Raw genomic sequence first — 72,089 nt, 5'->3', positions numbered from 1 at the left:
TCTGTGGACACTGGATAGTTCGTTCATTCATTGCATGTTCATGTTTATTCCTGGTTTCCACGTCAGCGCTGTTTGATCCGTTAAAAATGGAGAAATGTGAATATTTCTCACTAGATCTTGCAGCGATGTTATTACTAATGTGGCGAATTCAAATGCTTTATTTACTGGATCTCGCAGTTACAGTGTTGCTTGATCAGGCTCGCGCTGCACTGGTCCAAACTGATAAACGGTCCACACAAACACAATAACGAGTAGCTCAGTTTCGTTCCGCTTACATTGCGTTTGCCAGTTGATGTTGTGCTCGCGCCTACATCTGGCGGGAGAACCCGAAGATGCGTGCACTGAAGGAACCGCACCAGCTCTGAGTCTCACCCGGTTCTTACTTCGGTATCCCATGTTGAACTCCATCATATCGCCGAGACGATAATCCTCCGATCTGAAGTGAACGCTACACACGACCGCGTTTTCCGAAGCCGACGCGGAAGAGAAATCCCGTCTCTTCACCTGCACAAACCCAGGCACGAAAGATAGCACCGTCCTTTTTCTTGTTAGGAAACCGGTGTACTCGATGTCCTGACAGGCTGGAGTTTTTGCAAGCTCCACAAACACATAAATTTACCATGACGATGATAAATTGAAATACAAAAACTAGTGAAAACACACTGACTCACGACCGCTCTTACTGAATACCAACCTATTCTGCACTGAGCTGCGGCAGAGCACAGCACACGTCTCCCTCGTGTGACGTAAAATGACGCGATGTTGAAAAAAAGCGGTTTGTACGAGCAGTCAACTTTATCTACTAAATTGGTGTCCTTATGTCGTTTTAAAACATTTTAAATCCTGCATTATCTTTTCATATGGTATTTTCATACACGGTTATATATTCATTTAGATTTTTTTTTTACCTGCAAGATGCTCTTTAACGAATGAAAAATGCCTAAGTTATTACATGTTCGTGGTCAGTCAATAGCCGCGTGTGGTGTCCAAGTTTGTAAATAACGACTAAATGACAGCTTCTGATATATTTGTATGGCGATTTATTTCATTCATCTCCCTCTTGCTGGTGTACCTTTGTATTGTGTGACATAGTCCAGTAAAAGCTAATAATGAGAATATGGTAGAAGAAGACTGCTGTACATTCGCGGGATGGAGGTGTGCGCATTACTCTGTTTGTTCTGTGTTTTCTTTCTAACCAGAGAGCAGTATGTTTTCTTTCGTTTTGAATTGTTCTGTTTAAAAGTAGACATGTCTGACTGTGAGGCAAATAGACTCTGAGTTTCGGTTCATTTATGAGACGCGCTTCAATTCACGCGCGGACGCCTCCGTGCCCTGATTATCTCGTCTACTATATTTACTATATTACTTATTTATTAAATCCAAGCAATTGGTTGATGAAACATTGATTAAAATTAAGATAGAAATTAATACAAAACGAAATTCACTTTAAAGAAAGGCTTTATGCTTTCTGTTTGAGGTCTCTGTGAAAGTTTTAAAGCAGTCTTTTAGTGCCGCTTTCAGAGCGCTCACGTCCGTAACTGAGAACTGACACGACCATTGTTTTTTCCTCATAAATGCGAACACGAAAAATAAAATAAAATAAAATGAATATATTATGTCCTGTGGAGAGCCAACCCTTCTTCATCCGGTGGGTAGTATTAATTTTGGTTTGCTTAGCGTAATTCATTGAATTACTAAAAAATATTTTGCTACCTAAAAGTTAAAGATTTTTTTTTGTGTCACGCATGCACGCATGTCTATTTCCCTCATATTAAATATAAAATGCATGTGTGTAGATTATATTTTTCTAATATCTGGTCTCCTTTATTAAGGGAGTAGCCTATGGATATATACACAGTCGTTTAAATATATTGGTATTAAATGCATTTTCTGAGAATTTATATTTCACGTTTTTACAGCAAATGTCAGGTCCACGCTGGAATTGCTCAATTTTAAAGAATTTATTCTCAACTAGTTTTGTGGTGTAGGTCCGTATTTTATAATGTTAATTTCAAATAATACTAATAGTAATTTAAAGATGTGGTATCTTTGGATCTGGACGGGAAGGATAACTCTGGGAATTGGAAGGGGAAGTTCTGCCTTCTCACACCGCGCACCGTGACACAGGTTCGTGGATCTGAGTGTCGCGGTTTCATATCACATATCTTTACAGCCCTAGTCATTTTAGAATGTTAAGTTCTACTTCTGTAGTTATTTTGGTGAAAGTAACTCAAAAGTAATACAGGAGTAATGTAACGCATTACAATTCTGAGACAGTAATATTGTAAGGTAAAAATTACTTTTAAATAACAGTAACAAGTAATGTATAATGTATTACAGTTTGGAAGTAACTTGCACAACACTGCCTATGACACTAGGTCACTGATTAGTCTATGCACAGGTGTTAGGAAATGAGCATAGTGCAAAAGTCATTTGATCGATGAGTCAATCATATAACATTAAAATGTGTATCAAAAATGCATTCATCAATAATTCACTCCCATCACATATGCGACAATATTAACCTGATATACCTGAAATTCCTCCAACCAATTGTGTCAGAGTTAAACAGTTACAGACTTAATAAAATCTTTCAACTTGACAAACCTGATCCTGCAAAACTTCTAACGGAACTTCTAACATTTTACAGGTCCCTGCTTGAGCGCATAGGTTTGCCGAAGACATTCCAGAGCTGGCAAGACCTCATGGAGTTTAACCTTTTTGATGAGAATCTTTTACCACTTGATGCTGTAGATTTGACTAGATGCTGTAGGAGTGCAGTTCCGTCTTGCTTTGTTTGAAGCCAATGGAATAAGTGACCTAGCTGAACAGGACATGAAACGCAGGTGCAGAGACTACATGCTAGAGTTATCTAAGGAAATTAGGAAGAGACTTCCAGATAACATTAAACAGTTAGAGGCTCTCAAATTCCTGTCACCGAATCATGCTCTGTCATCAAGTAAGCCAAGGATTGATGATCTTCCCTTTTTCCACCTCTTTAAGGGAGATGTAGGAAAAGCAGAGCAACAGTGGAGAGTAATTCACACTCTGGAATGGAACAATGCAGAAGATGGCAAAACAGAGGACTTCTGGGTAGAAGTTTCTGCATACAGAGATACTGCAGGTGATAGAAACTTTGAAGATCTTGGTAATTTTGCACTGAGTCTTCTTGCTCTACCATTCAGCAATGCAGCAGTTGAGCGTTCATTTTCCCAAATGTCACTGATAAAGAACAAGCTACGAAACAGGCTAGAGCAGAATTCTTTGCTAAATATAATGAGGATTCGAGCTTACATGCAAAGAAGAAACATATGCTGCCATGAATTTAAACCATCACCACGGATGCTTTCTCTCTTTACTGCTGAAATCTATTCAGCACCACCTGAGAATGGTGGGGAAGAGAGCACAAATATCTAAAATAAAACAGCCCTGAGATTGTATATAGTTCTGTTCAAAGCTGTAATCAAAATGAGGCTGCACAGTTAGACCATCTAAGAAGAAAATGTTGTGAAAAGTTCTGGAAAAACAAAGAGAGAGGACAAACAACAACAAAAACAAAGGGACAAGTGTTCAAGTTCACCCAGTAAGCATATTGGTAATAATATTGATAAAAGCCAGTGTATGTTAATTTAGTTTAACAGTGTGTTAATTTTAATATTGATGCTTGTGTGTAAACAAAACAACCGCAGATCTGGAGAGAAAAGCATCAGAGAGAAGTGCTGAGAAGAGAAAAAGTAAGTACAAGTTAGTACTACTGACTAGGGTCAGAAAATATCAGAGAGGACATGTTCTTATTTGACCTTTATTGTATGAGATTGTGTATAAAAAAAAATAAAAAAAACAGTGTGTGATATTAAGAATTTGGGTAAGACAAAAGGCCAAAACTTTCAACTTAAACTTATACATATATACATTTATTTTAAGGCCCTTTGTGGGAATCCAGCCGTTGTCTAATCTGATTGGACACTGGAAAATTGGGCTAGTTTTCATTCCATTTGGGCGTTTTTTGAGTTGTCATTGGGCTGGAAATATTTCTGGGTACTGGCAACCCTGCTCACTGACATACAGAAGTGGGTTGATAATTCAAGTTCGACACACCCATCCTATATTATCAATGGTGGAGCAAGACATGGTGACAGGATCGGAGGATGGAGAAACAACTAATTATCCATGGCCTTATTTTGTCCAAGTTCATGTCTCTCAAGGAAACGACAAGTAGGCTAAATGTTACACTTTTATATGCAAACTTTGCAAACCAAAGTTTATAACACTGTCTACGTCGAAGACCTCAAGCACAAATTTAAGGACGCACATACAGGGGAGTAGCCTAATAGCCATTTTAAATGTATTCATTATCCTGCTTTATTGCTCTCTACATAAAATTTCTATTTCTGATTTAATTTCAATGACCCGTCATGGTCTGTCCACCAGTTTGGTAATGAACATAAAAGACCACTAAAGTTTGCGCCATCGTTTTGTTTGTCAATTAGTCAGTCGAACAGAAAATTTAATTGCAATATAGCTTAGTGAGTTTATCAAATGACAAAAGCTTTGATCTAATTAAATTGGTGTATAGATTTGTTGCGACCGGTTTCAGAGCGAAACTGTGCTCACACAAGCTGCATGTGATTCACGTTCTTCTTTCACAGTAAATTCTGCAAACTCCATCACTGCATGTGCTGTGAGTTTAACATGCATTTTTCAAATGCCAGTTATGCTCCTCCCTCGGCTCCACCAGAAACCATCATCACAATGGCTCCACCGGGCTCCCTCGTCCCACCGGCTCCGCATTGGTCAGACATTGACCTGCATGCACATTCGACTCTGTCTGGCTCCGTCTTCCCCTCGGCTCTGCTTTCATCCTCAGCCCCACTGGCTCGCTTCAGGTTTCCTAATTCCGTAGCGTGGGCTCTTCAGCTTATGAGCTCCACCTGGGTCTCCATCTCCAGTACTGTCAAGTGTATTGTACTGTGAGGTGCCCACACTTGAAAAGGACCAGACTTGGGATTTCAAGAATAATATTTATTTTGATCAGTTGATGTAGCAATGTAGTAGGATCAGATGTAACAGGTGAAAAACCTTTAAATAAATAAAAGAAAAAGAAAACACAAACATTTTAAATAATCAGGTATTTTCCCAACACAGGAAAGGACAAATGCATTTTACAGGCAACACAGCTTGGTCTTTTACTCTGCATTTTACAAGCAACACTATACCAGTCCAAGCATTTGGTCATCAGTTATCAGTTTCTCTTTTTTAAACCATGCAGTATTAATTGCTTTCAAACTACACCTGTAACATTAACACATTTACCACATTAAATACCAAACAGACAAAACAAACAAAGGATCTAAACGAGAGTCTGTGAAACAAGAGTCCACGTGAGCTGACCGATAGCCCGTCATAATCAAAAAGTCCCAGTTCCTCACAGTAGAGGTCTGCGCGGGACTGTTTTTTAAGTCCCGCTCCCGCCCGCTCCCGCTGGGGTTATATCCCGCACCCACCCGTTCCCGCTATATATACACTATTTGTTCACCCGGTGTCTGCTTAGAATAATTTTCTTCCCGACCCGACCATCCCGCTTAATATAGATCTCCCAGAATTTCACATGTACATTTTCACAGAGAAAATAAAAATGTAGTCTGCACAAACATTTTTTATTATTATTTTATTCGCCTTGTCAATATACAAAATTTAACATTTTGCTGCAGACAGTAGGGGAAAAAATGTCGCAGCGAAAAAAAAAAGTGTAGGCTATTATTTTTATTCGTATTATCAAAATTCGTAACATTTTGCTGTCAACACAGGAAAAGTGTCAGAGAAAGAAAGAAAATATGACGTCATTAAGCAAAATATGTAGGCCTTAACCGAACAATATGTAGGCCTTAACCTTCTCATCCCTGAGAAGAATGTGCTGACGTACGTCTCTCCAACAAAATATATAAATTCAACAATAACTAAAAAAAATATTAACAACTCAAAATTGTAGGCAAAATATGTAGGCCTTCCATCGCGAAATTAAATCACTTTTTAACCAAACAATTTAAGAAAAGAATATGCCGACATCGATTTCAACGTCTCCCCTACAAACAAAATAAATTCAACAATAACTAATAATAAATTAACAACTCAAAATTGTAGGCCTTCCATCGCGAAATTAAACCACTTTAAAACAATTTAACATCCCTGGGAATGTGCCGACATCGGTTTCAAGTCTCTCCTACAAACAAAACATAAATTAAATTCAACAATAACTAATAATAAATTAACATCTCAAAATTGTAGGCAATATGAAATGAACGAAAGCCGTTTACTTACTTGGAAAAATCAGCTTTTTCCAGACTATTTTAAATATCCATGCAAGAAAAGAATGTCATTGACAAATGATCCAGCAAATACAATCAATGAGAAAGAACCGTTACTGGTCCGTGCGTGCAGCGCGTGCATAACGGTCCTGAGTAGCTACAGGGCAGACTGTAGCCTATACCGGGTGGTCGTTAAGATTAAGATTAGGTTAAGCGAAGATATGCTGTTCTGAAAGAACGTCGGCGTCGGGAACGTGATATTGAATGACCGACCGCTCCCGTTCAAATTACACCAGAGTTACCGACCGCTACCGTTTTTTAGTCGGAAATTTAATCCCGCGGCGCAAAATATCTGGTCGGGTCCCGCGGGTCCCGCGGGACAGCCGCGGGAATGCAGACCTCTACCTCACAGTGAATGAATTTGTGCCTCTGCTGACCTCTTTGTCCGTCGTACTCCAGTTAAATGACTAACGCCTGTTTCACACCGGACGCGGAAGCGGCGCGGAACGGAAAATCACGCGCGGTCCGGCGCCTGCCTGTTCACACCAGACGCGTATTCTCCGCGACGGTCGACAAGCGCTTCTGCTCAGTTGTTGTTTATTCAGAGCTATTTTTTACATCATGGGTAAGTAAATAACCTCATAAAATGAATACACCATGTTTCTGTAACCAAGAAGTTTGTACACTTCTTTTATTAATCCGTTGTCGAGACACACACGCAGCCAGAGAGAGAATATGGTAGACAGTAGTAGTGTAGATATACCGTTGAAATATACATCCTCTCTTCAAATTTATTAAATCTATTTTCCTCTTCCTGTTTCCCAGTGCGAGTAGACAGGAGGAGAGCCCTTGCACTATATCTATTACTTCGCAGTTGTCGCCGGAGAAGAAGAAGAATGTGGGTCCACCCCATTAACAAAAAAAGAAAAGAATTTGGTGTGTTTCACCATCTTGTGGCGGAATTGTCCCTGGACAGAGATCGCCACGTGAAATACTTCAGGATGTCTGCTGAAAAGATGGATGATCTTCTGTCTTTGATTGGGCCTGATCTAACAAAACAAACCACCAATTACCGGGAATCTATCCAGCCAAAACAACGTCTTGCTGTTACACTGAGGTAAGATAACAAATAAATAAGCATTTTAAGCACAATGTATTGGGTGATTTAAAAAAAAAAAAAAATTATTAACAACTGCAAAACTACAATCTAAAACCTTAACTATAATACAAAAAACAATATAATTTAACAAAATTAGAACTTCTTAGACAAATGTAAATATATAAATAAAAAATGAAAGTCTTTGAAACAACAAAGATTTATTCAGGTTCTCCCAGTTCTACTAAAAATGGTGGAATGTTGTGGGGGGCGAGAGGTCTTCAAGCTCCTCAAGCATAGACATGCTCCTTTCTCGAGCTGGAGTTCGCAATGGGGTGTATTGTCTCTGCTGTGAGTGGGACATTGGGGGTTGTGTTTGTTGTTGATATGATGGGGTGGGTGGTGGAAGGTGGCTTCGTTGATAATGGGATGTTGATGTATATGAATAATCTGGTGTTTGTGACTGGGTTGGCTGCTGCCAAGATAATGGGGTTGGTTGGATAGCTTGGGTCAGTTGTTGTTCTTCTTTTTCCAAGTCCGTGAGGTACTGTAAAATATGTATTTGAGCATTTGTTTGTGAGCTACGGCGCAGTCTGTTAAGTCTGGGAACAAGGCTGAGGGCGAAAAAATACATCTCCTCCTCATCTTTGGGGACATGCGGAGGGACCGGTGCTTGTTCGGCTGTGAGGAATTGCAGGAGCCGTTGTTCTGTTGGTCCTTCTACAGTTGACCTTTGCCTTTTCTTTTTTGTTGTTTGTGAAGTATCAGTGGCGGCTCCTGATGACAAGGCCTGAACTCTGGGGTGTGTTGGGGGGTTTGCAAGCTGGGTAGATGTATGTCCTCCATCGGTTCGATGTGGAGAGCAAGATGCAGACCTCAGTGTCGGAGTTCCTGGTGTTGCAGGCCTTGAAAGCAGTCCAGAGGGTCCAGTCTCATCACAGCTTAGATCTGCAGATGTTCCTTCGCTCAGATCACTAGGCCGGAGAGTACTTTTCGAGCTTTAAAAAAAAGAGAAAAACCTTTTGTTATGATATACATGCTACAGGCAAAATATTAAAAATTATAATTTGCAACAATGAGTATGAAAGTTCACAAGATCAAATACATTTATCAAAAAAAATACCTCCACTTAGAAAAACAAATACTAACCTTCGGGGTTGCATATAAGGTATCAAAAAGGACATGATAGTGCTATATTTCAAGTCCCTTGCACTGCCCCCAGCGGACCCACTCGGAGCAGTTTTGTTTTTGTTCTTCACAAATGTGTCCCGTAATTGTTTCCATCTCCTTTTGCATTCTTCCACTGTGACACAGTAACATACATGAATTAATAGGAAACAATGCAATAACTCCTTTTAATATTATCTGTATTATTACACAGTTATGATATTTCTATTATGATATTTCTTTTTAAATACTAAGTACTGTTTACTGTTGTTCTTGAATCATATACTTTTACATAGGCTAAATTACACACTTTTCCTCCTGGCGTCAGGCTCACATTTTTTTTCCTGTTTTTATCCCACAGATATCATTTAAAATTTAGTTACATTTTCTTTATTTCCACAGATTCCTTGGTACAGGGGAAACATTTTCCAGCCTGGCTTTCCAGTACAGGTTAGGGAAAAGTACTGTGTCCACCTCCGTACACATGACCTGCCGGGCAATAGAGAGGCGGATGATGGACACCCAGTTTCCCAGGCCCACGGAGCAGATGTGGAGAGACATCGCCTCTGCATTCTGGATTAAGTGGAATTTTCCGAACTGCCTTGGCGCCATTGATGGGAAACATGTAAACATCAAAGCACCATCAAAAACCGGAAGTCAGTACTTCAATTATAAAAAAACATTTTCCATCGTTTTATTAGCACTGGTAGATGCAAACTACCGTTTCATCAACATCCAAGTGGGGGACTATGGACGGGCAAGTGATGGAGGTGTGTACAGTGGATCGGACTTGGGAATTTGCATGGAGAACAAAACGTTGCATGTTCCTGCTGACTGTCCTCTACCAGGAGCTGTCCAAAAAGGGCCAGTACCATACACCATGGTGGGAGATGCTGCCTTCCCTTTGAAGAGGTACTTGATGAGGCCATTCCCTGGGCAACGCCTTGATCGGTGGCAAAAGATATTCAACTACAGACTGTCCAGGGCCAGAATGGTGGTGGAATGCGCCTTTGGCATTCTGGCAGCAAGGTGGAGAGTTCTCTATACACACATCGCAATGGCACCAGAGAATGTGGATGCTGTTGTTATGGCTGTGTGCATCCTGCACAACTACCTCCTTAACGCAGTGGAAAATCAGAGTTTGTTGGAGGAGGCAGAAGAGCAAGGGGAACATCTCCAGGATGCCAGGAACATGGGTGGCAACAGAGGATGCAGGGATGCATATGAAACAAGAGAAAAACTCAGTGCATTTTTCCTCTCTCCAGAGAGCAGTGTGTCCTGGCAGGATAGGATGGTGTGAGTGACATGCTGAACCACAGCTAGAGGGACTTGGATTTGAGGGGACATAGATGTACACATTATTTAGGGCCTTAATTTGCTGTATATTATGCTTGAAATAAATGTGAAGGAAAATCAATTTATTTGTCATTATTTCATGGACTCTGACATCAACCTCTTCTTTAGATAGGAATTTACATGTCTATTTACAGTAAAGTTACAGTCTTCACTGAACTATTTAAGCATTGCTTACATCTTTATGTATGATTTTTTTTTTTACATACTTTAGAGATAAAGATAAATCTGTGGGTTATTATGAGCCAAATGTGTTAATAGATGACATATTAACATTATGGGAGGAATTTATTGTCAAAACTTTATAGGTACAACCACAATATGCAATACATAAAAATAATACTTCATGTCTCTTCCAAATGAGCTTGCTCTAGTGGAATATGAGGTCTAAATAAAAGTAAAAAGTTTTAAACAATTAAAGCTGTATTTACAATGATACTTGTATTTATCCTATCTGTATGTAAGCTATATTATTTTTTTCTTAAATAATATTGCTGTAAAACTGCATTTAATGAGTAGTCTTTAAGGAGAATGGGGGATGGTGGAGTTAATGGCTGAGGGACCCTGTCTGGTGGCCCCTGTAGCAGGATTCAATTTGGTCACAGTGTTGAAGATGTAGGCTATTATTTAATCTATAGAGGAAATATATTTCACAATCTATGGACAATTATTTTTGCACAGAACTTGTGGGACACCTTTTGATTCAAACGATAGGCTATACTTACTTGTTGATCCGATTGCTGCTGCTACAGCCTCCCAACATTTGTCCTTTTTGCTGTTGTCCTTGTAGTACGTGTGCTGGGGGTCATACAACTCCCTGTACTTCTCCACTTCAATGATTAATTTGACATCATCCATTTTCACTTCTTATCAACTCCTGCCTGCCTCTCTCTCTAGCTGTTTCCCTGTTTGTTTGTGTGTTTAGTTAATTCTCGCGGTATTTTAATTTCAAAATTGCTTATATTTTGACAATTGACCGGATGTCTCGTGTTTCTTGGTGTGACTTCCTGCCGGAATGGACGCGGATCACTCGCGATCGCGCAAAAAATAGACCAGACGCCGAAACTGGCGCTTCACGGCGCAGGCCGGCCGCGGCACGCCGCGGCGCTCCGCGTCTGGTGTGAACGACACCATAGGTTAACATGGACGCTGAAAGGAAGCGGCCTCCGTTCCGCGCCGCTTCCGCGTCGCTTCGGCGTCTGGTGTGAATCAGGCGTAATGCGCATATTTGAAACACTGAACTAGGCGCGAGCTTCTAATTTCCCCAATTAAATTCACCTGGTTGAGTCTGCAGCAGAGCGCGCACAGTCACGTGCGGGCTGGCATGCAGAGCGCGCACAGGGGAGGCGGCATGCAGGAGAAAGAAATGACGGGTACACGGAAAACAGCCACACCTCCACCGGGTTAGCGCGACAAGTACAATCTCCATCGGTTGTACCCAGGGTGTCTACCAAATCTCCACCATCTCCTTCCTCCCTCTACTCCGTCCAGGGGGGCCTTGTCCGAGCTGGTCTCTGGACCAACATCTGGCTAGAGAGAAGCGTACGTCAGGCTTCCTATATTTTATTGTTTTTTCCCTGTTTCTCTGTGACTTAGTTTCCCAGTGTGTCTGATTAGTTGTCCCGTTCACCTGTTATATTGTTAATTTACTCATTAGTCCGTGTATTTAAGCCCTGTGTTCTGATCAGTTCCTTGTCCTGTCTCTGTTTATGTTGAGGTGTGTTATCTGTTTCCATGATTTTTTCCTGCCTGTTCAGTGAGTCACTGAATTAAGGTTTGTTTCCCGGGGTCTGTTCTTCATACGTCGCTAATTGAGTTAGTATGATCTTGGATTGTCCAAGCAACTTTAAGACCCAAGGTTGTAAAGCAGATTTATTTTTTTATTTTTTTGCCAACACAGGTATATTATAATTTTTATTGAAGATCATGCACTCATGATCATGCCAATAAGTATGACTTACAGTATGTGTCCCTCAGGCTTCCCTAACGTGATTGGTGCCATAGACTGCTCACACATTCCCATTAAAGGTAGGGTAGGTAGGAATTTTATAAAAAAACTTTTTTCCAAATTTGTTTAAACTTTCTATATATATCAATACATAATTAAAATGTAAGTACTCTGAAAAAAAAGAGTATAAAAATCGAGTGACTCTAGACCGTTTAATCTGCATTAAACACAGCTCATTATTTCCATTCGGGACGAAACAAAGGATTGGCTTAGGCGACTGTCACTCTCTCGCAACCATGGCAACCACCCTTTTGCCACACAGGATCTGCCCATATGCGCGAACCTAGGAATAGCAAAACAATGGCAGAGAAAGAGCAATCAAAAATTCACATTACCGGCATATGCAGTTAGCGAAGGCAAACAAGGCAAAAAAGGAAGACAGTACTAGAAAAGGTAATGAACAAAAAGTCTTTGGATAAAACACGTGTCAATATCCTCGGACCCTAGTTGCACGGCCTCTTGCACGACCTCCTCTGCTTCGCCCTCGACCCCGGACCTGTCCTCGAGCTGACGATGCGGTACTTGTCTCTGGAGTGTAGTCCTCATCAGAGTCAACAATGCTTTCATCATGGAAACTCTTACATGCAGAACACCATATATGTTATGAATCTTACACGAAATTCACCTTCATCACAGTGTAACTGATGGTAATGGAAAAAGGTGTATGCAATGCAACCTGTTTTTAGCTTTGCCTTATATAACTAGCTCGTTAGCGAATCAAAAAATATATATTTTAAACTTTACCAATATCAATATGCTAGCTTGATAGTGAGTACTAAAAAATCTTATTTGTTTATATTCATAATGATAAAGTTAGATTTTTTTATTACATGTGATTCTGACATGATGTCACTACATGCACTGTGCTCCTTCCTCTCCGCTGGTCTCAGGTAAATAATGCGTCTTCCAGTTCAGCGGTCGGAGTCGCGCGTTCATGTGTTTTGGGGGAGTGGCTTTGGAAGGATCCCAGAAGGGAGGGGGTGGAGTGAATGGAAATAATGAGCTGTCTTTAAAACAGTTGTGAGAGGTCTACAGACACTCAATTTTTATACTTTCTTTTTCAGAGTACTTACATTTTAATTATGTATTGATATATAAATAAAGTTTAAACAAATTTGGAAAAGAAGCTTTTAAGACAATTCCTACCTACCATACCTTTAAGGCCTCAATGAAGGGGATTTTGTTAACTGAAAGGGGGTTCACAATGTAAATGCACAGGCAAGTTACTTAAAGCTGCAGTTGGTAACTTTTGTAAAAATGTATTTTGTACATATTTGTTAAAACTGTCATTATGTCCTGACAGTAGAATATGAGACAGATAATCTGTGAAAAAATCAAGCTCCTCTGGCTCATCCCAGTGGTCCTATTGCCATTTGCAGAAATACACCGCTCCCGGTAAGAAACAACCAATCAGAGCCAGGTAGGGATGGGAACCGAGAACCGGTTCTTCTTCAGAACCGGTGCCCAGTGAATCGATTCCTTGGAACCGTTAGTATGCCTGCTTAACGATTCCGCTTATCGGTTCCGCTCGTTCAAATGTGACACGACGTCACACACGTGCTGCGTTGTTTTGGTTCAGAACGTAGCAAACACTATGAGCAAACATGGCATCGAGGCAGAAGCGCTCTGACCGCGTCCTAACTACATGCGACGCGACGGCGCGACACGCGATAAAAAGTATAATTTTCCATGTTAATCAAAGTTTAACCAGCCGCGACACGCGACGATTCTATTTGAAACGGATCCTATTTTACTGCGACGTCGCGCTGGAACAACAATCTCAAAGTGTGGCAATGATAATATCAGGTACTATTTTTGTGCTTTATTTAATGTTAAAAGCGTGTATAAAGTGACTGAATATCATTTAGTGCTCCCAGCTTTGTAGCTGTAAAAACAACAATGGATAATTCACATCAGATCTTGAAATTAAACAAATGGAAACAAAAATGTGAAGAAAACCCAATTATTTGACAAAGATTGTTTTAGTAACTCAATAGCCTAATCCAAATGAGCACTGTTAATATTCCAAAAGACACAAGCTCTTCCTAAACTGTTTTCAGTCTGTGTTTTTAGTTTTTATGGCACATAAATGGCAGTTTTATTTATTTTTTTGTCTGGACCAATGAATGTGAAAATTGTCAATTTCCTAATCCTAAGGCACTCTTCTTAATAATCTTTCAAGGCACACACTAGTGTGCCATGGCATACTGGTTGAGAAACACTGCCCTAGGCTATAGGTCCCTGGACTTTACTTTGAGAAGTAGCTCACCTACTTTTAGGCTTTTAGGTTGCTACACATAATTTGTGTATACTCTGTGCTGTGTCTTCTGATCAGATATTAAAGCGAGTTAATACAAACAAATTTGTACTTATTCCCTCACCCAATAAGAATCGATAAGAGAATCGATAAGGAATCGGATCGATAAGCAATATCGATAATGGAATCGGAATCGTTAAATTCTTATCAATTCCCATCCCTAGAGCCAGGAGGAGTGTCTTAGCAGTGTCAGTCAAGCTCGTGTACGCGCTGATCACCCCCCTCTCTCGCACAGCGCCTACAGTCGTTCAAAATCAAGATTGCCGGTGTGCTGCAGCTGTGCTAATGGCGGACAAACAACTAAAACTGCCAATTTCTCGAGTGGCACCTGCTCATACAACAAAGACAGGTAAACGGAAAAAGACAGATGACGATAAACAAGCGCGTCGGAGCCCATTGACTCAGTGTCAAACCTCTAGCCGCATAACATACAGATAAAATGTCACGCACTGTGCAAAGCAACAATTGAAACCTGCTAATTCACTGGCTTGTCATGTTGCTGAAATAATGTACTAGCAAACCTTATTTAGCATTACACATCGCTAGAATAATTACTTACATACTGTAATGTTACCATTATATTATCTTGCTAGCTATTTATAACTTATAGAAAGAGTGCAACGTTATGAAGTTACATTACATGTATTGCAAAATACGTAATGATTTGAGGACCAAGTTTGTAGTCAAAGTATGGGCAGGCCATAGTCAATGTAAAGCATATTGTTGATGTTTCGTCCCTACCAGTGAATGTGCGATAACTGTTTATCCGCCGTCATCGGTGGCCCTGCATGTTTACTAGCCTGCGCGTTCACGGCAGGCTGCGTTGTGGGGGAGGAGCTGTGGAGGGAGGGCTGTAGCGCAGCAGAGAGCAAGGGGTAGTGACCTGTAAGCTGTGCTTGTTCAAATTTTCAGGCTAAGTCAACGTTTTCTAAAAGTTCCCTACTGCAGCTTTAAGTTGATTCTTAATATTCCAGATTAGTAATATTATATCACATTTTTTTAAAAAAGGAATAGAATCAAAAAAGTATTCAGTGGACTGGCTAAACTCTCTTAGATGGTGTGTGACTATGTTCTATATCACAAATGTGGAAGCAAAATGGCCAGGATGTGCATGAGTCAAGAATTTTCAGAGAGTCACATTTATGCACATTATTTGAACGTGGTGAGGGAAAATATAAACATCAAGCTCACTGTATTACATACACTTGCTGATCCTAACAGAACTGCATTTTTCCATTATACAGGTGATTATGACAGAACCCTGCCTGGAGACGGGGGCTATGCAGGCAGTATTTTATGACCCCATTCCCTTACCCAAACCCAGACCACAAACCCATTACAATGCAGTTCTAGCCAGGACAAGGGCACGCATTGAAATGGCCTTTGGCCTACTAAAGGGAAGATTTCAGTGTCTGAAAAGGCTGAGGGTTGCACCTGTGACATTATTGTTGCATGTGCCATATTACACAACATTTCAGCCCATGCTTGGCTTCTCGGACACCTCCGCATAAAGGTGGATCACAGTGGCATTATGGCCCTGAACCCTTGGAAGGATCCTAGTTGGTTCCAATCTGGCATGGACCTGGGAGTGGTCTCCAGAATGAAGGTGGTCTTGACAGACACCTCCAACACGGATTGGTGAGCTCTGTGCGAGGGCAGGCCGACTTCTGCCTCCTGGTTGAGCACAGAAAACGGCTTCAACTAGCAGTCTTTCTGGCCCTCAAAACCTTCCTGCCAGATCTGTCTGGGGGCACCATGTCTTAGTCCGATTGGAAAAGATGGCAGTGTGTCCTACATAAACCAACAAGATGGACTTGGATCGAGACCTCTGTAAAAACTGATGAGATGCTTCCTCTTATGGGCACAACCCAACCTGCGCTCGCTGAGATCGGCACATTTGCCAGCCAGACTGAACCAAGGGGTAGACATACTGTTCCGGGGCAACAGTTCACATAATTGGAATATCTTCGGGAAGGCAGAGGTCGACCTTTTTGAGGGACAGGGCACTTCCGTTCATGAAGCAAAGACTGTCCCATTGGATAGTGGATGCGATTGCGTTGACTTATGCTTCGATGGGCCTACAGTCCCCCATCAGGGTTAAAGCACATCTACCAGAGGCATGGCCTCTTCCTGGGCATGGTCCAGCGGAGTGTACATTGGCGACATTTGTGTGGAGTCAGCTGGTCCTTGCCATCCACATTCACCAGATAATATAATTTGGAAACATTTCTGTGTAAGCTGGGCTTTGACCTCTACATGAGCTCAACCCGCTAGAGCCCTCCATGCGGCTCTGACATGTAGTCTAATTCCCATGTTTTTGAGCCGTTTTATCGTCCTACCTTAGCCTTTGCACCCTTAGGCCTTTATGTATGCGTCTTTAGTTCCCATTGTGTCTAGCGACGCAGTACGAGTGAACCGTATCGAAAGAGAACGTACTTGGTTACAAACGTAACCTTGGTTCCCTGTGATAACGGGAACGAGTACTGTGTCATCTATCATGCTGCACGACTTGGTGTTCGTTGCTTCAGTCGAATTAACCTGATTCCCTATGGCAGAATGTCTGCTTATATAGTGTCACGATCCACACACAAAAACAAGGGTAGGATCCAAATTGCAGTATATTTATTAAGGGCCAATCCGTTACATCATAATCCAGTCCATGCAGAGGTCAAAATCCAATGAAGCAATCCAACACAAGAACAAAATAAGACACACACAAGAACCGACCGAAGAAGTCGTGTGATACATACAAGGACTCCGTAACAAACATTAAAACAGACAGGGTATTTATACACAGAACCTTAATGATAATGGGGAACAGCTGAGTGCAATGATGATGGGGAACAGCTGAGTGCAATGATATGCCATGGCTACCCTTCAGGCAGCCATGGCACAGAAACTGGCTCAGATGGCCATGGCTCAGGAACAGACACCGGCTCAGGAACAGACACCGGCTCAGGAACAGTCTCTGGATCGGCGGAACTCATGTATTTCCTCCATGCACGCAGAACAGTCAGTGCATAAAAAAGAAAGAGTCCCGTGGCAGGACTGATGGTGGGCAGTTCTGGGATGGCCTCCGGGACGACAACGGGCTGCACGGGCACGGCTTCCGGGACAACGTGCTTCCTCCATGCATGCAGCACAGCCAATGTGTAAAAGAGAAAGACAGTCTTCTTGGCCGTGGCAGGACTGATGGTGGGCAGTTCTGTGACGGCCTCCGGGACGACAGCGGGCTGTTCGGGGACAACCACCGGGACGACAGCGGGCTGCATGGGGACGGCCTCCGCGATGACAGAGGGCTGTTCGGGCACGGTCTCCGGGACGACAGCAGGCTGTTCGGGCACAGTCTCCGGGACGACAGCGGGCTGCACGGGGACAACCACCGGGACGACAGCGGGCTGCTCGGGCAAGACCTCCGGTTCATTGGGAAGGCAGGAAGTCTTCTTCCTCCTCCGCCGTCCTTGATGGCGAGATGCAGGCTCACGGCTGGACATCACCGGCCCAGGATGAGAGACCGAAGCAGAGAGTGGTGCCAGGGCTCACATCTAGCCCCTCCTCTCCTGCGGCCTCCCCGGGTACCCGAAAACCTGGCCAGACAGGTTCCCTCAAAGGATTGTCCATGTCTGATGGAAGGTGGCTCAGGAGAATTGACCGCCATGGTCTCCCCCGCTGCCTCCTCTCCCTCTTGGTGGCTGGGGAAGAGTCATGGAAAAACATACCGCTGGATCTTAATGTGACAAAGTCCTTCTGTCACGATCCACACACAAAAAACAAGGGTAGGATCCAAATTGCAGTATATTTATTAAGGGCCAATCCATTACAACATAATCCAGTCCATGCAGAGGTCAAAATCCAATGAAACAAGACACACACACAAAAAACACACACGAGAGACACACACAAGAGAGACACACACAAGAGAGACACACACAAGAGAGACGACACACAAGAGAGACGACACACAAGAGAGACGACACACAAGAGAGACACACACAAGAGAGACACACACAAGAGAGACACACACAAGAGAGACGACCTAAGAAGTGGTGTGATACATACAAGGACTCTGTAACAAACACTAAAACAGACAGGGTATTTATACACAGAACCTAAATGATAATGGGGAACAGCTGAGTGCAATGATGATGGGGAACAGCTGAGTGCAATGATACAGTGATGGGTACAGACAAGGATTGTGTGGAATGCAGTTCATAATGTGAAAGACACCGTGGGGAAGGAGGACCTCTAGTGGACACCCGGGAACACAAACCCAACACTGTGACATATAGAGGGATATCTGACTGGCTTTCTCACCCATTGTGCAGCTTCACTGCTCAGCCATTGGTTCGCTCAGCTCTGCTGCACTACCATAGGCTCGTGCAGTTTCACTGTGTTATTCTATAAGCTTCAGTAATCAGAGAATTTTTTTATTTTATTATTGCGTCTGGTGAGCATGAGTGAACCGGATAAAAAGAGAACCAAGGTTACGTTAGTAAAAGAGTATGTTTTACTGCCTCCAGTGTAAATTTCTGTTGGAAACTGCAGTGATATGTACTGTATGTATTGGTACACATTTTGTGATTCGCAGAAATGTTGCCACAGGTATGTTTTTCAATGAGCCTGCGAATGTTTGTCCATATGTTTACAGGTTTGACTACACTTGTGAGGTGTTAATGTCCTCACTTATATAGTGAAACCTGTTGAACACCAAACTAAACCTCACTTGTTTCTATTTAAATTGAGGGTTATGTTTAGGGGTCGAGATATGAAATAATATATCAATAACAAGAATTTATAATAATAATGAGAAAATGTCATTAACCTGATAGAAAAACAATGGAAGTGAAACATGTGTGCATATGTGTTTTGTATGTGTGTGTTTGTACCAACTTTTGGGGACAAATTTGTATCCCAAAGAGAGCTAAACCAGACAAAATATCCCAAAACCTCATTTTGGGGAATTGTCAGTAACTAATGAGTAACTGTGACTTTTTATATGTTTTAGGATTTTTAGGACAGAATTAGCAAATATATTATAGCCACGTGCTGTACATTCTAATAGCATGAGGCATGAGGAGATTGAGAAAATTCTAGTGATTTACTAAAAATGTTTTAAATAAACACAACATCTAAGAAATTATTTAGGTAACAGTACAGTAAAGATTGACCTTCCCAGTCATTGTTAGAATATCATCAAATACACTGAAAAGAAAATAAGACCACATACTTTAGGTCTTCAAATGGCCTTCAGAAGATCCTGATGATCCTGTTGAAAATGTGTATTTTGTCTAAAATATTATAGTATTATAATATTATATTCTTTTGGGGGAAAAAAATTAAAAGCACAAATGGGATATGAAGGTACACAGAACAATGCAAAAGAAAAAAGATTTCTGAAGGATTTTAAATGATGTTTTATTAACAAAGTTTGGGAGGAACACGTTCAAATGATCTATCCAATTATCGCCATTCCAACCAGCAGTGAACAATCAGTTATCAACATGTCTACCCAGTTAGCATAGGTGAAGGCCTATGTATCTATATGCACACTGGGTTCAGGCCAAAATACCGAGCTCGGAGCCCTCTCCTCGGACAGCACGCCAAATACACATACCATTCTATCTGACTTATCTGTAGTATGTGTTAACTCAAGGTTGTGCAGATAGAAACATCATCCCACTGACAAGACCTGGTCGGACTCCCTAGGAATACCAATGGTCACTTTAGGATGAGCCAGTGTTTTCCAGACCTGTTTCTGAAGGCCCACCATCAATACATGTTTTGGACATCTCACTAATTTGACACATAGTCTTGGTCTATTAAAGAGCAGATGAGTTGCATTTAAAACCTACTGTTTGTGTCCCTCAAGGGACAGTGTTAGGAAAGCAATAATCATTTATCCTATTCTTAAAATTCACTTAAACTTACCATTGTTCTGGGTTTGTGCCAGCTCTGCTCAGTTTCAGTACAGCTGAGAACTGGAGGAACTGCACTGATGCCAAGCTGAGAGTATTGTCTGTTACAGCAGTGCAACAATGTGGTTACATAACACTGTTATGTAAAATTTTCTTTTGAAAATGTAATATTAATAAGAACAATAAATCTATCCTTCAGTTCTGTAGGTCTTCCTAGACTTAAACTATGTGGCTTCTGTCTTCCTCATAGATCTTAAATAAGTCGGGTCCCTCCATCAGTGTAAGACTACTCGATCTTTTAGAATGAATATCTAACCTGACTATGAGCCATAGCGCTGCTTGACTTAGCAAGAATCACTAATAACTAATGGTCTAGAAACATGACAAATATTGGCTTTCCTGGCTGTCAAATAGTGTGATCAAGCAACATTATTTGTTGACACACAGTGAAGGGTTAGCTATGTTATCACGTCTGGGTTGTGCTTTTGGGGGCGTCACATATAAAGGGTAGTTCCTCTTTGAGCTAAACCTTCCCATCGCTATATACAGGGGCAAATTTGAGAATTTTACATTAGTTCTTCTAGCCGAGGTGACTGAAGACATGACTGCCTTCAAACTGGAGCTCCTCTTTTTCACTGCCCTTCTGGGTTCAGGTAAATGAACTGCTATGATGACGGAAATAGTGATATGTTCTGTGTGAATGTCTATATACATATGTAGTGCTTTTTTAATGTTACTGTAATGTTATGTAATGTTATGATATTGAATTAAAAATATGGAATAATATAGTGTGACAAGAAATATAATCAGATATTACTGTAATATTAAAAAGTTTGCCTTATTTCAATCAAATAGGAAAAAAACACACAATACAAATACAAATTTCTTAGTGATATTCTCATACTGTTATTTATTTTCCAAATGCATGCATTTCATCTTCAGTTCAGTGGAGGTTAATGAAAAAGTGATTTTGTTTTTAACAGTCAAAACAAGATCTGTTAATACAACAGGCATGGATAAAGTCCCGATGGGTGCGGATGACACTGTGGTGAGTTTTAGGAATCTTAAATGCTTCGCTTTTTTTTTTTTTTTTTTGTTACACTGACTTCTAAAACAAAAGTTGACTCGACCCTGTCAATCTGCATTTTAAACACTGGTTGGACTGATATTATTTCCTTAGCCTGGAAGTCATTTATTTTTCTTTTATTTTAAAGAAACAAAACCAATATAAGGCAGAGTAAAATAAGTTTATATGATAGTTTATAAAATTATAATTTTATTTTTAAAAAATTATAATTTTATAAAAAAAGTTTATAAAAAGTTTTTTTTTCTTTTCATATTAAATCCATAGTTTGGTTTCTAAGACGAAATTGACTGATTAGAAAAAAATAGAAGTTGTAATTTTCATATCCTCAAACTCTTTCACACAGTACCTGAAATACACAAACCACAAACATTTAAGAGTACCAGAGCTCTCACTTCTTTTTTATTTCTCCACCAAATAACCAGAAGTGGGCAGTAACAAAGTACATTTACTTGAGTACTGTACTTAAGTACACTTTTTGAGTATCTGTACTTTACTTGAGTGTTATCTTTTCTGGAAACTTTTTACTTTAACTTAACTACATTTGAAAGACAAATATCATACTTTTTACTCCACTACGTTTCTGTCAAGGTCCTTGAGTAGAAAGTAGTAACGTCAGTCAGGGGATGATTTTGGTTTGGAAATGAAAGTCGTGTTGATGTCAGAACCCGACGTCAGATTTACGTCAGAACCCGACGTCGGACAGACATTGGATTTTGGTTGGAAATGAAAGTCGGGTTGACGTCAAAGCCAAAAAACTAAGCCAAGGGCACTATTTGAGGGAACAGCCATTTGGGTGTCCGAAACCATTGTAGACGTTATTGAGTGCGCTTATTCAATCTCATATTCAATTCCACTACTGGAACTGTGTTCTAGAAATAAATGTGATATTGATATGAGGGTAGGCAGGCATTCAGAGGCATAAGGTACTGTAAGTATTACATTCAACAATGCAACAATAATAAAACAATGCATTGATATTTACTTTTTACTTTTGATACTTAAGTACTTTTAAAAACGAGTACTTCTGTACTTTTACATAAGTAAGAATCGGTCTTTACCACTTTTACTTGTAACGGAGTAATATTTGACCAGTAGTATCTGTACTTTCACTCAAGTAAGGAAGTTGTGTGTATACTTTGTCCACCTCTGAAAATTACACAAAGCAATGGGCACTAGGCCTTTAAACATTCTCTAATATCTTATATTCTGTAGATGGGAGACACGTGTCAGGACTGCACTCAGATTTTTGAGCTTGTGAAGGACCTCGTTTCCAATCAAGACTTTCAGGTATGATCAAACACACACACACACACACACACACACACACACACACACACACACACACACACACACACACACACACACACACACAAACACACACACACACACACACACACACACACACACACACACAAACTCACACATGCATATCCAGACAGATGTAATAGTGAATAAAAGTATTCATGGTCTCTTGGCTGATGTCTGAGATACAGTGTTTTACTTTTATCTAGGAGAAACAGATTGAGGTGAGAGTGCTGCTGTTTAAAACTGAAAATCATGAATTTACAATCAATGCCAAAACTTTTGAGAAAGTCTTAACATGACTGCAGCTTAATTTATCTCAAATTTGCATGATTTTCAGCATGTTTTAAATAGTATTTCTAATAAATAAGGAAGCTGTATTGAAAAGCAGAAGTGAATTCCTTCGGTTCTATTCATGGTGTCACTTTTTGAACTTCTCACTCACAAATCTGGTGAATTTGGTGTTTCTCACCTGTCCACTTTTCGGTCAGATATGGTCCTTCAAAGACCCTGTATTACATCTGTACTAACACATCCACTTTACAATGAGACTTACATACAATGACATGATATTTTGTCCTCTTAATTCACTTATAGGAATATTCTATTTTAGGCTCAATGGAGCACACTTGTTGAATATTGGAGATTATCACAACTCATTTTTATTTATCCCTTGTTTTCTTTTGTAAAAAATGGAGGTTCACAATGAGGCACTTCTAATTAAAGTAAATGGGGCCATTTTTTGGAGTTTTCTACAGCAGAAAAATGACACTTACAATTTTATAAAAGCCTTCCATTAATTATTCTGTTAAATTGTGTTTCTTAAACTGTAAAGTTGTTCTCAGCATTTTTATGGTTGTTGTGTTATGACTTGAAGTTTTAAAATTATAAATAACTTTACACAATAAAATGTTTTTGTTGTTGTTGTTGTTGTTTTTACCCTAAACCTAACCGTCAGTGGGCCGTAAGCAGATCGTACAGAAATGAAAAAACAAAACAAAACAAATTCGCTGCCATTTCGCCAAATTGTAAAAATAGTTATCAATTGCCATGAAAGTGTGCTGGATTTTTCTTCACAATAAATTGTGTTGGCATCATGATCATTTGCGTCTTGCGGTTGTACTTTTAAAAAGGTACATCAAAGTTTAGGCTATGAATTTTCCTCATTCACTTCCATTGTACCTACCTCACGATATCACCAAGATATCTGCTCTTTTTTTTCAAGAAAAGGAGGGACAATTAAAAAAAAAAAAAAGAAAATTGTAAACAACATCATATTGCAAATGCTGTTGATTGAGCTTGACTTGTACTGAACCTGGAATATTCCTTTAAGGCACCACAGGCATTACATTAGACTGAAAAGTATCAAACCAACTGGCATCTGTAAACAAATTCTGCACAAGCTTTTGAGGTCTAACCAATGTAGGATTGACTTTCAAAAAACTTTCACCTGCTTGTACAGGTGCAGTACATCTCTTTAACTATGAATATGTTCAACTACTAGAATATGTCCAAATATTTTTGTTTTGTTGTTTTGGTGAAATGTTTTATTTGAAAAGTCTTCTTGTACTGTCTTTATATAAAATAAATGCCACTTGGTTTGATATATGTATCTAATGCAATGGCATTCATTGAACCCTACTCCTCTCCTTGGGTAATTTTAACCTGAAATTAGCTTTTTTACATTTTAAAAAATTTAAAAAATACACACACAAAAAACATTTGTCTGGATTCAAGGTGTTTTTTAGTTGTAATAAAAATAGTAACAAATCCTTCACTTGCAGGTCAATTTGATCCCCAAAAGGAATGAATGGGAAATGGGGAAAATGGGGGGGTATTTGTCAAAAAAAACAAAAACTCTGACACAATTCAGAACATACACATGCGCAAATGACTGGATGAGACTATGGAATATCCCCATTGCAGAACACGTACACCACTCACACATAGAAATAGATAATTAATAAAATGCATTTATGTTTTGAATTTTTATATATGTATGTTCCCAAATTCCAGTTTATTTGTTCTATATCTCCATCGAGAAACTATAGGTCTCTCTAGTGGCAATAGTCATAAAATGCAGATTAATGTCTTTTTTTCCTAAAAAATAGTTTTTAGGAGAGTTACCCAAGGAGAGGTAGTGTAAATAATATCCTTTGTCCAAGCTAATTTTTATTTATTTTTTTTAATCAGATGTGTTTGTGGGATTCTCTTTTCTTACGTAACTTCAATGCAATAATTTATCTTAATTTTTAGGCCAAATTAACTTCCACTCTTGAGCAAGTGTGTGATAAGTTGCCTCCCAAAGTCACTAAACTCTGCCACACTGAGGTGGAAAAGATGCTTCCTCTGGCCATCGCCTTCATAAGTGGAATACTGGTGAGTAGCTCACAGCTTTATAGTTAGATTAGACTGCGTTTGACTGATAGGATATTGTATTGTGCATATTCAGTGGTAAAATGAATGCGCATGGGTTTGAAAACGTACATATAACAAAAAGAAGCAACAGTCAAAATCACAAGTCTTTCAATCTCTCTCTGCAGAATCCAAGTGACATCTGTACTTTTCTTGGACTGTGTGGAGGCCGTGACAGTGATAGGATGAAAGATCTGTTGCTTAATCACATGGCAAAAACTGTGCCATTGGTGAATATGAAGGTAACATTAAGAGGAAGTTTGTTGTTGTTTTTTTGCATGTTCTGCATAGCTGACTTAAGTTCCTCTGCTCTCTAACACAGATGGAGGGATCCATTCAGTGCTCTGTTTGCTCATACGCTGTGAGCACACTTGGGTATCTGTTTCCCAGAGAGAGGACTGAGGTGAAATTCACAATCACATTACACATGGAGCTCAGATTCAGAATAATGGCATATTTCCTACTGATTTGTGTGCGGTTTACACTCTTATTAATGCGCTTAATTGTTGAATGTGCGCTTGTAGTTCAAATCTTTTTTTCTTTAACTATAATTCATAATATAATCTTAATCAAATAAAAAGCCAAGTGTATTTTAAGAGAGCACACTTTAGTTTTACTTTAAAGTACATTTTAAATAATTGTTTTAATAATATTTTGTCATGCTTTAAAGAACTACACTTATAAAGTATAAGTAAAACAACCTACTTGATTATAACTGTAGTGTGTTATTCAAATTACATTCAAAGTTTATATATTTTGAATGTAGCCTACTAAATTGAAACTTGTAATTACAAATATATTAATATATATATATATATATATATATATATATATATATAGCTGCGAGCAGCGATTGTGGGCCCAAGCCGGTGGCACCGCCACCCTGGTGCCTTTAGTTACACTAAAGCCACCGGGGTGGCGGTGTCACCGGCTTGGGCCCTCCATCGCTGCTCGCAGCTATATTTATATATATATATATATATTATATATATATATATATATATATATATATATATATATATATATATATATATATATATATAATAAATGTAAAAAAAAAAAAAAATAGCACTATGAATGACATTATTTATCTATTTTTTGGACTAAAAAAACATTCTGGGTGGTTTTAAACTTAAACAATTATTAAATTGAAAATAAAGAATAAAATGGGTTTAGTTCTGATATTTGTATAATTTTATATAGAAATAAATGGTGTATAATTACATTTTTAGAAGATAGGAGGTTTTTAGTGTTTCCTTTTTTGACATTACTTTAATCCCTCGCCATAGCAAAACCGTTTTATTATCTGTTTACAATTTAGCATCTTTAATGTATTTTCATCATGTTGAAAAAGTTTGGTGGGAATAAAATAAACCACTTAAGAGGAGTGGGTAAAAATTCAGAGGCTGATTTTGCAAAGAAATCCACATTCAAACCAAAATATCTGACTTCCTGTTGCTCGGAGCTAATTACTGTAAATTAGAAAATTGTCCGGCTCGATGAGACCAATATGTGTACTGATTTTTGTGACTGTACATAAAATTAACCCCCTCACTTTTGTCAAAAGCATTTAGAAAGTGACACACTTCCTGCTGCCAGTTGGTGGCGCTATAACTTTGACTCACAATAGTTACATACATGTGATCGGCCTCTTACCACGAACAAACTGCTGAAGTTTCATCAAGATCAGTTAATGTATGCAGAAGTTATAACAATTCGTTTTTATTTTTTCTCGCCATAAATTCGTTTCCTCGCCACGGCCAAACCGTTCGAGATATCAAAAATCCATCCGCAATTTAGCATCCTCAATGTCTTGACTTCATGCTGACCGAGTTTGGAGGCGATTGGATGAATTCTCTAGGATGAGTACATCAAATTCCACAGCATGCGTTTTTCAAACAACCCATAATAGCCGACTTCCTGTTGGGCGGAGCTAATAACTTAGAGTGCGGAAGTTGTTCGGCCCGATGAGATCTATATGTGTACCAAGTTTCATATTAATTCATGCGAGCGTGTTTGATATATGGACCAAGTTTTCAGACCGTGTCCAAGGGGGCGCTGTTGAGCCCCCCTGCCACACCCGGGTACCAGCTTCAGCCCGGCTCTGATGACCGTGGGTTCTGACCTGTGTGAAAAGTTTCAAGAGTTTTTGAGCACGTTAGGGCCCCAAAAGCCCCTGAAACCTTGAAAAACATCCACATTCAAACCAAAATATCTGACTTCCTGTTGGTCTGAGGTAATGACTGTAAATTAGAAAGTTGTCCGGCTTGATGAGAACAATACACCTACCAAGTTTTGTGATTCTAGGAAAAACTAAGCCCCCATTTTTGACTAAAGGTGGCGCTACTGAGCCATTCCACCACGCCCGTTTCTGAAACTTTGCACGTCTACTGGATAATAAATGTGATGTGTCTGTTGAGTTTCATGCATTTTCAAGCATGTGAAGAGTCTCAAAAACATCCGAAAATAATATTAAAGTTTGATGCGTTGCCACGGCAACAGTATCTAAGATATCAATAATCCTTTCACAGGTCTACATCTGCCGTGTGTTTACATTATACACAAAGTTTTAAGCAAATCGGGTAAAAATAAGAGAGTGATTTCAAAGCATTTTGAAAGTGGCACACTTCCTGTTGCCAGTTGGTGGCGCTATAACTTTGACTCACAAATGTCACATCCATGTGATCGGCCTCTTACAATGAACACACTGCTGAAGTTTCAGCAAGATCAGATAATGTATGCAGAAGTTATAACACACTTCCTGTGTCCCATTATTCGCCATAAATTCGTTTCCTCGCCACGGCCAAACCGTTCGAGATATCAAAAATCTGTTCGCAAGAATTCATCCTCAATGTCTTGACTTTATTCACACCGAGTTTGGTGGCGATCGGATGAATTCCCTAGGAGGAGTATTTCACATTCCATTGTATGCGTTTTCCAAACAACGTATAATAACCGACTTCCTGTTGGGCTTTTGTAAAACTTAGAGCACGAAAGTTGTTCGGCCCGATGAGATCTATATGTGTACTGAGTTTCATATTATTACATGCAAGCGTGTTTGATTTATGGACCAAGTTTTCGGACACCATTCCAGGGGGCGCTGTCGAGCCCCCCTGCCACGCCCGGGTACCAGCTTCAGTCCGGCCCTGATGGCCACAGGTTCTGACGTGTGTGCAAAATTTCAAGAGTTTGAGCATGTTAAGGGCCCCAAAAGTGGCAAAAAAATAAAAAAATAAAAAAAACACTTCCGAAAACAAAAATACTGTACATGACATACATCACAGACAGCGACATAGTGTCAGGCCAGATCCGGCCCACATCTGGTAGGCTACGTGAGTGTTACGTCTTGGTTGAAGCAGAGGAGGAAGCAGGATCCACATGCAGTAGTCTTTTATTAAATAAACTCAACTTCACATGCACAAACTCAGGACTAAGACTCAGGAACAGAACAACCACCATGGTGCAACAATATACAAGAACTGACAAAGACTGAACTAAACACAGGGCTTAAATACACAGACAGACAAGCTAAACAAGATAACAAGGGGGCGTGGCTAAACAGAAACACCTGGGAAGACTAATCAACATAACGGGAGACAGCTAAACATGAAAAGACAGGGGAACACATGACAGACAATAACAAAACACAAAACCCACACCGTGACACAGCCCACCCTCTATGGGCGGCTCCCGACGCCCATCAAAACAAAAAACAATAGTTCAGGAGGGTGGTGGGGCGGCAGGATGGAAGACCAGGGCAGATCAGGCTGTGCAGGTGACCAGGGCGGAGACGACCGTGCAGGCGACCAGGGAGGAGACGACCCTTCAGGAGGCCAGGGAGGAGACGACCCTTCAGGCGGCCAGGTAGGATATGGCTGAAGAGGCGACCATGGCGGCACGGCCTCCATGGTCCAATCGCGGGACCTACAGATCGGCCATCTTGTCCAGAGACACTGGCTCGGTGGCGGCCATCTTGTCCGGAGACATTGTCTCGGTGGCGGCGGCCATCTTGTCCGGAGACACTGGCTCGGCGGCGGCCATCTTGTCCAGAGACACTGGCTCGACGTGAACAGTCTCTGGATCGGCAGAAGCGACGTGAACAGTCTCTGGATCGGCAGAAGCGACGTGAACAGTCTCTGGATCGGCAGAAGCGACGTGAACAGTCTCTGGATCGGCAGACGTGACGTGAACAGTCTCTGGATCGGCAGACGTGACATCGTGAAGCTCTGGCTGGGCAGGACTGACGTGAAGTAGCTCAGGCACTGCAGGGCTGACATGAAGAGGCTGAGGCTCGGCAGAGCGGACGTGAAGAGGCTCAGGCTCGGCAGGGCTGACGTGAAGAGGCTCAGGCTCGGCAGGGCTGACGTGAAGCTCAGGCTTGGCAACGGCCATGGTCATGACAGGATCTGGTGTGGATGCACTGGCGAGCGATGTGAGCACTGGAGTTGCCAATATTAAAGTGGGCATGACGTGAATTGGCTCAGTGTTAGGTAATACTGTGAGCTTGCGTGGCTCCTCATTTGTAAAGCCCACAGTAACTGACGAACCACTCCAAAGAAGGGCAAAGTTAATAAATCCTGCTAGCGAGCCTCGAGGACCATCACTAACCAGTTTTGACTGGTAATATTTATTGAGCCCATAACAATAAAAATCAATGAGTGCGTAATCTGGAAAGTCGATGAGGTGTGAAAGGTCTAGAAAATCTCAGGTGTGGTCCTCGAGTGGTCGGTTACCTTGACGGAGTCGAATGAGGCGTACTGCTGGATCCATTGTGTGGTCAGTTCTTCTGTTACATCTTGGTTGAAGCAGAGGAGGAAGCAGGATCCACATGCAGTAGTCTTTTATTAAATAAACTCAAAACTTCACATGCACAAACTCAGTACTAAGACTCAGGAACAGAACAACCACCATGGCGCAACAATATACAAGAACTGACAAAGACTGAACTAAACACAGGGCTTAAATACACAGACAGACAAGCTAAACAAGATAACAAGGGGGCGTGGCTAAACAGAAACAACTGGGAAGACTAATCAACATAACGGGAGACAGCTAAACATGAAAAGACAGGGGAACACATGACAGACAATAACAAAACACAAAACCCACACCGTGACAGTGAGGAACGTGGGCCGGATTATGGGCAGACACTGTCCGGGATGTTTCAACAGAAATTACATTAAAAGTATATTTTAGTTCACCATAAATGCTTGTGAGTACATTCAGCAGTACTTAAACCATATTTTAAAGATGACAGGAGTAATTCTGAAATTACATATAAAGATGTACTTAAGTCCTACTTGAGTGGGACACAAAAAAATTCTGTTTGCCTTTATAGCATATTATCTCAGCACTAAGTACTCTTTTTTAAAGTATGCTAAAGTGTACTTCTTTTTCACCAGGAATTTATTTTACCTAGTAAGCGAAAGTTTTAATAAATGTTCTAAAATGTAGTATGCTGCATTGCTGATCTAATCATCTTTAAAATCGTATGTTTTCTCTGATCAAATAATGAGTCAAAATACACGGTGTTCCAAATTATTATGCAAGTGACATTAGTGGGATTTCTCAGTACAATAAACATTCAGATTTTAGTTTTTTAAAAGAAAGTGTTTGTTTGTTTTATTTCTCCATATCTTTTTAGATAACTGTTACCAATCTCAGTATCAAATGTTTCTCTTTGTGAGCTTGAAATGCAACACAATGAAATGCAACTTTGCGCACAACTGCCAGCCTGCAAAGTTCTTGAGACTCCAGCAAGCTTCTTTTTTTGACAGAAACTTTCCTTAAGCTTTTATCTGACCGAGTTCTCTTGTGCTCATGTTCTCTTGTGCAAATCTTATGATAGTTTGATAATCTGTGGATTTCAGATGTGGGTCGGATCTGGGCCAACATGTTGCTGTCTGGGAAAGATCTTTCTTCCTTCCCATATAGTATGAAAACTGTCTTGCTTAATAATGTGGGTCAACCTCTTTAAGTAGGGTTTCCATTAAGTAGACCTGGCAAATGATTAAACAAACCTGTCTAAGATTGAAACCAGTTATCTAAAAAGATATGGAAATGCGCTGTAGATGCGTAAAAAATGCTGCTGTAATTTATTTTTTCACAATGGAAAAGCAAAAACCCTGAACCTGTGTTTTGTGTTTTTCCTCTTATACAGAGCATCATAACTATCCTGCTTGAAAATTTGTGCAGCGAGTTTCCTCTGATTCAGCAACAGTGCAATAAGTTGGTTGAAAAATACGTCCAACTCTTGGTTGACACGCTACTGGACAACACCTCTCCTAACTTCATATGCACTCTCCTTCATTTTTGTGAAATGCGGGAGCGTCCCATCAACGGTTAGTGTTCAGACATTGATTGGCTTGTGCTGATTTTTGTCTTTAACACTTCTGAACATCAATAAAGGAATAATTCACAAAAATGCTAATTATAGACTGGGGGACTCCAATCCTGTTCCTGGTGGGCCAACGTCCTGCACAGTTTTGCTCCAACCAGCTCAAACAGGAAGTTTAGTGAGTCTGAAGACCTTGGTTAGCTGGTGGAGGTGTGTTTAATTGGGGTTGGAGATAAACACTGTGGGACAGTGGCCCTCCAGGAACAGGTTTGGATATCCCTGGATTAGATAAATGTCTCTGCCTCCCATTCTGTTTCTTCATCCCTCTCTCTTTTTTGAACAGCGCCTCCGACACTTTCTGATTGTGATTCTTGTCTGACGTTGGCGGTTCTGACTCGAATGCGACTGGGCTCCAATGCCACAGAGCGCCAGGCTGCTTCATTCCTCGACACCGTCTGCCAGCTGCACCCCGGTGCCATGCCGAAGGTAGACATAAAGCTGCTCTGAATTACTGACTTTTGAGTGCCCTGAATTTGTAAAATTTAAAAATGTATAATAATTTCTATATCTCGTCTAGTGTGATGCGTACGTGCAGCATCATGGGAACCAGCTACGTGTGCTTCTGAGCAAACCACAGGGGCCGCTGGATATTTGTAAGGTAACCAGATTTTTTTACTTTCTGAAAAAAGAAATTGGACAATAGACCTTTGAGCTCCTTTAAAATTGCAATAGTGTAGTAATGTATGAAGCATAACTCACACAGAAGTCACTGTCAAACCAGGCAGGTTTTCAGGCTTTCCTGTTGGTCATCGGATTCTTTCCGTGGGTGAACTTGCTTGACCAATGTGAATCCGGTGTGAAATCTGTGTGTGGGGAAACTTAGTTATTAACTTAGGGGTCGCTAACACAACACCGTTCTAACAGGAAAACCCTTAAAGCGCTCCGGAGACCCATCCACACAAAACAGTGCCTGGTGTCTCGAGAACGCACTCCCTGATGCACTTGTTCGAAGGTGCAAACAATTATCTCTGCGCAAACCCGCGAAAACACAGACGACGTGCACATGTGCATTACGTGTTTGACACGCACATGCTCCGTCAATGGTGTAAGATGCTGCCAGAGAATGTCTAATAAGGGGAGAACTTCCACTCTCATAAACTTCCGGCTTCTGAACTGGTTGCAGTTCCACTCTGGTTCCATATGAGGGCGCTCACAGGACGAGTGCAGAATGAATGGTCTATGGCGCTATACCTCTCAAAATCTACTTTTCTCAGGATATAATTTTTTGTCTAGTAATTTGAATGTTGTATTCGAAAGGAGATGCAAAGAAATTACACATTGCTGGGTGTTAGATTTTTTAGAGTCACTTATTTGCTTTAAAAAGTCTTTTAAAATGTCAATGACGTCATATACATCGTACGACCAGAGATACTGCTTTACGGCAATCCTTCAGTCGCTTTGGTGCTTTCGCGCTCTGCACTTTCTTTTCTCTCGAGGCATCGACAACACAGCTGACACAGGTAAATACACGTGCTAGAAGAGTTTTTGTTTTGTTGTTTTAAAAGACCACGCCGGAAATACACACACACACACGATGCCATCAAGCGGTATCTCTGGTCATAATCAGTCCTTCACTGACCAGTCAGCGTTCATTAGCAGAATGCTAGCGTGTTATAGGCAACAACAACTCAACCTGTAAGAAATCGAAAGGACATAAGTACTCGTTCATTCAACTTTCGACCTATAACCCATGTTGAACTTGCAAAACCTACAATCAAATCTGAGATTTCTCAACGGCAATCGGGTGAAAGAGACAAATTTAGCCGTCTAGCCCCATAGACTCCCATTCATTTTGCACTCATGGGCGATCGCCCCCAGTGGAACTCTGGTGGAACTACAACCAAAATTCTGTACAATAGTGGCCAGGCTCTCCGTAGACGGGCTCTGATGCTGCTTAGCCATGTATTGACGTGGATCTGCATGATCGTCTCTTCTTGAGTTTTATTTAAATGACTATTTTGTTTTAGAGAGCAGTCTACACAATAGTTAGCCTAATTATCTTACCTGTTCAACAAAATATGGGCATCACAACTCCGTAGTTTCAAATCTTGCATCTTGAATATGACGTACAGATGTCTCCGCTGGTAAAGCACTATAAAGTGTTTTTATTGTCAAATGTTTGGTCTTCTCATCACCAAACAACACTATGCTACTAGCAAATCTAGGAGACAGCGAATGATATTGGGGATTACTGAAACTTCATGGCTCACGTCATATCTGTATGCCGCAGTAGACTCGCAGCATGTATAATTAAAACACTTTTATAGAAAACTATTATGAGTGTATAACTATTAAAAATTCTTCATCTCATGAAAATTTAGACTCTTCACAAAAACACTTTATAATAATGCTAGCATAAATCTAATCTTTTTTTTGGCACCAAACTATTAAATGCACCTTAAAACGCAACATTATGTCAGTTGATTTTCTAAAAATTGTTTTTTCTAAAATAAGCTTAATAAATAGTTTGAAATGATTAAATGAGGTATTTGTCTGTTTTCTGGACTCTTTAGAGGGCAAATTTGTGTGTTTCTGGTGAGGAACCTGCGATTGCTGCTGACCCCTGTAGTCTTGGACTGGAATACATCTGCAGAGACCTCCAGACCGCTGTCGACTGTGGGGTAAGTGCACTGAAAAGCCTTTTAAATGAATACATCTGCCAATGTGCATGTTCTAGCTATCTAATCATCTTTATCTCATGTTCTGCAAGTTAAATTTTTTTGTTTTAAACACATTCATATAACTCCTACAGGCAGTGTCCTTCTGTCAGAAGAACGTTTGGGGATAAATCTGTTTCAGCTGCCCTTGCTCTTGGTAAATGTTAACATATAGTTTGCCAAATGACATTCAATGTCTAATAAACTGATAAATCTTTTATGTACTGAACAAGATTCTGATCCATTGGATATCTTGCTGTTCCTTTGCATTGCACCCAGTTTATTAAAGTTTTACTAACCTTATCCACACAGACTGTGGCCTCTTTCATAACCATAACTCATATGTTTGGTGTTCCTCATCATATCAAATATAAGTGGACTTTAGGGGTCAATATTAACATTTGAACACAAAAACCCAGTAGGCCTATGTTTTATTGATTCATTTTTGAGTGTTGAAAGTATGTTGTTGTGTTTTCTTCTAATCAAAGGTGAGGGTTTTCCAGCATTTGTGTGAGTTTTAACAAAACCTCAGCATCTGTGCATCAACAATGTAGCCTATATGAAATGCTGATGGACCGACTGGGCCAATGCCTCATTATTCTTCATCCTTTCCTGGATCTTCATGGTTCTATTTGCTTTTTAAGTTGAAATCGAGGGTCACAGAGTCATAGGCTTGGATGATATCTTCAGCAAACAAGATAAAACACAACAGACTTGATATAAAAACATGTTTTAAGGGGCAGTTGTTATTTTAACAAAAGGGGATACTGTTGCTTGAGCAACATCATTAATCTTACAATACTTTATCAATCTTTTCAGTGATTGCACAATCCTTCAGTGAGGTCAATTCAAAGGACATTAACAATATTATCTTAGATATGATTAAATTAGGAGTGTATAAACATTTGATCAGTGATAATGTACATTTTTAACTAAAACTGCACACTTACATTTGTATCAGATGATGTTTACTATATTACGGAAATATTTCCATTGTAACCATATAGTTTCTGATAAAATATCATAGTGACTATGGACACATTTTGCCTTGAGATAACTGGAGGGAAAAATGATAATTTATCCTGAATTAACCTTATTGGTCCTACACTTGGAATTAGACACCACTGTCATAAAAACGCCAAAATACTTTAGTATGGTACTATAGTATTTTAGCTGAAACTATTACCATGGTAAATTATTGCAAGTAATATTAAATGTTGAATGGCACTTTCCAAAATTCAGAATAGCTACAGTAAATGGCTAGCTCTATATTTAGATTTCATATTTATTTCTTGAACCTTAATGTATATTAAAGTCAACAGTAAAGACAGCAGAAATACTTTTAAAGATTTACATCAGGGCATTCAATTTTTTATAATGGTGGCGGCACATATGAAAATTGTGGCATTCATGTGAAAAAGAAAGGATGCCCTCTTTGTAGCCTAGTCTATGGTTTTACGTATCAGAACATAATAAAAATCATCTGGTCCTTGTCTTAACATTAGGTACAACCTCAGGCGAACAACAATGACATATTACACCGTGTCATTATTTATTTAACAAAATAACCAAAATGGAGAAGCCACCAGTGAAAAAACTAAGGATGCATCACTGATCAGGGACTCGACTATTTTAAGTGTTGTCTCGATTGCATCCTGCCAGTGCACTGAAACATTTGCTCCCTAAAAAGACCCGCAATACACAATGTAAACCAGGGAGCATCGATGCGCTCACTGTTCCCTTAATGGAAGTTCTGAAGCGCAAAACATAAATCATGTGAGCCGACTCACTAATGACACACAATGTATTTTTAAAATACAAAGCATTACTGAATTATACTTCAGCATGAACATACATCGCTAGACAGGTAATGAACATAATCTGGCTAACATTTATAATTTATTTACGGCTGAAATGCTACACGATGTTGTACAATGAGGACATTGTCATGTCGCCGGAAGTAGTGTCCAAGTATCCCAATGTGTAGTGAGCCAGGGTTCCTAATGTCCTTATCAGTTCCCAAATTCACGTGCATGATGATTCATGACCTAGGGAGCTGATTGAGACGCACCCTTCGTACACCCTTACTGCTTCCATAGGAATTAAGAGGGTAAGTAGCAGTCAGGTGCATCTAATTAAATGCCCTTGATAATCAGCAAGTGTGACCAACTCTATAAATACAGAAGTTTTAGCATTTTGCTGGTCTAGAGCATTCAGGTGTTTGTTAACATAATGCCAAGGAGGAAAACATCAGCGATGATCGTGGAGAAGCAATTACTGCTGCCCATCAATCTGGGAAGGGTTACAATGCCATTTCCAAACCATTTGAATCCATCATTAAACAGCGAGGAAGATAATTCATAAGTGGAATATATTCAGTCTTTCCAGAAATTGACATCCCAGCAAGTTCACCCTATAAGATCAGACTGTGCAATAGTGATGGGCAAATGAAGCCTCATGAAGCACTGAGGCTTTCCCCTGAATGTTTGAGGAAAAGATTCGAAGCATCAAGAGTGTCGAAAACAGCGCCATCTTGTGGCAGGTCAAATTTATAGCAGCCATGTTTATGAGCAGCTGAGTGCGCAGCGCCGTTGTTTTATCCATTGCACACAAATAAAAGCCTGGCAATTCTACATATTGTTTTCTGATAATGTAATTCACATATTAAAGTGTGGCAATAAATTAAATGTAACAATTATATTAATACTAATTATAAAAATACCAACAGAGTTGCTTGATGCAAGTAAATGTTGGTCTAATTATTTTATGGTTTCTATGCTGTTTATGTGTCAGAATATATGATCATGTAACATAGGCTATAGGCTTTATATATTTTTATTATATTTATATATATAAAAAAATGTTAGTAAATGGACTTAAACTTACAAGTCTGGGTCTACCTAGTGGTCTGGGTTCAAACATTCCGACACCAAAGTGAAGCATTCACGTGACTGGAAAGAAAGTGAGGCCTCAGCCTCTTTTTTTTTCTTTCTTTTTTTTTTTTTTTACATATTACACTGTAAGAGCCCTAACTTTAAAATTATGTTACATGGTACCATGAAAAAACTTTAGTATGTTTTTAATAATTTTTTAAAAACATGCTCAACCAAACGGTTGATTTGGCTCTTTATGGTAAAAGTAGAAAAGCTAAGCTAATGTTTTCAGATCATCCATTTCTCCAGTCAGAATGGACTATCTGCTGATATAAACTTCTGATCATTCATAGCTATGAATGTGACACAGCTATTGTTGTTTCTTCATGAGATTATTACTGACAATGTATTTTTTTGCCACTTTTGGATATTTTTTTAAGTAAATATAATAAATTCATAGAATTAATGTGTGAAAATCATAATTATCAGAGGCAATTACTTATTAAATGACAAATGCTGGTTTACTAACATTCCTAAAATTGTAAGAGATTGAATTTATTTTATTTTTTTACAATTACTAGTTGGAAGTCAACAGTTTCTATGGTACAAGAATGCTCACTCTTCAGGCCCTGGTACCAGAAAACGTCTCGGTTACGTATGTAACCCTCGTTCCCTGAGGGAGGGAACGGTTCTGGGAACCAGGTCCGGTTGGGCCAGTAAGGGGTAACTAGCAAGACCTGCTCCTCTTCCTCCCTGACTACAGTGTCTGTGCAAGAAGGCTCACTAGGGGAAACGCATACTTGCGGAGGCCCCGGGGCCCACTGTGTGCCAGTGCATCCGTGCCAAGGTTGCCCTCGGTCAGGGAGTAAAGCAACTGGCAATGGAACGAGTCCGGAGAGGCACACAGATCTATCTGTGCGGCCCCGAAGTGGTCCCGGATCAGCTGGACCAGAGTCTCTAGAGTCCACAGGCTGTCGTGAGAACTTGTTGGCGGCACGATTGAGCAGCCTGGGGATATAAGTGGCACAAAGCGACCTCAGATACTTCTGACTACATAGGAGGAGATGGCGGGCGAGTTGCGTCATGCGAGGGGAGCGTATTATTACAATTTTTAACATTATGGCATGTGTTGAAAAAAAGGACATTGATTGTGGTTACTAGCCACATAAGGAGTAAGAAATGCAAAAATACTAAATACAAATGCCTTTTTCTTGGTGGGGCAGTTAAAGGGTTAGAAATAACATGTCAGTATAGCTTTGGTTTGCAAAGTTGCATCTGAACAAACCTCAAAGCTTATGGAACAATGTCCTTTGGACAGATGAGACCAAAGCGTAGATGTTTGGCAATAATGCACAGCGCCACGTTTGGTGAAAACCAAACACAGCATATCAACACAAACAAGCACGTCAAATCCCAACTGTCAAGCACGGTGGTGGTGGAGGGCTGATGATTTGGGCTTGTTTTGCAGCCACAGGACCTGGGCACCTTGCAGTCACTGAGTCGACCATGAACTCCTCAGTAGACCAAAGTATTCTAGAGTCAAATACAGAAAAAGCTTGGCTGAAATGGGTCATGCAACAGGACAATGATCCCAAGCGCACCAGCAAATCTACACCTAAATGGCTAATGCCCACAAACCTCAATGAACGGAAGCACATTGTAAAGAAGAGCGGGCCAAAATTCCTCCACAACGATGCGAGAGACTGTTAAAATCATAAAGAAATTATCACCTCAAGTTATTGCTGCTAAAGGTGGTTCTGCAAGCAATTGAATAATGGGATGCACAGTTTTTTCCACACATGGCTTTATTTTTGTTACATACATAATGACACAGTGTAATATGCCATGTGTTGTTCACCTGAGGTTGAATTTATCTAATTTTAGGACCTGCAAAGGACCAGATTATTTTTTTTTATGTTCTGATACAAAAAAACAACAAACATAATTTAATCAGGGTGTACTTTCTTTTTCACATTACTGTAGATACAAAATAATCTGTTGTACTAATTACAATGTTTTACTTTTGCCTTTTAAAATGGCTTTTCACATCTTTTATGTAAAAAGATCTGTTGATTAAATAGTCTTGTTGTGTCAGCACATACTTCCCTCTTTTATTATTTCATGTTACACATTCATATTTTTTAATTAATAAACAAACAGCTTCCAACCGTGAATAGTCGTAGGGTGTATAGGGAACCTGTTTATTGACTTCTAACCTGTGGTATTTCACCCTTTCACCAAAACCTTTCTGTCAAAAGCCACAGTGAATAGAATGATGGGATAAATATTGGCAGCCGTTGAAAATAAACCGAGGCATTTCTGAGGTAAAAAGTCATATCAATAGTTTTCCCCTCTCAAGATACCATCACAGTGGTGAGTTTTTCAAATGTTTGCGGCTCCTTGATGTGTGATGCAGAATGATTTTAGCTTTGCGGTTTTACACTGCAACTATGAATTACACATTTGCCTAAGATTTAGGATGCAACATCAATCCACTCATTTGATGATACCTGCATGAAGTTATGTTTTTTTAATTTCTGCCACAGAAAGCTCAGTGTTACTGCAATCCCTCATTTATTACTTTGTACTGGAATGAACATTGCAAGGCATTCTTCCCCACATTTCAAGTATCCACATTCATTTAAACCTGTTTTGGGGGGGACATTTACACAACATTTTCAAATAAAAATGGAAAATGTATGCGTTTTGGCTGTTCATTTACTTAACATGTTTTAGGGGCCTGAAAACAGGTTTAAAGTGCAAGTTTTTGAAAACTATTGTTATAATCTCTGTGTAAACTACAAAAACATGACTTTGTGAAAAAAGTGATGTCATGAGCATGCACATGTTCAGTCTATAGGTCACATGTTCGGTGCATAATGTTTTTTTACAAAGCGGCATCGCCATCTACTGGCCTGGTATGAATACAACGCTTTACGTCGTGTTTGCGGAAGCATGTGAACAGGGATTGTTTTCTGAAACATTTTTCAGTCTTTAGTACATTCGTGTAAATGTACCCTAAGCTAAAGGTAAAAAATGCATAATTTTTCTAGCATCTCAAACTTTTATGTGACCTCAAAAGGTTCTGTATGGTAGTGTGACCATATGGCAATATTTTAGGTGTGTTTGACTTCATACAGCGCTGTGCAGACCAACCAGCTAGAGTTTCCACTTGCAGTCAGGAGTTGAAAACTGAGCCGTCAAGTCGGACACTATCAGCTTCCCATAGCGACGCTCACGATGTTTGCGTAGCTTATCACAGTGGATTAGATGCAATTGTCAAATAGACTTCTCATAAAGAAACTGAAACACTTTTCATGTACTGCTTAATACAGCACCATCTTTACAAGATGGAAGTTCAACAGCCTATACTATTTAAATACCAATAAAGGAGGTTATTTTAAAAGTTATTTTGATAAACATGACAGTAACATTATGGTTACATATGTTTTTACGGTTATAAAAACACTGATTTAAGTATTAGCGGAATAAACAATACACATCATTGTCATCAGTGAATTCGGCCAATAATGGAACAGCCGTGTCGTCATCAGCTTGTGCAGCCGCTCTTGAGAAGTCACTCTCGCTGTGCTTTGATGCCATACGTCACAGCGACGTGGCGCCTGCGCCGTCTCAGTTCGGACAGTTTCTAACTGGCATGTACTGATTTGAGCCAGACGCTGATCAGTCTACTGCACAGCGTCACATTAAGTCGAACACACCTATTTTTACTTTCTTACCTTAAAAAACAAAACAAAAATTTCAGATCATTGATGGAAATAAGCCACACTTTTAAGTATCCAATAACATGCTATATTTAAGCCATGTGACATGAGTTCCCCTTCAAGACAACACTTGCAAACTTAAGAGGACCCCTGCTGATGTGCTCCACAAGTTTCAGTGTTTCTTCTGCATTGGTTTTGTTTTAAAGTTTGGGGTCATTAAGGCTATTAATATTCAATTAGACTCATTCCACAAGGATGTAATAAAATTGATCGAGTAACGTTACAAAAGATTTCCATTTCAATTAAACGTTCTTCTGAACTTCATTCAAAGAATCCTGAATAAAATCATAACCCAGTTTTCACAAATATTAAGCAATTTTCAGCACTGATAAAATGTTTGAGCAACAAACCAGCATCTTAGAATGATATCTGAAGGATCATGTGACACTGTAAACTGGAATAATGATGCTGAAAAATCAGCTTTGAATAGAAATGTTATTATAAATTCTAATATTTTACGAGTTTACTACCTTTTATCAAATAAATACAGCCTTAGAGAGCATAAGAGACTTTTCAAACACATTAAAATCTTAATGACCCAAAAGTTGAAAGGCATTGCACTCATGGAATCAATAAGATTTATATTGACAAATTGTATCTAACTATTTGTATCCTTTCACACAAAAATAAATATTGTTTTATGGAGAGGTCAGAAGAGTCACTAATTCAGGAGTCATTTTCTTACGTTCTTAGGAACAATATTGTAGAACACATTCACTCAATTTTAGTTTGTAGTTCCAAGAGTATAGACAATCAAGAAACTAAACGCTCGATTCAAAAGATTTAAAAACATGGTACAGCCATGTGGTGGCCTTTTCATAACCTTTTCCCCCATTATTGTTGGAGACATTTTAAATCATGTACCATAGACGGTTAAGATTTTCAGGTCCTATATTGTACCCTAACCCCGAAAAGAGCTGTAAGTGTTTAAAATGAGGGAACAAGTGGAAAACCCACCAAATGAATGTCAGAAATGTGAAATATCATAAAAACAACAGTCTTAAGGGTCAGAATTTTTATTCAGTTCACTGATATAAGGGACAGAACCATCATGGAGCATTGAAAGGATGGAAATTCAGGAGTTTGCTGTGGATACACACTTATCACGAGAGGAGAATCGAGGGGAAAGAGAGCAGGAGAACAAAGGGGAAAAGGGAAGGGGAGTGACAAAGGAAAAGAAACGATAGAAAAAGGCACTTCTACTCTTTCAGTAACCAGTCTGATGCACCAATCTCTGGAATTAAAACAAAAATATATAGTGCGAAATAAGAACAGAAGATGAGCTATATATAAAAAAGACTGCAACCCAAGCGCACCCAACAGAGAGAGCATGTAAACGAAGCCGGTTTCTCTGTACAACACCGGCCAGACTCGCTTCTGTCTGTGGGAGCACCGGGAGTCCTGAACGTAAAACGTGTGCGTGAGTGCGTATGGACAGTCTTCATCTATCTGCCTTTACTCTCGTAAAAAATAAAAATAAAATGGTCACAGCTACCAGTGCCAGCCTGTGGCAAGAGCCCAAAGCTTTCTGTAGGACACCAAGGGAAGACCGCAGGGCCGGCACATGGGACATACACCATGACTACGGTGTTCAAGCAAATTAAAAAAAAAAAAAAAGTATTCATTGTCTTTAAAAACGATTCCTTTCATGTACAAAACGTAATAAAGGCAAATCACACCTTGAGATCCTGGGCTTTTCTGTACCGACGCCAAGGCTCAAGAGGATCACCGAGCAAATATTAGGTTGATTTTTCAAGTATGGAGCGATTCAAGAGGCGGAGGCAGCCCCTCTGGGACGGCGAGGGAGCAGGGCTTCTCTGTAGCTACGCCCGCTGTCGCCGATCACAGAGAGGGAGTGCTTTGCCTCCGCCGTGGTCTAGTAGGATATCACATAACAGCTACCAGGAAGATTAATCTGGAATCACCATTGAGACCACGGAGAAGGGGTTTTGGGGGAACGGTTGCATCACCAGTCCCGCAGACGCACAGGGGTTGGTAGCAGCTTCTGACTTCTCTGTAACACGTCAGAAATAAAACAACACGGCCTGCGGCGACCAGGAAGAAACCATCGTGACAGTACACATATGTTCATGTAAAAAGTCTCTTAAAATTTCTCAATCCAATCCCTGCACTATGTAACAAACACATTCGTGTTGATTCTGACCAAAGATGTTTTGATCCCATTTGTAATGGTACACAAAGTGGTGGACCTGGAAAATGGTAAGCATTGGATCTCTTAGTTGGTAAAACAAAAAATAGAGGGGTTAGTGCTTCAGCCAGCAATGCATAGCATCACAGAACAACCTTTGACCCCCATTTGTGCCATCACTTGATCTTTTAAGCAAGTAGGTAAAGGAAGGAAGGGCCGAAGAGAGAGGGGTGGAGAAGAGGGCGCATAAGTCAAACAGAACAAAAAACAGCCACCACAGATCTTTCGAAAACAACACAGCAAAGAACAGGGTTTGAGGAGAGAGTCGTACGGGGAAGGGAGTTACCTTTGGGGATGGGTGTGAGGTTAGGAGTGAGGGGTTTTGGTACATCTCCCCCCTCCGGTGGGTTAAGTAGGTTTCTCTGTAATGTACACCTACCGCCCAAGGAAAGGAGGGGGGGTTACAGATTTAGTATTTAAGCTTTTTGGGAACTTCCCAGGGGAAGGACTCACGGCCAAAGTGGCCATAGGCGGCGGTGCGCTGGTAGATGGGCTTCTTCAGGTCCAGCTCTCTGGAATTGTACAGGAGACAGAGTGAGACAATTGCCACGCAGAAAGAAGGACGTTCAGTCAAACTCAATTAACTTCTCTAACGTTAACTGTGCAAGACCAAACTCTGGAAACACGGGAGCAAATACCACAAAGTTGACTGGGGAACCGTCAAACCGAGAGGCAGCGGTTGGGCCGCCCCTGGGAAGCACGCTTTACCTGACTATGACACCCGGGCGGAGGTCGAAGTTCTTCTTCACGATCTCCAGCAGCTCCTTCTCGCTCCTCTGGGAGGTTCCATAGTGGAAGATGGAGATGGACAAGGGGTGAGCCACTCCAATGGCATAAGACACCTGAGGAAACAGGTAAATGACTAAGACGGTCTTCAGGCATGAAAACAGGTCAGGGGTAAAAAAGGTGAGAAGGATGCGGCAGCCACATGAGGCTCGCGAGCCGCGCAATGAATAACACTGCACTGTTCCTGCTCGCTCAGCGCTCACGGCGCCCGCGCGCGATATTATCTCGCCCACTTCTATGTCAAAATTAAAAATAATGACATTGGCAACATCGCTGTCTGTATCTGACAGGACAGTTAACATTGTAAGCTAACTTACCTCAGGCTTGCTTTCCGACGTGCGGTACTTTGTTCGGCAGTGTGTCCAGTTGTCAGACTCGCGGTGTAAAAGACTTTGAAAACATTTCTGCCCTAACGTTACTCTGACTTGTATTGGCTGTCATGTTTCGGAATAAGGAATGATGATTGTTTTTTAAAGCTGCAAAGTTTATGGTAACTTTATAGGGGATAAATGCTGGCCTCGGCCTCCGCCTCGACCCCCCCCAATAAATATTTTCTCATCGGATCTGCACAAATCACGTAGGTGACCCTTTTAGGTTTTAAAACGGCGAATTTCACCGAAAGGTGAGGAGTTTTCATGCCTGGTCTTATTCCTTCACTATTAACTAACACAAACGAAAGACTAGCAAATAATCACCTGGACTAGAACACGCTTGCACAGATCAGCCTTGACTAGAGACTTGGCCACCCAGCGGGCCGCATAGGCAGCTGAACGGTCAACTTTAGTGTAATCCTTCCCAGAGAAAGCTCCGCCACCATGAGCACCCCAGCCTCCGTAAGTGTCCACAATGATCTTACGGCCAGTCAAACCAGCATCGCCCTGTAAAACAGTATGAAGCATATCAATGTTTAAACAACCACAACTGGGGAAATAAAACGTGGTAAAAAACATGCATGTATACACTTCGAAATACTCCCAGGGTTCCCACATCTTTTACCAAAAGAATGACTATGACTGGATTATTGTTAAACTAAAGAAAAACTGGACAAATAGAAAACTAAAACTGACCTAAAAATACAATCCAAGTAGTAATATAAAAAAACAAAACAAATAAAATGACAAAAGAACACTGCTAAATTAGCATAAATAAAAACCAGCTTGTCATTTCTATGACCATGGGAACCCCGTTTGAGAGAACTGCATGATTAGTTGTGGCTTCAACCTGTGGGCCTCCGATGACAAAGCGTCCGCTGGGCTGCAGGTGATAGATGGTGTCATCGTCCAGGTAGACGCTGGGCACCACAGCTTTCACCACCTTCTCCTTCAGAGCATCACGCATCTCATCCAGACACACTACTTCATCGTGCTGAACAGACACTACAATGGTGTGCACACGCACAGGAAGCATGGCGCCACGGTCCTGCCTGTACTGGACGGTCACCTAGAGCAAAACGTAACATCAAAAGATGAGCTGAAAGGTTGAGATCTATTTAAGATGCAGGAGCACAGCATCAGTCCTACAGTAGTAATACACTACGGTTCAGAAGTTTGTGGTGAATAGCATAAGATTTTTTTTCATGTTTCTGAAAAAAAGCCTCTCACTCACCAAAGCTGCATTTATTTGAGTAAAAGTTGTGAATTAAGAATTGCGATTCTAACAATATTGCGATTCAATATTGCAATGTATTGCGATTTTTTTTGTTTAACCCTAGACCATGGGGAAAAGCTAAGTCATACACTTATTCAGACTGTACATGTATAAGATGAGTCATTTACAAAAACAATTCATCACATCTTTCTGAGTTTTATTTCAGAAGCATCATACAACACTACATTCTCTTGAATAAAGATTTAATAACAAATAACATTTAACATTAACAGTCACTATAATGTAATCGATAAACGTGAATGGAAAGTGTAAAAAAGATTATTTTAAAAATTGAATTTTGTAACATCATAAAATATATTTAACAATCACTTTCAATTTATTGCATTCTTGCTGGAAAGTAATTATTTCTTAAAAAAAAAAAAAAAAAAAAAAAAAAAAAAAAAAGTAAAATCTTACTGACCACAAACTTTTGAACTGTAGAGTATTTTCACCCCCAAATTATTTCTAACAACATTTGTAGGTCTCGTCTCACCTGGGTCTTGGAATCAGGTCGCAGCCAAGGCAGGGTGCCATTGCGGCGTAGCTCGGCCATTTTGGCATTCAGTTTGTGGGCGAGGACAATAGTGAGAGGCATACACTCCTCGGTCTCATCAGTGGCATAACCAAACATCAGGCCCTAAGAAGCAAAGTCAATCCAGCAAAGAGCTCGTTTCTCTGTTCATATGCAAAGATGCGAGTTGGTCTTGAAAAAGTGGTCATCCAGCTCTTACCTGGTCTCCAGCTCCTACATCCTCCTCACTGCGGTCAAGGTGAACCCCTTGAGCAATATCAGGTGACTGCTGCTCAAGAGCCACAAGCACGTTGCAGGTCTTGTAGTCAAACCCTAAAAAGTACAATAAAATGCTGATTAAATTATTCTACCCAAGATCTAACTGACAGTTCATACGAAATAGTAAACCAGTACATTATGCATTGTAGTAGGTTATGCAGATATTATGCACACAGGAAACGGCACCGAGAGTTGCATGGTAGCCCCATTTCCCTTGACATTTAGAGCCGCTATACCTTTGGAAGAGTCATCATAGCCAATGTGCCTGATGGTGTCCCTGACAACCTTCTGATAGTCCACTACAGCATGAGAGGTGATCTCACCGGCCAACAAGATCATTCCAGTCTTGGCGACAGTCTCTGCAAGGACAGATTGATAGGGGTTAGGACTCACAGTAAAGACTCCAGTAGCAAGCATGAGGAAAAGTGTGCAGGAAAGCGTAATTCAACACTCACCACATGCTACTTTGGCATCAGGATCTTGTTTGAGGTGGGCGTCCAACACAGCGTCACTGATCTGGTCACAAATCTTATCTGGAAAAGAGGAACAAGTGCTCAAATTTAAATCAGCAATTTAGAGTGTAGAATTCAGTGTAAACGAGACTCAATTAGGCTTGTGCGATATCATGATTTTTGATCATGGACGATTAAAATGTCTCCACGATCTGCTTTTGAAGAAATATCGTGGTATTGTGCTACAGTGCATTCTATCAGTTGCAGTTCTGGCGCCTACGTCTCAACATACTATACAACATTCACATCACATGCTAACGCAGAGGTAGTTACACTCACGGGACACTGCAATTCACAAAAGTTCATTATTTGCATGCGCTTTAAAGCCTTGCTGGTTAACCATTTCATTCGCATGCTGATGCCCTCTCCTAATATGCACTTTTCTGAGCGCACACACCCGAAGTGCACAGGCACTAAAAGCCTGTCAAACAGCACCTGGTTACTGGACTAAGTTATCTTTTGAGACTTATTGTGCTAATACTGTCAAATACACACATGGTTTACATAAACACAGTTGGTTATGTCTAAAGTGAAAGTAAATATTTAAATTTATATGAGTGTATATTAGATGCGTACCAGTATTAAAGTAACAGTAGCCTAATAGTAAACATGCTGTCGCTTATCCTTAAAGGGATAGATCACCCAAAAAATAAATTCAGTCATTTACTCACTCCGAAGTTGTTTCAAACTTGTATTAATTTCTTTCTTGTGCTGAACACAAAAGATGGTATTTTGAAGAATGCGGCTGACCAAACAGTTCCTGGTGCCCAGTGACTTCCATAGTAGGAAAAAATATACTATGGAAGTCAATGGGGACCAGCAACTGTTTGGTCAGCCGCATTCTTCAAAATACCATCTTTTGTGTTCAAAAGAACTTACTTTCAACAGAAGAAACTTATTCAGGTTTTTTGAAGAACTATCCCTTTAAATGTTAATAAAACAAAACAAAAAGAGCAAATCACTCACTGCTGTTGACTGAGAACTTTAGTAGTAGCTTTAATAAGAATCAAGGCATAATTTATACACTGAAATCTATATGGTGTTTTATATTTATACATGTTAATTTAATTACTTTAAATTAAATTGCTACATTTAAAAACCTAATGTAGCTGAAAAAAATTAAGCACTGTTCATTTCATTTGCATATTATGTAGTGCATCTTTGTTCTTATATTTTAACAAAGAAAATGACATTTTTATCTTTGCCATTTTTTTTTATTTTATATTTTGTTTCCTTGTTAGGCTGTTTTTAAAATGGGGAAATGAGTTTGGCTGTAATGCTCAGTCACTTGCAAAAATAGTAAAACCAACATAAAAAAAAAAAATCTTGATAAAATTGTGGTTTTCCTGAAAAAAAAAATCGTGATGACATTTTTGCCATATGGCCCACCCCTACGGCTCAATGTAAACCACAATCGCCTCCAGTGATGGGCATAACTGGATTCCTGGATGACTTAAATCAAGTAAATTAAATTAAATGTATCAGGGCTCGAATTTCGGTGTGGTGTAGCGCATAATTTTACTAATTTCGGCAGGTTTCATGCTTACAAGGCGGGAAATTCCTGCAAACATTTATTCAATTAGCTTGTTGGTTAAATGAGTTAATTCAGATTATCAGATCAAATCAGCAAAACTTTAAGAAAGCGTCACAAGCAGTGAGAGTGATTCAGCACTACAGTCTTCTCTCTCCCTTTCAAAACACGCTTCACATCACCATATCGTCTGTACAAGCAAGCTACACACTGCGATACAAGACTTTCGGGCTAGTGTTGCATTCAGTAGTACTCGCGCGCTCAGAGACGGGTTTCCGAGTGCTTTTTCGCAGGCTTATTGTGCTTAAATGGTCAGAAACGCACATAATTGTCAAAATACCCGTCTTGGTGAGTATTCACAAACACAGTCATTGATATCTAGTTTAGTTTGTTTAATTTTTTAACGGCGTTAGCATCAGGGCTATTTACATTGCATATTATTTGCAAACAAGCGGTGGTGCCTTAAGTGAACGTAAACAGTTTAGAAAGAAAATGCACGTGTATCAGTATTTTGGATCTGTGCTCTTAAAGTGACAGCAGCTTAATAAACCTGCTGCTGTCTGTGTCATCCATGTTGATCAAACAGCATTAATAAATTATTTATCTGCATTAAATGCATTCAATTTCTGTAGTATTCCTGTACCTGAATACTGTTAGAACTACCTGAAAACCTTAAAGCACTTCACTTCATTTGCATTTCTATTTTATTGCATTTATTTGCGCTTCTTATTAGTTCTTTATCAAGTAAATTCAATTCAAGGTTTAAATCCAGCTTCCTTGTGCAGTGTTAAACTCATGAGCAACAAATTTACCCAGTTGTAAAAACACAAATACATTTGAGCATACATTTAGCTCAGATAAAGAAGCCCCCTTCCCCCCTCAAAATAAGTCCATGTGTATAAATATTTAAAACTGAAATCATTGCCAATACACCAGTCTCCTCATGTGATCATTTAACAAGGACACAGAAAAGGAAGTTGCTATTGCCGCAGTCATCCAACAAGTGGAGCACATCAGTTTACTGCAGTACGGCCTTCTAGTGGAGGCACTGGCAGGAATGCCCTCGCTGCCACTCCACTGCAGCCCCTGGAGTAATGATCTATATTTAGGGCAGAGGTAAGCCAAGCTAATCAGCCCTCCCCCCACAGCATCAGTACTGACCTTAGACCTGTGCTGATCGCATTAGAAAGCACTGTGATGCCGTAGCCAGGGGCAGTGGAGCGAGAGGGGAAAGTTCACAACACGTGTACAGGTGTCAGTCAATGATACAGCAGGCAAAACATGACCTGCCCACAAGTATACTTTACGAGAGTACACAAATGCGTGGCCAAGTATGTGATCATGAACAAAGTAAACTTTCTTTGCTGTGGCGGTAACAACCCTCAGTTACCCAAACATTAAATGTCATCGAACTAGTGCTTGCTTGACAAGACTCCTTCGACAGTCACTTCAAGACGGTAGTTGACTTGATAGAGATCACTGGCCATGTGTTTAACAGACCCGATGAAACGCTGCTTTTGGTTCATTTACGTTAGCTTGGAGACTATCAATGTTAATGTAATGCTAAATGTAAATATGACAACCTGCACTAACAGATCTGTCCAATTAAATTAGAGAACAGGAATGCCCCTCCCCCTAACACCACATGCAAACAACTCAGAAACCCACTGGCAGTTCAAAAAAAAAAAGCCAATCAAAAACCCTTTTACAATAATACAAATAATCGTAATTACAAGCATCAGACTTGACTATGAATTCAACAAGGACGTGAGAACCACTCAAGAACAGAAGTACCAAGGATTGTCATCCTGTAATTGTTTGTTTTTAACACCATGCCAGCTTCTGTGGCTATTTTCATGTAGAGAAAAAATTAAGGTAAAACTATCAGGCGTTTAAAATGTATGTTTGCTAAAAACTCTTTTTAACTGTCAAAAACTTCAAGAGTTAACTGAATAAAAAAAAGGCTTCTCGCAGGGTTAAAACCAGCAGTTAACCCTGTAATAAATCATGCCTCAGTGATAAAAAGTTGAGACGGCAAGACCATTTTGGTGGATGATCTTGTATTAAAAACTTGTCATCCTGGAACAGCCTATTCTGCAACAGGTTGTCATCCTGTAGTGTGTAACAGTCAGATTACAGAAGTAAAAACTCATTCATTTTCTCCAAAGGGGAATAGATTAACATCAACTTATAAACCATTAAAGAAAGTTATAATCTCCCTACACTCTCAAACTACTTAAATATTTGTGTATACGCAAGGCTTGCAATAACCATTTCTTATTTATACTGATATAATATAAACTGTATATACATATACAATCATTGATTTATTTCCATTACATTATTTGCAATGCTTCATGGGATTCAAAGTTCTTTCCCTCATTAAAGTTAATCACAGTCTTGCACTTTTGTCTTTTTGTCTGATTTTCAAATAGTTTGCTTCAAATCAAAGTTTGCAATATTGTGATTCACCTTGTAGTTGGTTGGTTTGGTTCATGGCTTATAAGTCTATAACAGACTTTTTAAAGATACCCATGTGGGAAAACACTGTAAAGGTTTCCCTCTATTATGGTAATTCTGACAGCATGTGAACGCAACATATGATGTTCAGGAAAGAAAACTGCTGCATCTGAAATCACACACTTGGCAGAACACATACTGGATCAGACTTAAGACATAAGATGAAGTAGGTGTGCAGCATAAACATTCAGTGTGCAATAACCAGTTTGGTCTTTGAACTGTGATGTAATAACTATTGACTCGGGTGTTACTAAACAAGTATAGTTTAATCCCAACTTACAAGGGGTTCTCATTGTTCTTGGTACCTATGGTACCTATCTTGGCACTCACACATGAAAACTACTGCCTGGCTCACAGTTCTTTATCGTAATCATTCATGAACTCATTTTATGGAAATGAAGTAGCTCGTGAAGTAGCACACCACTTGGACACAGGCCGGGGACTGGGCGAGGGTGTCTGCTGATTAAAGACCCCAAACACCCGTTGACGTGTCCAAGTAGCAGCAGAAGGTGTGTGTTGTAACTGTGGTCTTGCGGAAATGAAAGGCATCAATAGGACCTACTGCATCCGCTTAGATTCCCGTGTGGATAATGTTCGCACACGGTTTTATGAATACTGCGTACTCATTTGACGTACTGCGTTAAATGCAGCGCAAAAGGCGCGAGACGCGTCGCAGCGATGGAAGACGTCCGTCAAGCACATATGTAAAATAACAAAACACAACACCAACATGCAAACCGCGAGAAAGCACGCGTGCTGTGTGAACGACATAAACTTTATGAACGCAGCGAGACGCGATTGCCTTCAGATCAAGCATGTTTCGGGCCTAAAAGGTGCGCTGACGCAATAGTCGGGGGCAGTTGAGCGAGGAGGAAACTTTACACCACGTGCAGGGGTGTCAAAGACCCAAGGACGCCAAAAATATCATACAAACAGAGGCTTATAGAAGGCGAACAAAACACATCGACAATAAACATTTAACGACGATTTCATTTAACGACGCGCTTAGCGGGTACAAGTCGTTGATCTCATAGGCCATTGAATAAGGATTATCAAGAAATGTATTAAGCGGAAAATGATCAATAATTATTGGAACGGAATAAGTTCAAGGTCTTGACGAGTGAAATACGCAACGGGGAAAACCGGCAGAACAACAACACGCGCAGTCCGCATTGCTCATGAACGCGTGTTCCGCGAGCCCGCCGATAACATGGCCACCACGCGCGCGCAGCCTTCACACGGAAACATAATTGTTAAGAACCGATATATAGAGCATACTATTGTTTATTCATTTTCTATATAAAACCGAGAATAAAACGATGAATAAGCAGTTTAAAGCGCTCGTGGCCTATATTCGCAAGATTAGCCTTGGGCCGAAAATCTGGTGACTCCGCCGCGCGTGGCCAAGGAGACAAATACATCCCACATTAACGAAATCAGCGCACATTAACGAATAACGTCTTTTACTGGTCACATAATGAGAGTATGATAAAATAGTCACGATGGCAAATGTTTCAGGTATAGAAATGCAAATTATTTAGCAGATGCTATTAGCACGTGCTAGCTGTGTGGTATCGCGCTAGATCGTGTTTACCTTCTACACGACCTTATGAGACTAAAATCCTATTGAAAACACAAGGATGTTGTGATACATACCAGGGTGTCCTTCACCGACAGATTCCGACGTGAACAAAAAGCAGTCTTCATCAATCAGGGAGTTATGAAAACCGTTCATTTGCCCGTTCATGTTGGATGTACTGTTGCGCTTTTCTAAATCGGTGTATGTTTCTCGCGCTGGCTTTAGCGTGTTAGATTCAGATTCTCTCTGCTTTTTAAACGTCGGTCTTAAAGGGATGTTTCTGGTGATGTTCTGCCGTGGACACGCTGTGTAGACTTGACCTCAAATGATCACGCGAGCCACCGGTCTTCAAGTTTATATCCCTCCCACTTCTCCCCAAACTCAAGCGTCACTCGGGCGCGCCCCCGTCCGTCTGGCTGTCAGCCAATCAGAAACGACGTAAGGCCATAGAACGGTGAGCAGACAAAAGAAGGCCCTGCTTTGTATACAACATTTTACAGAAATAGAAAGCATACTAAATGGGATTATTATTATTATTGTGTACCATATTGATATATAAAAAACAAAGAGAAAGAACATATTGCCATTCTTTGTCATCAACAACACGTTTGAGTTTCTCAAAATGGGGTTAATGAAAGAACTGCAGGGGGATTGTGAGTGGATGAAAAGCCAATGATTAATAATTAAATCATACAAATATACAATTAAAATTAATAAATTATTTGAGAATAAAAAAAAACAGCACCAATGCAAAATTCTCCATGTCATAATCATTTGTTAACAGACAAGTATTCATTACTTCAACAAGCTCATTGTTTCTGCCTTAAATTATTAAACTGTTTAAATTAATACATTTTTTAGCTAACTGTGATTTGTATATGTACATTTCTGAAATACATAACTTAGACAGTTACCTCTGATAACAGATCACTTTAAATTGTAATGAGGACTCAGGCATTTTCTGTAAAGCTGCTTTAAAACGATGTGTATTATGAAAAGCGCTATACAAATAAATGTGAATTGAATTGAACACTAAAAATATTAATATTTTATTGTTTACCTGCATGTCAGTGTGTCCATTATCTGACATCAGAGAACTGTGAACATTAACTTAAAATCTCAGGGGTCAAGTAAATATTTGTTTTTCTAACAAAAACGTTTGCGAATCGCTGCATTACATGAACAAACAATAATAAACATGAAAACAGCAATGACATTGCACATTCAAAGTTTTCCGGGTTTGAATATTGTCCGGACTTTTGTCCAGATCAATAGTGAAGGCCATTGTATATGATGAAGACATAGAGTTCCAAAGCTATATATCAGTGTTTACTAACTTGCATGATTATACTTCTCATACACAGTGTAACCAAGAGGTGCTTTTGTCCCCAAATTTAGAAGCAACACAAATTTATTTGACATTTGCATCGTCATTCTATATTTTGAATATAGTCAAAGCTATATGGTATATGTCACACATTAGTTGTTTTTTTTTTTAGAAAGGAGAATTAGGGAGAAGAATTAGGGAGAATCAATACATTTTAAATCATTTACTGCCATTGTGTGAATATGTAATCATGTAATCCATAAAAAGTAACTGTAATCTGATTATAAGTATTTTAAAATGTAATCTAATCTAATTACAAGTACTACATTTTTGTAATCCAGATTACATGTAATCAGTTACCATGTAAGGTCACATATGATGAAGACATAGTGTTCCAAAGCTATATATCAGCAGTGTTTACTAACTTGCACCATTATTTTTCTCTTACACAGTGTAACTGAGAGGTGCTTTTGTCAGACTTCAGCACCTCTTTTTACTTTGAGATCATTGATAGATAGAAACACAGACAGACCAGCCCGTTGGACAGACAGACAGACAGACAGACAGACAGACAGACAGACAGACAGACAGACAGACAGACAGACAGACAGATAGATAGATAGATAGATAGATAGATAGATAGATAGATAGATAGATAGATAGATAGATAGATAGATAGATAGATAGATAGATGTCACACTTTTTTACCAGTGAACTCAGGTTAAGTTTTTTTTTAAAACAGATTTTATATAGACGTATTCTTTATAGTTTCCTTCAAATATGTTTTATAGGATATTTTCACTCTGGCTGCTCCTAGTTTAAGTTTTAGGCTACATTTTCACAATGCATTATGTGATTGTGTCTATTGTGAAATTGTATTGCATTGTGTAAGATGATTATGTAATACAGTTTTGCAGGTGGGAATTTTGGTAAAATGTCCTTTGTATAACCTACATTAGGACTGCTTGTCGGTATTGAGAGGTGCACTTTGGACTTGTTGAGCAAAGCATTAATTATTGTAGTGCAACATAAGCTATTAAATGTGAGTAAATGAAAGCTTAGGCAGAGTTGCTAAGCCTGTCTTACCACTCTGCTAATTACTGTGTGTGTGTGTGGGGGGGTGTTGTTGTGAAGTTGCTAGGTACAAGTATAAAGGAATAAATAAAAAATGCTGGGTTGCATGGGTCAACCCATGTTTGGGTAAAATATGGACAAACCCAACTGTTGGGTTTAAAAAATGTATTTAGAAATGTAAACATATGGTTGAGTTTGTCCATATTTGACTCAAACATGGGTTGAAACAACCCAGCATTTACATATATATATTCTGTGCATAACGTTTTGCAAGCATGAAAGCTTCAATTCATGTTCAATTGCACTATCACAGATTATCACTGTGAACTCACATGGGGCCTCATTTATCCCGTCTAATCTGGCAGTAATTTCTTCGAGGGCCAGGAGGTTCAGGGGCCGTAACTCTTTAGACTGTAACTCAGAGGTCATTGAGTTTGTCAATCCATATCTAACCTCAGATGTGCTCATGGGGTCCAAAAGTTTAAGACAACTTGCAAGATGCTCCTCGTTGCATTTTTCTACTTTTTTTATTTTTTTATTTTGAGAACTGGAGTGAAAGGCTGAATTAAAAAAAAATTAAAAAAACTTTAATTTTGGAATGTCTTTTGACCCGGTTTGATTTAATGAGAGCTTAAGCTGTGTGAACAAAACGTACTCGGTTACCTAATGTAACCTCGGTTCTCTCTAGAAGAGGGAACGAGTATTGCGTAAGTTGCTTACGCATCGGGAAAGTCTTCTTTCTTCGAGATCTGAAGCCAAAAAATTATCCTTAATTTTGTATTCATTGTCAACGCAGTGCGGCAGCCGGCAGACCTAGGCAGGCTGTATAAGCGTGCTCATTGGCTGCTCGGCGGCAACTGCTTAAGCCTATCAGTGAGCACTCTGAAACGTGGCCACCAATGAGGGCGCTTCGCGCCCTCCACACCCTTCTAACCGTCAGAATGGGTGTGGCCAGCGTGTATATAACCAGTGCTCAGAGGCTAAAAAATCTGGTTTTCGCAGTCAGAAGCGCAAAAGCTCGTGGCGCGACACGGCAGGTTACGCAATACTCGTTCCCTCTTCTAGAGAGAACCGAGGTTACATTAGGTAACCGAGTACGTTCTCTTACGAGAGGTTCTCTCGTATTGCGTAAGTTGCTTACGCATCGGGAACCCTTTGTCAACGCCGTGTGCGCCGAGTATCCAGCCCATGAATCCCAGGGAGACCGGGGAAAAACATTCTGCTGGAATAGGTGGCCGGTCGGAGAGACGGGCCAACACAGTACAAAGCACTTCACACAATATAAGAAATAGAGCGGCGCGGCCGGTCTATAAGCGTATAACAGTGCAAAATGGTAGGGCCGGCAGAGCGAGCCCATACAGTACACAAGCACTTATTAGGGTAAGAAAAGAGCGACATAGTCGGTCTTTCATGAAGAGAATAGACCCCCGCGCCACAGAGTGGAATACGGGCGGCCGGCAGCGCGGGCCAACACCGGAAAGCAGCGCGTAAAGGGGAATGAGAAACAGAGCGGTCCAGCCGGTTTGAGTATAAAACACTTCACCCCAAGTACCACACCAGACATATCGTCAGCATGAAAACATAGTCTGCACATGAGAGGCTGGGCAGAGCATATATGTCAGTTACACTGACAGTAATTTTGCCTGTAAGGCGGGAACTTCCAGGTTATAAAACCTCACGAATGTCGATGGGGAGGCCCAGCCCGCCGCCATACAAATATCGTGGATAGAAATTCCGCTGGACCAGGCCCACGAAGAGGCCATGCCTCTAGTAGAGTGGGCTCTGATACCCAGAGGGCACTGCAGGTGTTTGGAGGCATAAGCTGCTGCAATCGCGTCCACTATCCACCTGGACAGGCTCTGTTTCGAGGCGGCGAGACCCTTGGTGCGTCCGCCGAAGGAAACAAAGAGCTGCTCTGAACGCCTGAAAGCGGCGGAGCGCGTGATGTAAACTCTCAGCGCCCGGACAGGGCATAGGAGGTTATCACTGTCCCCATTATCGGATGCTGGCAGAGCCGAAAGGGAAATGACTTGTGCCCTAAAAGGGGTTCCAATCGCTTTGGGGATGTAACCGTGTCTCGGTTTGAGAATGACTTTCGAGTCGTTCGGTCCGAACTCAAGACATGCAGGGCTAACAGATAGTGCGTGCAAATCCCCCACACGTTTAACTGAAGACAGGGCTATCAGAAAAACGGTTTTAAGCGACAAGTACTTTAAATCCACGGATTCGAGCGGTTCAAAGGGAAAAGCCTTCAGGGCCTCCAGGACCAAGGACAGATCCCAAATGGGAACCGAGGGGGGCCGCGGGGGATTCATCCGTCTAGCTCCTCTGAGGAAGCGGATAATGAGCTCGTTCCTTCCTATTGCCCGGCCGCGCGTCGTCTCAGCGAACGCTGCAATAGCCGCCACATATACTTTGAGCGTGGAAGGGGACCTGCCCTTTTCCAACAGCTCTTGTAGGAAGGAAAGCACCCGCGGGACCCCGCATGCGCGTGGATCCAAGCTCTTAGTAGCGCACCATTTAGAAAACACTGACCATTTAGATGCGTAGAGCCGTCTCGTAGAGGGAGCTCTAGATTGTGTGATCGTGTTCACGACCCCTTCTGGCAGGTCAACGGGTATCCGTTGATCACCCATGCATGCAGAGACCAGCGCTCTGGATGGGGATGCCAGATCGATCCACCGGCTTGGGAGAGGAGATCCTTTCTCACCGGGATCGGCCATGGGGATGAGCGCGACAGCCTCACTAGCTCTGGGTACCAAGTCTGGTTCTCCCAGCGCGGGGCTATAAGAAGCACTGAGTGGTGCGTTTCCCTGATCCTCGAAATGACCTGTGGCAACAGGGAGATCGGAGGAAAAGCATACAGCGGGAGGCTGGGCCATGTCTGGGACAGCGCGTCCTCGCTTTTCGAGAAGAATCTCGGGCAGTGAGCATTGTCTTCCGACGCAAAAAGAGGTCGATTTCCGCTCTGCCGAATAGGCGCCAGAGAAACTGGACTGTCTGGGGGTGCAGGGACCATTCTCCCGGGGGAATGTTGTCCCTGGACAGTCTGTCTGGACCGATATTCAAGTGGCCCGGCACGTGCGCGGCTCTCAGCGAGCGCAACGAGCGGTAAGCCCACACAAGAAGGCGTTCTGTCAGCTTGCACAGATTCCTGGATCTGACACCGCCCTGTCGGTTCACATAGGATACCACGGACATGTTGTCCGAGCGGACTAGCACATGGTGATCCTGTATGAATGGGAGGAAGCGCTTGAGCGCGTTCTCGACCGCTATCATCTCCAAACAGTTTATGTGGAGGCATTTTTCCTGGTCTGACCACAGGCCAAAAACCGGTTTGCCCTCGAACAGGGCGCCCCAACCTGAGGTGGAAGCGTCCGTCGAGATAACTTTGCGGTGTGAGATGGCTCCCATTGTCACTCCCCGCTGGTACCAGTCGGCCGCTAACCAGGGCTTCAGTGCTGAAACGCAGCTCTGAGTCACTCTGATTCGGATGCCGCCGGAAGCCCAGGCTCTGTGAGGCACTCGGGCATTCAGCCAGCGTTGTAGCGTGGGCATTCGCAAGAGACCCAGCTGAAGCACTGCTGCAGCTGAGGCCATACAACCCAGCAACCTCTGAAATGTTTTGAAAGGTGCGGTGCTGCCCGGCCGGAAGGACGCGGCCAGGCGTCGAATGCAGCGCGCGCGCTGTGTCGACAGGCGGGCCGTCATTGCCACAGAGTCCAGATCCAAACCCAGAAAAGAGGTTGATTGACTGGGCACTAGCGAGCTCTTGGTCCAATTGACCGTAAGCCCCAGGCTGTCCAAGTGGCTTAGAAGCACTGTTCTGTGGGCGATGAGTTCGGCCTCTGACTGTGCTAGAATCAGCCAATCGTCCAAGTAGTTCAGAATTCGCATTCCCCGACCCCTCAGGGGAGCGAGAGCCGTGTCCATGCACTTCGTAAACGTACGGGGTGCCAGAGACAGGCCGAACGGCAGGACGGTGTACTGATATGCCTGACCGTCGAAGGCGAATCTCAAGAATGGCCTGTGACGGGGTATTATCGGGGTATTATCTGGATATAATTCTGTAAGGAATAGGCCTAATTGATGACGGACCGTTGAATTATTAAAAAAGTAATGCTAACTAACCACCCTATATGTAGCCGCATCCTGTTGTGTATTATTTTTTCAATAATTCAATGGCCCGAAGTCAATTATTCCGCCTATACTACAGTTACCACACCTCAAAACACTGTTCATATGATGTATTTCAAGACATTTGTCAGGTTTTTGTCCTTAAAACGCTCTTGCGTCGGACTAATTTCTTATGCATCTCATCCCAAGCCTCCGTAATTCTAAAATGTCAGAGCTAGTAATGAAGGTTTGAACCACAGATAATGCCATAATGCAGTTATGAGAGAGAGAGAGAGAGAGAGAGAGAGAGAGAGAGAGAGAGAGAGAGAGATGTATCAAGCGTGTATGAATTACCTGAGTCACCGTGTCATCTTAACACTGTGCGTCTCTACTAATAGTGAAACTGTAAGTTCATCTGCTCCAAGAACAGGGCTGTTATTACTTCGCTAGTGAGAAATGTCTTGTAGCTTTTAAGTTGTTAAACTATTTTACATATAAAACTGTCAAAGCAGCGCTGACAACACGTTTCTGTGCGAGTGTGTCCATACTGTAGCCTATGTGATTTCCTTACATAATAACAAAATGTAATTTTGTGGCAAAAAACATGGAAATGATTTGTCGTTTTTATCCTATTGTTTACTATATTTATTTGCTTGGTCAGTGTCGTTGTGTGTCGTTGGTTCTTTTGTTGTTGTAGTCTGTAAGGACTTTTGAAATAACTGAAATCATTTGGCGAAGTGATGTTATATGAAGTGATATGGAACTGTAATGCGGTCAAGACCTGCCTGGAACTACTTTAGCCGTGGGTTTCCCTGAAAATAATTCCACATCTTGCAGAACGTTCGTCAACTAATCAGATTCAAGCATTCAACAGCCCCGTAGCAACATGAAATAAATGTGACGTAAGAGAGTTAAACACAAGCCCATTTGGTGTTTGATTCCAGGAAGTAGAGCTTACAACACCTTGTTGTTATTGCTCTTTGTGTTGTAAACTGGTCGGTTATGATGTAAAGAGTGAACAACGTTCCTTGATATGAGCATTCATCTGCAAGTGTTTGTGAACAAAACCAGTGATGGTATTTAAATCAGCCATCAATGCTACTTTTCTAAACACTGGCCTCTCTTGTAAGCGTATAATATCACAGTCTGTTTTATTAGCCTAATCTCATGACTGGTGTCAAGACATGCCCTGAAAGCAGTTTTATGTGGTTTATTTGTACATTTTATTTTTATTTTATTAGCTTTTTACGGTTGAGGTTTTATTGTTATTTACTGCAATTCCCATTATCCTCTGTGCTTTTACTGGATTGCAATGCTATATAACTTTTTCATTAAATCCAGATGAAGTAGTTTTGTGCAGGTCTGGCACAAAGGTCGTTTGTGTTACTGTGAGTGTAAAGTTCTGCAGGAATGTTAGAAATGCTGCCAGACAAAACATGGTATTTTATCTTTCTTTAAATGAATGCAGGATGTTTGAATCCATTACACTGTGTGTTTCTTAACAGGAATGTGTATTGCACCTGGCAAGGTTTGAGGTTGCAGGGGGAAATAACTCTTATGTATGATCATGTTGCAGCCAGGTGATGGTTTTTGCTTGAGGGCGATGCTTTTGAAACGAACTTCAATTGCGCAACGTTTGCTGTCAATTATGAATGAGTCAAACACCTTGCAAAACATTACCAGACTTTTTTGCTCACTGGCTCTGTTGTTTAACTTTCATAACGATCACACTGCTTTCATAATTTGTCTAATCGCCTCCAGGTCTGGAAGAGTTTCCAAAGTCTCATTCCAAACTAAGACTAAAAGCTCGGAGCTCTAAAAGTCAAGACTAGGAGTGTTAAGAAAAAAATGAAAAGTCCTTTAATGCGTCATGCTTTAACCTACAAGCATGATAATAATCATCCTATATTATCATGATTATAATGAAATTTTCATTAGCAAAATTTTCAAGGGTCCTCAAGAGACTGGCCATTAAAAACTGACCTTGTGAGTCACTCCACAGCACTCAATAATTGTTGACAAAGCTGCATAGTGTTTTCTTGAATTTGTAGGGTAATATTGTGTCCTTATTTTTGTACACGCTTCTGTATTTCACAGTTCATTATGAGGACAAACACCACAGGACAACATTTGACTTTAAATTTATTTAAAAATAAATAAATAAATAAAATACATAGATAATATGTATAATTAATATTATACAATTTCAGTGTCCTTTGCTTTTTAGCTAAATGGTCAAAATATGAGACAAAAACAGACTTTTTTTGATAAAAGTAAATTTGACATTTCTGCCCATTTACAACTGATCTGTACAATTGACGGCATGATGAGTGAATATACATTTTTGGATTTGTTATATTTGCAATGGAGTGCTGATAAAATCTTTACACTGTCAGCCTTTATTGTCTCCTGATATATAAAGGGTAATCAATCATAAAATTCATAAGTTCCACTTTTGCTACATGCCCTTGAGGTGTATTTTTGCACCATCAGTATATGTTCACACACACACCACACACGTTTCACTCAGCTCAAACTGATCAAATAAAGCCACAACATGTTATAGATGAGCAGAGCTGATGTGATTGGTCGTGTTTAATCAGCCGCTCATGTCAAAGGTTTGCTCTGTTTCAAGAAAGGCTGTTGGCTTGAAAGATACCTCGGCAAAGCATGATGGGTGTGTTAATGAGTAACTTATTCTAAAATCAGGGAAAGGGGTCTTAGCATTTGCAAAACCTCTGACATATGTGTACTCATACTACTGGACTTATTTATTATGAAATTGGTATTAATAGACTGATACATTGGTAACTACTTGGATGACATTTGGCCTTTTTAAAGGGGGGGTGAAACACTCAGTTTCAGTCAATCTCATGTTAATCTTGAGTACCTATAGAGTAGTACTGCATGCTTCATATCTCCAAAAAGTCTTTAGTTTTATTATATTTATAAAAGAAAGATAGGCTGTACCGAGTATTTCCGGAAAAAACCGAGCGGCTGGAGGCGTGCCGTGTGGGCGGAGCTAAAGCTGTGCTTACGCGCCGATAGCTAACAACACACATACATTTGAAACAGTTTTACTCACGCACGGCCGTGAACCTTTATCGTTGGGAGTCTTGGGACTGCTAAATCCGGCGTCGAACTGGGCCTTGTTTATAAAACAATCATCGTCGAAATGCAGGGAACAAACAAAGTCCTGTGACTGCAGCGAGCACAGCGCTTTGATGGGCGTACTGCTTTCGCTCTCTCGCTCTGGTCTACGGGTGCGCGCGCGCCCTTCCGGGTGAAGTGCCCTTAGGACCCATATAAGGAAATTCCACCCCATCTGACGTCACACAGGCCCATACTCGAAAAAAACTTTCCGAAACTTGTGACAAACCGGAAGGAGTATTTTTGGCACAGAAATACTCCATCAAACGTACAACTTAATTTTTTAAACTTTGTCCATGTTTAGCATGGGAATCCAACTCTTTAACAGTGTAAAAAACTCAGTATGCATGAAATAGCATTTCACCCCCCCTTTAAGATTGCCTGTTCTGAATTACTTGTGCAAATTGTGTCGACTGGCCAATTAACAGAAATGGCCTTTTCACTAAATGTCAGTTCTTGTCAACTTTTATATATGTATACACACTATCATGAAAAAGTTTGTGGTCAGTAATGTTTTTGAAATAAGTCTCACCAAGGCTGCATTTATTTGATCAAAAATACAATAACAATTGTAATATTGTGAAATATTATTACAATTTAAAATAACTGTTTTCTATTTGAAAATAGTTTCAAATGTAATTTATTTATGTGATGCAAAGCTGAATTTTCAGCATCATTCCTCCAGTCTTCAGTGTCACATGATCCTTCAGAAATCATTCTAATATGTTGATTTGATGCGCATTTCTTATTATCATCAATGCTACTTAATATTTTTGTGGAAACTGTGATACTTTTTTTCAGGATTCTTAACAGAAAGTTCAAAATAACAGCATTTCTTTGAAATTGAATTTTTTTTTAACATTAGAAATACTGTCACTTTTGATCACTTTAATGCACCCTTGCTGAATACGTAGTATTTATTTTTGAAAAAATATTACTGACCCCAAACTTTTAAAGTTATCTAAATGCACACACACACACACACACACACACACGCGCGCGCGCGCACACACACAGGTTTTGGACTCTACATTATATTGACATTATATTGATTCTAGATCAGTGCTTCTCAACTGGTGGCTTGCAAACTAGTTAAAACAATAAATAAATAGGATTATACTTCAAAAGGGGAAGACAAAAGACATGCCATACTTTTCTTGTTGATGTCAAACTAAAATATTTTAACAAAGGACAGTTCTGTTCATTTTCAACAATCTCTAGACATTGGGCATTAAAACCCGACCAACTACTAGAGTAAAGGCTGAGATGAATGCTGACATCACTGTTTGCTTTGATTCTACAGTAACAGCACAGTTTTACCTTGGGTCAGGTTATCCTGCACTATAAGACGGATGTGCACTGTTGCACTGTCACCATTTACAATCTATCATTAATAAATAATGCAAGACCAGTTGAATCTCTATTGGCAAAGCCACTGAGAACTGAGGAAGAATTTGTGAAACAATTAAGCACGACAAGGCATGAGATCACAAACAGCTGCAGGTCTGAAAAGCGGCAGAGGACGACCTGAAACAGGCCATTTCTCTAAAGTTGCATTACGATATCTGCTAAAGTCTAGAAATGAATCGAAAGGAAGGGGCGGGGGGATTGGTCAGAGAATCACATCCCCTGCTTTTTCTATCTGAGCGGGCCTGGGCTCTCCTAAAATGGCCGCTATCAGAGCCTCCGGAGCGCTGACTCCGTTCCTAGGAGACCCAGGGCTCCGTGGACTAAGAGGACTGAGGGAGGGCGAGGTTAACGTGTCTGGAGAAACCAGACGCTCTTTCTTGGCATTGGCGGAAGGGTGCGGGGAGGAGCTCCGTGCGGGGCCGTCGCGGGGCCGTGGGCACAGGCTGAGAGATTGCAGGGAGGGAAGGGGCGATGAGGAGAGCGCAGGTACGGCGGGGCTGCGGCTGCGCTGCCGCTTCTGGTGGTGGTGATGCCGTTTGCCGCTGTGGTTTCCAGGGCTGGGACTACGAGAGCTGGGAGCCAACAGGACCAGCGTACTGTCGTCTTCAGAGCTGACATCTGAACTGTCAGAGCGCGAACGACACCCTGGTGCAGGTGGTGTCGACATGGGAAGCTGCACCTGTGAGGAAAATATACACAGAGAATGAAAATATATATCTACAATGAATATATATATATATATATATATATATATATATATATATATATATATATATATATATATATATTGATGATTTAAATGTTTCATAAAAGTTAAAAGAGTTAAAATCTCTTTCACATTTTTAAACCCACATGACCTTCTTTCTTCCACAGAACACAAGAGGAGACTTTTCGAAGACTGTTTTCATGCTCCTTTTAATGCAATTACAATGAGAAGACCCAAATTTATGTTGTTATTCACTAAAAGTATCGACATCTGCCCTAGCTTGATGTGTTCATGAGAGTACATGAGAGAAACAAGTGAACAAGAGAATCTTTTCAGTTAATCTGGTTTAGTTCAAGTTCAACTAACCTACTCAAGTGGTTTTGTTTTACTGGATGATTCAGTCATAGTGGGTTTGCTTTACTTTTGGCCTGTTTCTCACATAAAGAGTTCATATCAGTGTTGTAATTGAGACCAGCTTATTCAAGTCCAAGTCAAGACAAGAGTCCACATGACAAAACCAAGACCATATTTTCATGATCTTGGTTTTGCTCTGGGTCTTGACTCGAACTCAACCTTCTTCTGGCCTCAGTCTTAACTCTTACTTAAGCCTCTTTTGGTCTCAGTCTCAGTCTTGAGGCTGTCTGCTCAACCCTTTCCTGGTCTTGGTCTAGATTTGGACTCAACAGTGTTCTGGTCTCAGTCTTGACTCATACTTAGCCGTCTTCTGGTCTGGGTCTTGACTATGTCTTGACTTTCTTCTGGTCTCAGTCTTGACTCAGACTCAACCTAATTCTTGTCTCAGTCTTGATTCAGACTCGACCCTCTTCTGGTCTCGGATTTTACTCTTACTCAGCCCTCTTCTGATTTCACTCTAGACTTGGACTCGACTGTGTTCTGTTCTCAGTCTTGACTCAGACTCGTATGTGCTGGTCTCGACTACAAAACTGGTTCATATGACTTCAGAAGACTTGAAAAAAAAAAGACGGGTCCATGAACATTTAAAGTGCTTTTGTCTCCTTGAAAGCCTCAGTCTGTATTCATTCAAATAAATGACGAAATCAGCACCATCTTCAAAACTTCCCTGGAGTTCCATGGAAGAAAGAAATGTGGGAGGATTACTGCATCAAATCTGGCATATTCAGACATTTGTTTGAGGCACTTAGTAGCAAGTAAACTCTTGTCTTGGGTTTCCTGTCTGTGAAATAATGAATGCTTACTACTTTTGGAAAGTCTACACATATATCAGTTCATTTCTATTCAGCCAGTCTATTCTTGTAGTATCTTTGATTTCAGATTAAACTGCCCTTAATCAGCATGTAAAACAAAACAAATTGTGATCAGTCACTTTATATGTCAGTCTAAGTGGGCTACTTTTTTTTTTTTTTTTACCAGAAGAAGCTTTGAAAGACATATCTTACATTGTGACTGTTTGTGTAAAAATATTTTTTACCACAGTGGTTTTGGTTCCGTTCCTACAAATACCAATTTTACTGATAGAACCTCTTTGAAACCGTGGAACATTGTGTTTCACACTGACACTGTGGTACATTGTGTCTTATTTCCATTGTGTGTGCTTTCATTATGTGGTGTCTCACATGTAGTTGGAAATTCAAATGACACAACTGAGTCTGTGTTTGTTATTTGTGAATATCCAGCCTCAAATACAAATCAAGGCTGCAATCAGTGTTTACAATGGCGATGTCAGAGCGCAATAACCTTGTCATCATGCCCTTGGAATAACACACTCGTTCAAACCAAACTAATATTTGCATTTGTGTGGAATCAGAATGTAGCTGTGTGAGAGAAGTGTGGACCTGAAATGGTTCTGTCACTCCCACGATGCTGTTCGTGTTGTTACTGTAATATCCCAGAATATATTTCCCCGGGTCTCTAGGCAAATCTTCCTCAGAAAATGTCACCTGAAGGTCATGAAAAAACAAGAAGTTACAGATAATGATAGTCAGCACTGGCTACACTACCAATCTACTTTGTTAGTATTAATACTGGTCAGTGATCTTAAAGCTTTCAATCCAAGATTATCCAGGAATGATTTGATTTTGGGATTAAGGCATTGTCCTGTCAACAGCGGAAGACGTAATGATCACAGGGTCAGGTTGCTAATATCTTTCAGATCTCCAGAAAACATCTTACACACACACGACAATTTTCATGTCCTACCTGCGTCGAATGCTCAGATTTGGCCCAAACATAAGCAGCGTAATCCTTGTGGTGCTTAAATCCCACCTAAAAAAGGCAATAGAAAAGTAAGTATGTAAGTATATAAACAATTTATTTAATATAAAGGGGGGATGGGCGTGTGCATCTGTTTTTTTTTGTCATCAACATTTAAAATAATTAAGTAAGATTTAGTACATTTTTTATAATTGATAATTAAATCCTCTCTATTTCTCTGTCTTTCACTTTTTCATTTTTTATGTTACATGCTTGCTTTATCGAAATTGATGTTTTCTTTGATTATATAACTTCTCATGTTAATTATTTGTAGTTATTGGTTGTCTCCATCTGCTTTTCTGCTTGTTTGATTGTTATAATAAGCAGATTGCTTGTCTCTTTATCTGTCAACTGTTTGTATTATTTTGTGAAGCGACCTTGGGTTCTTGAAACCCAAGAAATATGCTGAAATATGCTATAAAATATGCTTGAAAAATATGCTTGAGATATGCTTGAAATATGCTATAAAAAATAAACATATTATTATTATTATTATTATTAAAATGAGACTGAATAAGCCAATTAGGCTAGAAAACTTTTATCAAAATAATTTGTCATTTATTTTGTTAATGTTTTTTGCTGTTAAATGTGTACATTTTTTTCTATAATAAAATTATGCAAAAATAACTAAGCAGTTCATTTCCTTGAATAGTTGAAAGACTGGAAAGCTCTGTTTGTTTGATTTTCCTGACCAGCCCAACATAGCAACACTGGCTCAACCAATGGCGTGAGTTTGGGGGAAGGTCTCTCAATTTATTGACCAATAGTGGGCAGGGAGAATGCTTGGGAAAGATTTCTGAGAAACAGTCATTATTTTAGCAATTATTTTTGGTGATAGTGGAGCATAAATGACACACTTTGATTTAAATGTGGTTAACAGAGTTCATGACACCTATTAGAACACCACTGTGAAAACAATGTGTTAACAACATAATGTGTGTAATTGTTCCAAGTAAAAAAAAGAAAAATGGATTAAACGTTGTTTTATGTGAAAATTATATTCATGTATTACCTTGTACAGTCCCACCCAGTCCCATGAACTCCGCTGAAAGCCGTGTGCCATTGTGAGTTTTGCTGTAGCATCAGAAAACTTGGTCCATTCTTTCTCCACTTCCAGTGTCACTAATGGTTGGTTCACCTTAAAGGGAAACTGATGAGACAGAAGTGTACTTGTGTCAAACAAATCTTAGAATTTGTTTTAGGTATTACTACTATAATACAACCTTTTCTCCCTTTACAGAGGCCTTCAGTAAACAAAAACAAAAAAACTGTGAGAAAATCTATTTAAATTTATTTGCAGTGTGTCTGTGGCCATAAGCAACTTTTTTTAACTCATAAATGTCTAAGTGTCAGGATAATAAATATCTCGCATGACACTGTACGCCTAAAATACAGGCAGGGCTGCTCACAGACTATCCAGTTTCTTCCCGCCAATTTTAGACTTACATGCAAAGTAAAGAGGGAGGACACTGGCTTGTGATCGCTAATAGTGAAGCCCATGTGACTGCGATAGACGTGCTGAGAAACTCTGGTGGCGCCGCCCAGCCATGAGGTCAGACCCCTCTGCAGGGCAGAATAATGGGACGGCACGGGGGAGCCCGTCCTGCGCAGACGCCACAGGATGCGATCTGTCCATGCAGGTTTCCTCTTTTTTGCACTAGGAAAGAAAGCCAGGTTTGAACGAGAGGCCAGGGAAACAGAAAGACTCATGAAGAAAAGCATAATTCAGTCCCACACCTTGTGTCATAAGTGTGTGTTCCCACATCAAACTTGTAAGTTGGCGGGAATTTCAGGGGGCCTTCTATAAATCCCTCCAGAACGGACTCGCTTTTTTTCGCCATGTTGAGCTGTGACAGACAAAACAAAAAGATACAATGTTCTTTCACTTAATCTTTTTTAACAACAACCCAATCTAGCAGACAACACAACGCAATCCAGTATTTTTGTGTTGTGTCTCAGTGCTCATGCGCTTTCTGAAGAGTTGAATCAAGCCGCTTTGTTTATAGATGTAGTACACTGACCTCTAGTGGTAACAGTTTGAAAAATCAGTATTGCCAAGATCTGTATAGAGCAATATTAACCAACTGCAGAACCGCAGAACCATACGTCATAGCAGTGTGAGGATGACAGCGCCAGCCTAACAGTCTGATGCCGGAAGTGGGTGGGGTAAAAGCATCTAAGGGGTGGAGATGGGTAGGTTTAGGGGTGGGTTTATGGATCAGGGGGTGGAGATGGGTAGGTTTAGGGGTGGGTTTATGGGTCAGGGGGTGGAGATGGGTAGGTTTAGGTATGGTATATGTAAGGTGGATATGTATGGTATGCGGTTCCGGCATCAGACTGTTAGGCTGGCGCTGTCGTCCTCACACTGCTATGACGTATGGTTCTGCGGTTCTGCAGTGAGACCTATCTCGTATAGAGACACCTGGTGTTTTGTCACTGATAAGGACAATTTTCCTTGAGGTGGACTTCTAAATTCATTTTATGATTCAAAAGGGTGTTCATGAGTACTATGCGGGCATTTGAGACAGGGCCTCCATTGTTAAAAAAAGTACACTTTAGCTTACTATCCAAAAGGGTCATTGTGATTTTGCCAAGTAAGACATGTTCAACATTCCTGTCCGAAAATTGAAAAATCCTATCCCAAACCTAACCCTACCCATATCCCTAAAATCAGAGGGAAATGATGAGGGTGAATAACACTGATGTAGAAGCACCTAACCCTGGTTTTGAGCCCAAACTGATATAAGCAGTAAACTCCCTCAAATCTGATTGGTTGATTTGAATGTACTTGTTGATTATGTACTTGGTAAAATCACGTTCACCAAGAAGAAAGTCAGTACTTACTATGAAAATATTATACTTTTAAATAATATACTTAAGTGTAAACTGAATGTAATGTTTTCCAACACTTTTTGCATGTTATTTACAATTAAATGGAATTGTATTATAGTTTACAATTACATTTAATACAATTAGCTGAACTTTAGAGTGCTTTTTTGACCCACTTAAATAGGACTTATCGTCATATGTAATTTCATAATTACTTCAATTGTCTATTGTCTACTTAACTACAAGTGTGCATTCAATACAATTAAACACATTTCTTTTTGACATTTTTTGCTCTCTTACCTGATCTTTTTCCCACAGTAGAGGCAATTTGTCATTCTCAATTGCACTTTTCACCACGTGAATATCATAACCTTCGATTCGGAAGTTCAGATCACCAAACCAGAACACCACACTGTGAAAGAATGCAATAATTTCCAGTGAACCCAACAGGTCAAAGTTCATCTGTATAAAGCCACTCAGATTAATGCTCAAATAAAGATAAAAATTGTGCAAACAAAATGTGCAAAAGTTATGCAATGGTTTAATAAAAAGGTATCACATAATAAAATAATTTTAAATTATTATTTCATATCCAATTATTTATTTTTATGGTAATTAGCTCTGTGGCAGTGTTTCAGTGATGATAACTGGCAAACTGCACATTATATGAAAGATTATTCAAAGCAATACTATGTAACTTTTTTGATTAAAAAATGCTATTAATGAGAGAGGGCAAAAAGGTATCCTCCAAACCATATCTTTACTGAAATACACTTTTATAATATAGATTTAAATTTTAGAGTTGTCGGGACAGATTTCGCAGAGAAACTGTACACATGCATAATTTGCATACATACGTACACAGGGAAAAGTAGCCCCAAACAAGAAAAATCAAACATAAATAGCAAACCTCTTGAATCACTGGTTTTAAAAACAAAGAAATTATTATTATGTAATTTGTCCATATCCATGTGTACACTAGTGCCTCAAACCACATTCAGAGTTGAAGCACAACCAAAACAATGTTCTTCAGCAAGACAGGGCCAAAAAAGTTACATAGTGTAGCTTTAAAAGTACATAAGTAAGGCTAGGCATCAAGCATCTGCTTTTTTCCCAGGTACCCACTCGTGATCCAGCACACCCACGGCGGTGCCGCCCTCAAATTGCTGCTGCTGAAGGATGCTTTCAAAGTCCTCCATCCGCTGCTCGAGGTTTCGCATGTGAGCCGGCAGGTGGCAGTTGAGAAAGCAAACAGGATGTCCGAAAACCATCATGCGTGCACTCACGCCCCCTTTATTCCCCTGAGACAAACACATAGAGGTGGAGGATAATGGGAAGACATTAATAATACAGTAGCTCTGCACTCCATGGTAAAGTGTCTGTCCTAATTGTAAAAGAAAAAACAACATTATTACAGAAATGATTTACAGTCATGTTGATCCAAACTATTATGCTGTTGTTATTTTTTTTTCCATGGAACCCAAAAGGACAAAATAATAATGTTATCTTCACGCAGCTCTTTTAAGCTCTAAACAATAACACTTTATAGTGAACTGCTGTCAAACTGTAATATAGAACAAACACCATCACATTTTAGTTGGTTTATCACAAAAAGTATTGTATGGCTTCTGAAGTCTCATTCGTGAACATACTGGGATTAATCTTGTTTGTTAACTTAAACTTTAAAATAATGTTTTCGGTCATTTTGGTAAATTTGGTAATTAATTTGCTAAAATAAATTAAAGTATTGATATTAGATGAAAAACAAACTGAAAAAAAAATGCAGAAATGAAATAAAATTAGTTTGAGAAAAAGTACTAAAATTACTAAAGTTAAAACAGAAATAAAAATTAAAACTATCCAGAAATATAAAAAAAAATGACAAACGCACATAACGAAATTATTAAAACTCAACTAAAAACCATTTGGCATGATTCAGTCTCACATTTAAAAAAATTAACGACATTATTTTTTGAATACTTAATGTTTTTATTTAGATATTATTGTTGTCTTTTTATGGCTTGCTAAAAAGTAAGTTTGCAAAAAAGTTTGCAAAATGGAGCAAAACGTATAGATCAGCTTTGTTGTATCTGTTGTAACTTGGAAAATGCTGATGATACTCAAACACACTTTCTGGGGCCTTTTAGTAGATTTGTAGACGTGCATTTAGTTTAGTTTAGTTTAGTTTAGTTTATTTATGTATAAAGCACATTTAAAAACAACAGTTTGTTGAAACCAAAGTACTGTACAACAAATATAAAACAAACTTAAAACATTCAAAATTAAGAAAACCAAAAGGACACATGAAAAATGTTACACCGTCAACCAGAATTAAAACATAAAGAATAAAAATGGTTCTCCTAAGAGGATTTAAACATAGAAATAGAAGGGTAAGATCTTGTATGGAGGGGAAGACTGTTCCAGAGTCTAGGACCAACCACAGCAAAAGCCCGGTCGCCTTTAGTTTTAAAATGTGAACGAGAGACTGAGAGGAAAAATTGACTAGATGACCGAAGAGATAGAGGTATTATGGTATTATAATGGTTTTATAGCTATTACTTTGACTTTCATCTTTTTCAGTCTTTCATTCGTGAAAGATTCTGTTACTTAATTGTGGAGTAAATGATTCAACGACTCATTCGTAACACTCGCTTGTTGCCATCTACTGGGTAACAAATGAACCTGCTGCAAGGAGTTACTGAACGAATAGCTGAGCAAATCTTTTTGGTGAACATATTCAAAAGCTTCAAGTCACTAAAATGAATCAAAATCCCCACCACTGCATTTTTATCTGCCTGTTTGTCTGTTTTGGAGCTTGACAGACGTGATCACTCTGAACTGTTGTTGGAACAACATGAGGATGAGTAAATGAGAAAATATTCATTTGTGAGTGAACTATCTCTTAAACACTGTCCTGAAAAGGGCAGGTGTGTTGGTCAGTAAAGGGTGAAATGGGCTGTGCAGAGACATGCAGTTTATTATCAGCCTCTGGGT

At 40.1% G+C, this 72,089-nt stretch overlaps 3 protein-coding genes and 1 long non-coding RNA gene across 6 annotated transcripts in view; 1 reads left to right on the top strand and 3 right to left on the bottom strand.

Annotated features, from left to right (window-relative positions):
* Positions 1–5,033: 5,033 nt before the first annotated feature.
* On the bottom strand, positions 5,034–10,118 carry LOC311076618. The gene is made up of 3 exons (XR_014604683.1): positions 8,551–10,118; positions 6,711–8,399; positions 5,034–5,424 (listed from the first exon to the last, which is right to left on the bottom strand). It is a non-coding gene; the product is annotated as an uncharacterized lncRNA (long non-coding RNA).
* A 10,569-nt stretch (positions 10,119–20,687) lies between these two features.
* Positions 20,688–34,322, top strand: sftpba (surfactant protein Ba). Its single transcript, XM_084104133.1, has 11 exons — positions 20,688–20,814; positions 21,145–21,209; positions 22,461–22,535; positions 24,807–24,929; positions 25,094–25,207; positions 25,288–25,368; positions 31,126–31,306; positions 31,646–31,788; positions 31,880–31,960; positions 33,876–33,983; positions 34,115–34,322. The coding sequence occupies exons 1-11, from the start codon at positions 20,763–20,765 to the stop codon at positions 34,148–34,150; spliced, it is 1,059 nt and encodes a 352-aa protein (XP_083960259.1). The 5' UTR covers positions 20,688–20,762; the 3' UTR covers positions 34,151–34,322.
* Positions 34,323–41,677: 7,355 nt separating this feature from the next.
* mat2aa (methionine adenosyltransferase 2Aa) lies at positions 41,678–52,626 on the bottom strand (the record flags this gene model as incomplete). 2 transcript variants are annotated; one of them, XM_084105131.1, is made up of 9 exons in its annotated part: positions 52,329–52,626; positions 46,565–46,642; positions 46,346–46,468; positions 46,051–46,163; positions 45,813–45,956; positions 44,894–45,112; positions 44,368–44,550; positions 43,595–43,728; positions 41,678–43,398 (listed from the first exon to the last, which is right to left on the bottom strand). In XM_084105131.1, the coding sequence occupies exons 1-9, from the start codon at positions 52,417–52,419 to the stop codon at positions 43,296–43,298; spliced, it is 1,188 nt and encodes a 395-aa protein (XP_083961257.1). In that variant the 5' UTR covers positions 52,420–52,626. The 2 variants fall into 2 exon arrangements, with proteins under 2 accessions (XP_083961257.1, XP_083961258.1); XM_084105132.1 differs by lacking the exon at positions 41,678–43,398 and having other exon boundaries at positions 43,591–43,728.
* Positions 52,627–60,893: 8,267 nt separating this feature from the next.
* The window catches only part of inpp5ja (inositol polyphosphate-5-phosphatase Ja), a 21,179-nt gene continuing 9,983 nt past the window's right edge, over positions 60,894–72,089 (bottom strand). For both annotated transcript variants that reach the window (XM_084104340.1, XM_084104339.1), the window contains exons 6-13: positions 70,221–70,396; positions 69,396–69,507; positions 68,004–68,113; positions 67,713–67,923; positions 67,279–67,416; positions 66,213–66,278; positions 65,849–65,953; positions 60,894–64,007 (exon numbers count right to left, since the gene is read on the bottom strand). In XM_084104340.1, coding sequence (XP_083960466.1) covers positions 63,531–64,007; positions 65,849–65,953; positions 66,213–66,278; positions 67,279–67,416; positions 67,713–67,923; positions 68,004–68,113; positions 69,396–69,507; positions 70,221–70,396 — 1,395 coding nt within the window. In that variant the 3' untranslated portion in view covers positions 60,894–63,530. The remainder of the gene's footprint in view (positions 64,008–65,848; positions 65,954–66,212; positions 66,279–67,278; positions 67,417–67,712; positions 67,924–68,003; positions 68,114–69,395; positions 69,508–70,220; positions 70,397–72,089) is intronic.

This window comes from Abramis brama (assembly GCF_963993115.1).
Source record: "Abramis brama genome assembly, chromosome: 25".
NCBI lineage: Eukaryota > Metazoa > Chordata > Actinopteri > Cypriniformes > Leuciscidae > Abramis > Abramis brama.
The sequence above is the reverse complement of the archived record's forward strand: the minus strand, read 5'-3'. Positions and strand labels throughout refer to the sequence as shown.

Excerpts from the sequence above, each read along its gene's own strand:
- sftpba (XM_084104133.1), top strand. The coding sequence starts at position 20,763 with ATGACTGCCTTCAAACTGGAGCTCCTCTTTTTCACTGCCCTTCTGGGT. Across the intron at positions 20,815-21,144 it reads CACTGCCCTTCTGGGTTCAG|TCAAAACAAGATCTGTTAAT; the intron begins GTAAATGAACTG and ends TGTTTTTAACAG. Across the intron at positions 24,930-25,093 it reads CCTTCATAAGTGGAATACTG|AATCCAAGTGACATCTGTAC; the intron begins GTGAGTAGCTCA and ends CTCTCTCTGCAG.